This window comes from Mercenaria mercenaria, chromosome 14, assembly GCF_021730395.1.
Source record: "Mercenaria mercenaria strain notata chromosome 14, MADL_Memer_1, whole genome shotgun sequence".
NCBI lineage: Eukaryota > Metazoa > Mollusca > Bivalvia > Venerida > Veneridae > Mercenaria > Mercenaria mercenaria.
The window spans coordinates 52,993,706-53,065,794 of record NC_069374.1 but is presented as its reverse complement, the minus strand read 5'-3'; the positions used below and the strand labels follow the sequence as shown (position 1 = coordinate 53,065,794).

General features: G+C 34.4%; 2 protein-coding genes across 2 annotated transcripts; one reads left to right on the top strand and one right to left on the bottom strand.

Annotated features, from left to right (window-relative positions):
* The first annotated feature begins 19,911 nt into the window (after positions 1-19,911).
* On the top strand, positions 19,912-22,742 carry LOC128548501 (uncharacterized). Its single transcript, XM_053523512.1, has 3 exons — positions 19,912-20,348; positions 20,573-20,644; positions 21,592-22,742. Exons 1-3 carry the CDS (start codon positions 19,956-19,958, stop codon positions 21,991-21,993), a joined length of 867 nt encoding a protein of 288 aa, XP_053379487.1. The 5' UTR covers positions 19,912-19,955; the 3' UTR covers positions 21,994-22,742.
* A 4,746-nt stretch (positions 22,743-27,488) lies between these two features.
* On the bottom strand, positions 27,489-69,365 carry LOC128548187 (uncharacterized). Its single transcript, XM_053522628.1, has 6 exons — positions 69,326-69,365; positions 53,494-53,665; positions 50,821-50,955; positions 45,733-46,954; positions 45,370-45,471; positions 27,489-27,526 (listed from the first exon to the last, which is right to left on the bottom strand). The coding sequence occupies exons 3-6, from the start codon at positions 50,953-50,955 to the stop codon at positions 27,489-27,491; spliced, it is 1,497 nt and encodes a 498-aa protein (XP_053378603.1). The 5' UTR covers positions 53,494-53,665; positions 69,326-69,365.
* Positions 69,366-72,089: the final 2,724 nt, after the last annotated feature.

Below are 72,089 nucleotides of genomic sequence, written 5' to 3'. Positions count from 1 at the left end.
GTCAAATACTACGAGTAGATTTTAATATTTAAAAGAACCGTAGTTTGTCCGTTGCAGGATTACTGAAGGTGTAATTTTTAATCTTAATATTCTAGTTTTAGAATATAAGAGATCAGTGGGTCCTTCTATGATTTAAAGCAGAATAGATTGATTTTGATTTAATTGTTATTTTTGGAGCTGTTATAATGTTCAATTGCCTTTGCTGGAGTTAGGCCAAATTTCATACCAGGGCAGAGCCCAAAAAGGTCTAAACCCTAAGTATCTGCCTGTGTTTGAAATACATAACTTTGAGCTATTTAAACATGTTCAAAGTTTGCAATTTATTTTAAAACATCGTGCTTCTAAATGTAAATATAGACCAGATAATCCACACTAGCGGAAACCTTTTAAAACTAGATACTGGACATGTTTCTACACGACAGAACGGGAGATGTAACTAGGCACGTTTTTTTTTAATGTTTAGCCTAATAGTATAGTAACTAAAACGCACGGGTGAATTGGTAGTAAAATGAAATAAATTGAAATTATTTCGTCCGTTGTCCATTATGTGACTTACATATTCATGTGTCATTATTCTCCTTATATCTGAGAATTTTAAAGTGACAACTTTCAAAAATTGGCAGACTGATAAAATCACTGACATCTAAGAACTTGCGAAGCCTATGAGTGTTTGAGCCAAAATTTTGTTCGTATCGGAGGAAGATATCAAGGTCTTCAGAAGGTCGATGATTTCATTCAGTCACCAGCTCATTTACGTACGGGTGATTTAAATCTCCAGCCACCAAATTAGCTTGAAATATTTACAATATGGCACGCAATGTGTCGTTACGACTTTAGACACAAAGATATGATAAAACGCCAAATTACATTCAGTATGTATAAAAGGTTACGTTAAGCCCTCTACAGACGGTAGTTTTTGTTGTACAACACCAATTAAATTCAAGATGTACAGCCAAATATTACCGTGTGTATGAAGCTATTCCTTGATTTCGTAAATCTTAAGTCTTGACTTACAGATTAGGACATGTTCTATTTCGTAAGTTTTGCCTTACGTACCACCCACGTTGACAAGCAACAAATTGGTAAATAATTAGTTGATAAGAGGCAAGTGAATGAAATTCCAGAAACAATTGCTCAAAAAATAAACACAAATCTGAATATAAAATGGCTTCTAACGCATAATGGAAAAAGGATGACACTGAAAAGGTAAATGATTTGAGCCGCGCCATGAGAAAACCAACATAGTGCGTTTCCGACCAGCATCCGCGCAGTCTGGTCCATGCTGTTCGCTAATGGTTTCTCTAATTGCAATAGACTTTGAAAGCAAACATCATTGATCCTGACCAGATTGCGCGGATGCATAGGCTGTTCTGCATCCATGCTGGTCGCAAAGCCACTATGTTGGTTTTCTCATGGCGTGGCTCATTTGTGTTATGCGGAATCAAATTCATGGGACATAAAAAGGTGAATATTATTTTTTATAATTAATAGTTACATTCTTTTCAGTACCTGATGCACTATATTTACTAGGTAAATCTCTGTGATTTATATGGGAATGGAATACTGTCTGTATGTGAAAAATGTACAATTTCAAAATTGTACATCTTTGAGATAATTAGTGTTGTACAACAAAAACCTACCGTCTGTAGAGGGCTTTAGAAAATAGATAATGGATTTAAGAAACTTTGGCTCATCTTCATTATACTTACTGGTAACTATTATGGCAGAAACATCATTCTCCGAAATTTCGCTATAATGAGGCACAATATTAAGCAAATCGTTCTTCTGAACACTTTTTAAGATTTTTAACAAACTTAGTATGTTGTGTCCCTGCCCTGACTTACCCAGGCTTGTCTAAGTGTGTCCACTCCACTGAAGACAAGGTCTTAAGATGTACTAAACACAACCGATGAAACAGCTACTTGTGAAATACCACGTGATGTTGTTTTAAAAATTACGTGCGCTAGGGTTTTAATGTCCTGCTTTGTGTCCCTTTTGTTATCAATACATATCTATAAAGTCTCCTGGTTCGTTTTCACTGTTTTAAATTGTTTTCACTTTAACTATAAGTCACCGCCTCGGAAGCCCAGTGGTAGAGCGCTCACTTAAAATACAGGAGGTCGTAGGTTTTCGCTTGGCGCTCAGCATTAAGAGAATAGTGCTAGGACTGGTTCTATGTTTAAAAAAAATCTTTTCTGGTGTGCAAATATTTGATTTGAAGAACTATTACCTTGATTTCGTGAACAACTAAGCTATATTCTCTTGGAGAAAAGAAATATTTACGGTGTCTTTTTCTTTTTCTAATAACTCTGTACCAACCTATGATTATTTTTTACAATACAGATTTCAAATTGAACTGCTACATAAAAAAATCTTTTTATATACGCTTTACAAATATTTAACACAGCTGTTTACATCAAGTATTTTAATGCTTATATTTACTTTGTAAATGAAGATCCCCGATATTGAAAGATTAGGTTTAACTTTGCCTGTAAAATATAGGATATATTCATATCGACTTTGGGATTGCTGATTTACCTTGAACGACAATATCAGATTTCTTAGTAGACGATCTATTTTGTGACACACATGTCAAACAAACTATCTCCATATATGGTAATCAAACTAACTGCTGTTCAACGTGTATTTTAGACCTTGACATTTAATAGGGGAGTTTGTAGTTCTGGTTTCGGGAAAGTTTGCAACGTTTGCAGTTATTTTAGTCTTTATGAATTATGTACTTTTAACTTATCCACAGTTTGTACCACAGTCGAATTATAAATGCATAGCGATATATTTATTCTAAAACACATTATTTACGTTATCATGTATAGAAATGAAAAACGCGTGTGCATTGTTTAAACAGATGTTTCAAAATTGCAAATCTATCGCTGTTTTAAGGTATACTATTTGTTACCTATTACTAAGGTTCATGAATTGGCTTTCATAAGGGAAATTCCTTATAATTCAATATAAGAATGAAAACACTAGTAGTGAGTTACGACATACTGACACCGAACGTCCATAGAATCTCCATCCAATATATTAACAACAACATTTAAAGTTAAGGCTGATTACAGGGGTGATTTTTTTATTAAATAAGTAACAACCAGGACATTGTAAAATGTCATACAGTGTTGTTGTTTTTTTTTTCATAAGAACGATAGATCTTACTTTATAATTCCATAGTTTCTTCACTGTTTATGTTTCAGTTGCTACATGTTTGTTTTCACATTTTTCTTAATTTCCTCCATTATTTTGGCTTAAGAAATGCTGTTACTAGTTATATCAAAAAAATAAAAATACCATTAGAAAAAAAACAAACAACTTTTAAATCCAAATATTAATTGTTATATGCATCCCATTCTTTTAAAGACAGATATAAATAAATTTTTATATAAAACTCTTACCAAAAATGAAGATATACCAACAAGTCAAACTAAATGGGACTGCTTAAGTGAAAATAAATTGGAACCTAATGTATAGTTATGTTTTAAGTGTACACCAGATACATACATACAGTGGTTACAAACGAGAATAATACATAGAATTTTAGCAACAAACTCCCTACTGTTTAAAATGAAAATTAAGAATAATAATTTGTGCACTTTTTGTCAGAGCCAGGAGGAAACTTTGATCCATCTCTTTTGGGAATATTCAAAGGTTAAGCCAGTCATACAATATATAATAAATGAACTTGAACATTTTGACCCAAATTGTGAAATAAATAAGTTGACTGTTTTGTTGGGATCTGGGAGAAAACACTTCATGTTAGATATTCTTTTTTAGAAACAAAAAAGTATATATACTTATGTAAACGGAACCAGGTTATGCCTAGCATTGTTGGTTTAAGAAATAGCCTTAAGTTTTCATGGGAGATATATCAAGCTTCAAATATGACTGATTCAGAATTTGACAGATGGGCAATTGTAAGACACTTTTTATGTTAACTACATTTGAATGGTAATTTTGAAACTAAATAGTACTGAACATTGTACTATGGATATATAAACCAATAAATTAAATAGTTATCAAAAAAATATCAACCTTTTACAGTAATGTTAAAATCTGTTGCATTTTCTATTGTTTGCACTGTATACAATATTTGTATTTTTGTTGCAATTTATTTTGTCTCTTTTCTCGTTTGCTCTCTTCTGCACCATAAAAAAGTGGGTATTGAATCTGTATAGTTAATATATGTTATATTGAATGATGAGTACATGTAGTTCCTTGTTAAAATGTTAGTGTAGTCATTGAAAAGCCATAGAGCTTGTCTGTAATTATTTTTATGTCTTATGAAATAAAAACAAATAAAATAACAACATTTAGAAGAGCGCGCCTGTCAAAATTGATATGTTTGATTTTTTGCTTCTATATCACTAATGGAGTAATTAGGGATTAAGCTTCAAATATTAAATCTGTAAGTATATCCACAAAACAACAATGTCGTGAAGTAGTTCCATTTGTATAATTTAAACAAAATTGAAAGTAAAACTGTAATTTTTAATTGTTTTCGATTTTTTTTCTACGGTACTATTTTCTTTAAATGAGAGAGACATTTTACTCAAGGGCCTTTGTATTTTCATGAAATCATTACGCCATGAAGTATATTTGAATAGAATACGAACACTGATAGTTAACATACGTGATTTAACAAATCAGTGTAAACATGACTCATGCTTAATGAATGTTTGCAAATATCATATATATATTTGTATTCATGTGTAAATGAATAACACATATTCAGTTTATATCATTTAAGCACTTGTGTTCCAATTAAATATTCTCCTATAAACTGTGTTAACATGAGGAAGATTTTAAGATTCTTGGAATACGATAATACATAAAAAATCAACAATAAAATGGGACTTTTGGAACTGTAAGTCGCACAATGAATGGAAAAAAGAAGAATTGCTCAGGTAATGTTTCGTTGCACATATATCAGTCTTTTGTAAACATGTCTTATGTGCTTATCATGCTGTGAAGGACCTCCAATTGTAAAAATGATTACAAAGGTGAAAGAGCAGTCTTACATGTTTAATGATTTAACAACATATCAGCCGCGCCATGAGAAAACATACATAGTGCATTTGCGACCAGCATGGTTCTAGACCAGTCTGCACATTTGCGAAGTCATCTGGTCAGGATCCATGCTGTTCGCTTACGGTTTCTCTAATTGCAATTTGAAAGCAAACAGTTTAGATCCTTTCCAGCGTGCGCGGATGTCTATGTCGTTTGTCTCATGGCTCGACTCATATGTATAAACTTTTCACAAACGTTCGAAATATAAAAATGACGCTGGTCACTTATGTCATGAAACCCGTCACATAGGTGACAACATTTTTAATTTAATTTTTATTTATTTATTTATGATTTTTTTTTGTGGGTGGGGGGGGGGGGGGGGGGGGGGGGGGGGCACAAATTTAGAAAAAAAATATTCCTACAACCCACTTTGAAATTTGATGATACAAACTAATGGGCGAAAACTTGCTTCGAGCACGTCTGTGCCACTGGGGTGAATAGAAAATAAGAAGGAATGTGAAACGCAGCGTAATAAGGTGGTAGCTAACGCAATGCTGAATAAGAACCCTTTACGGCAACATCGGCAACCATTTGCGTATTGGCATGCATTTGCAAGGGGAAAGTATATTTTGAAGAAGTTGAAGAAGTTCAGTTTTGTTTGTTTTATTTCTTTGTATGGTTTGGTTATACGCCATCTTAACCTTGTTCCAGTTATATCTGTTATCAAATCGTCACGGAGAACATACAGCCCGTCCGGGTATCGAAAAGCTCTTCCCTATTAAGCTAAGCAGGTGATATTTCACTTTTGTGAAAATATAAAAAGATGTAAACAAGAGGGTCATGATGACCCTGGATCGCTCACCTGAGTAATATGAGCTACATGTTTCAAATGTCAAACTGATGATAAAATATTAAGTCAGTAGGTCACATTCATGGTCAATGAAATTCAGTTTTACGATTTGTGTGCAAAACTGTGTATGTCATCAAGATTTCAAGGCTGTATCTAAAATGAAAGTAGGTCAAGGTCACAGTCAAGTGATATTATATTACTTGGGGTCATCAGGTAATTATAATTAAACAGTCTTGAAAATAGGATCGGATGATTTTTTAAAGTATTTTTCCTATATAACTCACATAATAAATTAGAGACCCCAGGGCGGGGCCTCTTTAAATCCCAAGGACATAATACGAACAATTTTGGTAGAGGACTACTAGACAATGCATCATACCAAATATCAAAAGCCTAGGTCGTATGGTTTCAGGCAAGAAGATTTTTAAAGGTTTTTACTATATAAGTCCACATAAAATTTTGGACCCCCAGGGCAGGGCCTCTTTTCACCAAAGGGGTACAGTTTGAACAATTTTGGTTGAGGACCATAAGACAATGCTACAAACCAAATATCAAAGGTCTAAATGTTATGGTTTCAGACACGAAGATTTTTAAACTTTTTTTCATATATAAGTCTATGTAAAATTTGGGACCCCCGGGGCGGGGCCATATTTGACCCTAGGAGAATAATTTGAACAATTTTGGTAGAAGACCACTAGATGATGCTACATACCAAATATCAAAGCCCTAGGCCATGTGGTTTTGTACAAGAAGATTTTCCCTATATAAGTCTATATAAACCATGTGATCCCGGGGCGGGGCCATATTTGACCCTAGGGGGATAATTTGAACAATCTTGGTAGAGGACCACTAGATGATACTACATATCAAATATTAAAGCCCTAGGCCATGTGGTTTTGTACAAGACGATTTTCAAAGTTTTCCCTATATACTTTTGAAGTCTATATAAACCATGTGACCCCCGGGGCGGGGCAATATTTGACTCTAGGGAGATAATTTGAACAATTTTGATAGAGGACCACTAGATGATGCTACACACCAGATATCAAAGCCCTCGGCCCTGTGGTTTTAAAGTTTTTCCTTTCGGTTGCCATGGCAAGCAGAGTTCTGCATGAAATTCAGTTCTTTGAACAGTTTTGAAAGGGGGCACCCAAGGATCATTCCTGTGAAGTTTTGTGTAATTCTACCCAGTGTTTTTTTGAGAAGTTGTTGACGCACGACTGACGACGCACGACGGACGACGGACATCAAGCGGTCACAATAGCTCACCTTGTCACTTCGTATATTAATGTCGTTATATTCACCCAGGGTAGTGGTTTACTGGATGTTGCGTAATTATTTCTTGTTATTTCATAGCTTAAGTCTGTACAGTTTAGAATTGTAGACGACGCCTTTTATTAGCTCACCTGAGCACAAAGTGCTCAGAGTGAGCTATTGTGATCGCTCATTGTCCGGCGTCCGTCTGTCCGTCCGGCGCCCGTCCGTCCGTCCGGCGTCCGTCCACACTTTCCTTTAAACAACATCTCCTCCTAATCCATCAGGCCAATTTCAATGAAACTTCACAGAGATGTTCCATGGATGGTCCTCTTTAAAATTTGTTCAAAGAATTAAATTCCATGCCCAACTCTGATTGCCATGGCAACCGAAAGGAAAAACTTTAAAAATCTTCTTCTCAAAAACCAGAAGCTCTAAAGCTTAGACATTTGGTGTGAAGCATTGCCTAGTGGATCTCTTAAGAGTTTGTTCAAATCATGACCCCGGGGTCAAAATTGACCCCGCCCCAAGGGTCACTTGATTTTACATAGGAAAATCTTAAAAAATCTTCTTCTCAAAAACCAGAAGCCCTAGAGCTTAGATATTTGACATGTAGCATTGCCTAGTGAACCTCTACTAAAGTTGTTCAAATCATGACCCCGAGGTCAAAATTGACCCCGCCCCAGGGATCACTAGATTTTGCATATATTTTTATAGGAAAATCTTCAATTTAAAAAAAAAAAAATCCGAAGTCCTAGAGCTTAGATATTTGACATGTAGCATTGCCTAGTAGATCTCTACAAAATTTGTTCAAATCATGACCGCCAGAGTCAAATTGATCCCACCCCAGGGGTCACTAGATTTTGCAAAGGAAAATTTTCAAAAAAATTCTAAAAATAAACCAGAAGGCATAGAGCTTAGATATTTGACATGTAGCATTGCCTAGTGGACCTCTACAAAGTTTGATCAAATCATGACCTCAGGATTAAATTGACCCCACCCCATGGGGTTACTTGTTTGTACATAGAAAAATCTTCAAAAAATTTCTAAAAATAAACCAGAAGGCCTAGAGCTTAGATATTTGACATGTTGCATTGCCTAGTAGACCTCTACAAAATTTGTTCAAATTATGACCCCAGGGTCAAATTGACCCCGCCCATGGGGTTACTTGATTGTACATAGGAAAATTTTCAAAAATTTTCTGAAAATAAACCAGAAATCCTAGAGCATAGATATTTGATGTGTCGCATTGCCTAGTGGATCTCTACAAAATTTGTTGAAATCATGACCCCCGGGGTCAAATTGACCCCGCCCCATGGGTTCACTTGATTTTACATAGGAAAATCTTCAAAAAATTTCTTAAAATAAACCAGAAGGCATAGAGCCTAGATATTTCACTTGTAGCATTGCCTAGTGGACCTCTACAAAATTTGTTCCAACATTAACACTGGGGTCAACTTGAACCCGCCCATCGGGTTACTTGATTGTACATATAAAAATTTTCAAAAATGTTCTAAAAATAAACCAGAAGGCCTAGAGCTTAGATATTTGACATGTAGCATTGCCTAGTAGACCTTTACAAAATTTGTTCAAATCATGACCACCAGGGTCAAATTGACTCAGCCCCAGTGGTTACTTGATTGTGCATAGGCAAAACTTCAAACATTTGCTAAAAAATAAACCAGAAGGCCTAGATCTTAGATATTTGATATGTAACATTGCCTAGTAGACTTCTTAAAACTTTGTTGAAGTCATGACCCCTGGGGTAAAATTGGCCCCGCCCCAGGGGTTACTTGATTGTACATCGGAAAATCTTCCAAAAAAATTCTAAAAATCATCAGTTTGACATTTGAAACATGTAGCTCATATTTCTCAGGTGAGCGATCCAGGGTCATCATGACCCTCTTGTTATTCTTTTGTTGCAAGCCGTCTGTTTAAATTTTATATGTTGCTTTTGCTATCGTGGTGACACAACCATTATGCATTAAAGGAATATCACTATGGAAGTGACCTACTTTCTCCCCCGAAATTGAAAGCCCTGACTGAGTAACTGTATTTTCCCAAATTAATCTGCTTATCCTTTCTTGTTATTTTTATCGGGAAGGTCTAATCGTGTAAGTTGTTCTAAGTGAAATTTTTTTAGGTATAAAAAGCAAAGTATAATAAATATTTCACAACGTAGAGGAACAGAATATGGCGTATGCTTACTAGTTACACAAAGTACTGTACATCTTGCTACACCAATACCTAAGTCTTGGCCTCCTACCGGTATTTTTGCGAGTTACTACTGCGCAACCTCTAAATGAATCGAAGTACTGAGATGACTGCTGGGGGCAGTTCTTTGCAGTTTCAAGACTTGATGTAACCCATTTTTGTCAGGGAAGTACATACAGGCATTGTGTGTGGCAAGAAATAGAGTGGTCAAAACTTTTACAGTGAACAACAATAAACAGAAACTTGGTAAAGATAAAAATATTCTAGTCTTGTTTAATAGCCATTGTTCATCGACAAACAAAAACCTTTCATTGCCAGGTTTGATAAAATAAAAAAGATAATTTGTTTCTTTGTTTGTTTTGGGTTTAACACCGTTTTTCAACAGTATTTCAGTCATGTAACGGCGGGCAGTTAACCTAACCAGTGTTCCTGGATTCTGTACCAATACAAACCTGTTCTCATTCATTGTACTACTTAAACCGATTTGATTGTTGAATAAAAGCTTGCACTGCTAAAATTAGTTTACTATTTTCTTCTTTTCTTGTTCTTCTTTTCCAAAGAGATATATATTTGTGTTTTAAGGATGAAATTGTCTTGTTAATTGAAATAATCGAAGTCTTTCCTCAGATTTCTTTTACAAATAAAAAATAAAGCTCTGTATTTTTTTTCTCCGTTTCCGCATTCACAAAGGCGTCATTTCGTAAGTGGTTAATGTAAACATGGTGGTTAAGAATGCTACATTTCATTATTAATCGAACATGATAAACTGCATTTTCTCTTTGGTACAATGGGAGGCTTAAACAATTTTTTTCAATTTTGCTATAAATATGTTTAAGGAGGGTGATTCTCTAACTGAAGGTACTAATTCATTCCATAACTGATGATGGTATACAGATTTTGAGACTATTTCTGTACGGCGTGCTGAAGTCACAACGAAACTTATATGGCACTGTTTCGTTAACTTAATATGTGATACTTTAAGTAGACTAATAGTGTTATGAGATGTGACTGCATGTATATTTTATACAGCGCATGCTCTACAGGAAGCCGACAAAGCGAAAAATCTCGTCATTTTGCTTTGTCGTCTTGTCGCCTTGGACAAAGCGAAAAGGCAACGACAACCCGCCGAAAAGAAAAATCTAGCTTTTTCGCTTTGTCGCCTCCCTGTAGCACATGCGCACACCATTGTTATGAGATATATTTTATTTAGAGCATGCTCTACAGGAAGGCGATAAAACGAAAAGGCGAGACTTTTGGTATTGGCTGATTGTCGACTGTTTGCTTTGTCCCGAGCGACAAAGCGACAAGGCGAAACGATTAACGACGGCGCGTTAAAAATCTCGCTATTTCGCCTTTTCGCGTTGTCGTTTTTCGCTTATTGTGCTCTCAATCTCGCCTTTTCGCTCTGGCGCCCGCGACAAAACGAAAAGGTGACAACGCGCCAATACCAAAATCCTCGCGTTTTTGCTTTTTCGCGGGCGACAAAGCGAAAAGATTTAGTTGGCAGAAATCAGCCACCATAATAAGTGGATGGTCTGGCGTCTTTCGGCCGACAAAGCGACAAGGCGAAAAGATTAACGAGCTGCCGGCGGCGCGTTAAAAATCTCGCTGTTTCGCCTTTTCGCGCTGTCGTTTTTCGCTTATTGCGCTCTCAATATCGCCTTTTCGCTCTGGCGCCCGCGACAAAACGAAAAGGCGACAACGCACCAATACCAAAAACCTTGCGTTTTTGCTTTTTCGCGGGCGACAAAGCGAAAAGATGAAGTTGGCAGAAATCAGCCACCATAATAAGTGGATGGTCTGGCGTCTTTCGTCTGTTGGTCATCTTCCAGCGTCAACATGCTTATTAGAACATTTTCATGATTACATAAAAAACTACTATTTGATATGCGTGCTTATCTTTTTATTTTGTTCAAATAATTCAACCGGTCGCTAGAGCTTAAATGTGAAACCCTTTAATTGACAGTTTATGAACCATTTGATGGATATTCACCAACTTTGGCATAAAGCATCTTTTTTCGACCTTTTACAAGTCGTTTTAAACAGTTTGGTAACCTTTGTGGACCGCAAGAGCTTTAAAAGGAAGAAGAAATATTTAAAGAATTTCTTCTAGTCAAGCCCAGGATATACCGTCACAAAACTTGTAATGCAGCGTCCTTTAAAAACATATTTCACGTTTATATGTCGCACTTCCGCGTTGTGATTTTTACTAAACACTTTAAAGTCAATAAGCAACACTTTTTATTAATAGTTTCTAATATTTATTAAAGTCTTTTAGATTCTAAAGTCTTTCTCACTAGCTTATAAAATAAATATTTCTGAAATTTAGATCTAGAGCCAAAAATTAGTGTAAGAAAATATTTATCGAAAATGAGTTAGCCAGATGGTACCGAGGCCTAAACTGAATGTAAACTGAAGCTTGGGCGGCTTTGGCCCTTCTTTTCTATACTTTAGGTCATATGACAATCACATGTTTATCGCTTTCTGCAAAATACTTTGCAATGATTGGTCAAAGCTGTTTTTACTCTTGGCTGGCCTGACCTGGGCTGGTTTGGCCGGGACTCTCTGACCAAGTCACGTTTTCCTGACATATGGACAAATAATATAAAATTATTATTCGGACCCGTTACTAAATATAGTATACATAATGACGGTTTAATTGGTTTGACCTCTCATTAACTGAACATTAGAAAGCCTAGGATGGTCACTAACAATATGTCATTGTCATATGGCCATTCTTATATAAAACCTGACCGATTTAAAGTACGCATGTACCGATTAATTGAATATACAGGATGGGCCCATTGTATTACATATATATATATGAGTTTAAATAGGCCACCAGAGTTTAAAAGGGCAAATATGCCATGACCTTCTTGTAATAAACTCAACCACACGTGATTTGTAACATCCTTCCAAAATCATAATCAGATTAGCAACTAAATAGAGCGTCATCACACTTGGTATGAAGCATCCTCTAATAAAATCTTTCAAGGTTGTTTAAATTGTTTGACGATTCATTTTTATTGGCCATCGAGTTACAGACCTTCTTCCAATAAACCGTTGAACATATTTTTAACAAACGTGGTTTGTAGAATCTTATTTGAAAATATCTAAAGTATATCTTCTAATGAATCACTTGTTATATCTTAACCACTCTGGGCAAATAACATCATTTAACAACATCTTTAATGTGTGTTTAAATTGTTTGACCACCAGACCTTGAAACAAAAACCAAATATTTTATCAACTTCATCTAATGTACCCCTGGATATTCGTACGCTGTACATTGATAGAGGTCTCTCCTGTTTGTTCAAATGTTTCTGCTTTGAAAACTGTGTGGCGCAAGTTCGAGACAAGAAGGCATTTTTATATGAATAGATCTTCTCCGAACTTTGTCTGTAGCAGTGTGTATCATCCTACCATTGTTCTTTCTAATAGTTGCTTTTAGTGGCCACAAGATCTAAAAAAAAGAATACACATTATACTTATCTCAAATTTATACAATTTAATCTGCTTACTAAAATGTTGGTCTTTTCATTGACTTACAGTCTGATGTTTAGCTTAGCCCGATGGGCTTATGAAGTATTTTTTTTTTTATTAATTCCGGGAGTATACGCTTTTTTAGTTATGGGTCGTAACAAGTTTCTTTTTAAAGTAACTTGTGAATAGTTGTTTAAAAATTGTAAAAATATATCAATTGTTTGGCGATACATGTATTTAAATCGTATATCAGGCAAAATAAAAGTGTTTAAAGCTACATGTATGCAATATAATTTATAAAATGTATTCTGGATGTAGGGGAGTAATGCAAACAGACAGACACATTTCTCATATTTTGAACTCATTAAGTCGAGCTAAAATTGACAGTGGAAGGTAGATGTAAGACAAGAGGGCCAAGATGGCCCTAGGTCGCTCACCTGAGAAACACACCTTAACTATGTAAACATGTTTGACCTAGTTATTTCATGGACAAAAATATTCTGACCAATTATTATTAAAATTGGAGCAAAAATATTGAGTATGAATAAGTATTTTCTTTAATTTGACCTAGTGACCTAGTTTTTGACCCCAGATAACCCATATTCGAACTTGACATAGATTTTATCAAGGCTATTATTCCGGCCAAATTTCATGAAGATCAATTGAAGAATACAACCTCTATCGCATACACAAGGTTTTTCTTTGATTTGACCAAGTGACCTAGTTTTTGACCCCAGACTACCCATATTCTAACTTGACCTAGATTTCATCAAGGCAACTATTCTGACAAAATTTCATGAAGGTCAGTTGAAAAAATTTAGCCTCTATTGCATACACATGTTTTTTTCTTTGATTTGACCTAGTGTCCTACTTTTTGACCCAGATGATCCATATTCGAACTTCACCTAGATTTCATCAAAGCAATCATTCTGACCAAATTTCATGAAGATCAATTGAAAATTACAGCCTCATTGCATACAGAAGGGTTTTCTTTTATTTGACCTAGTGACCTACTTTTTATCCAACTTAATGTAGATTTTATCAGGGCAACCATTCTGACAAAATTTCATGAAGATCAATTGAAAAATACAGTCTCCATCGCATACACAATGTTTTTCTTTGATTTGCCCTAGTGACCTACTTTTTGTCCCTAGATGACCCATATTCAAATCTGACCTAGATCTCATCAAGGAAATTACTCTGACTTAATTTCAGAAAGATCAATTGGAAAATGTAGCTTCTATTGCATACACAATGTTTTTCTTTGATTTGACCTAGTGACCTAATTTTTGATCTCAGATAATCCATTTTCAACTTCAGCTTATATTTTATTAAGATTATCATTTTGACTCAATTTCAGAAAGGTCAATTGAAAAATACAGCCTCTATCGCATATACAAGCTTTTCCTTTGATTTGACCTAGTGACCTAGTTTTAGACCCCAGATAATCCATATTCAAAGCTGAATTAGATTTTATCAAGATAATTCTTCTGACCGAAATTCATGAAGATTAATTGAAAAATACAGCCTCTATCGCATACACAAGGTTTTTATTTGATTTGACGTATTGACCTAGTTTTTGACCCCAGATAACCCATTTTCAAAATCGGCCTAGATTTTATCAAGGTAATCAGTCTGACAAAATTTCATGAAGATCAGTTGAAAAATACAGCCTCTACCGCATACACAAGATAAATATTGACAGACGACAGACGACGGACAGACAGACGCCGGACATTGAGCGAAAACTCACTGAGCATCAGGTGAGCTAAAAAAAATCGAAGTTTAACGTAATTTCATACATGAATAAATTCAAACAAGATCTGCGCCATCGTTCCGCCCATCTTGTCCAAAAACGAAATGACAAGGTTGACAGATGGCAAATCAGTTTAGATGAAGTAGCAATGCATCATAACACGACCTAGATACTCAATTCTATAAATAAATACCCAACAAAACAAAGATAGGAATCATATTTTTGAAATATTTGTATGATAGAAATATCATCTGCATGTATTCACTGTGGTAAATGCAGTAAACTACCTCTTATTTGAAAAGCTTTTTCCATGTAACATGCGAGATTTTTACGACTTTGGCATCTTTTGAGTTTATAAGTTGTGCACATTTATACACACTAGGTCTTTTCCAAAATACACCTGGGATAAACTTTTTCTAAGATCATTATATGAAACACATTCAGTAACAAAGTGATATTCATCTTCCAAACAGTTACAGATTATACCTTTTCGTTCATTGACCGAAGTACTTTTTGGTTGGTTCCACCTACCAGTTTCAATGCAAAGTCTTTGCGAAGATAATCGAAGACGTGAAAAATTCATACGATGTTTGATACATTTAAGATATCTAGATGTGGTTGAAATTTAAACACAGCAATATTTCTGTAACGCAGAGCTAGCTCGTGAAGATTCATTTAAACGAGCTTGCCAATGTAAAATAAATTGATCGGTAATTTTCTGTTTTGTTAAATTCAAAAACATTTTTTTCATCGTCAATGGACTGAATAAACCATTTATCATGAAAGCCCAAAGATATCAATAAATCTCTTAAAAAAGAACGCCATTTTTTTCGTGTTTGGATACAAGATAATATCTTCAAACATCATGTTATATTCCTTCTTAATATATTTGTTTTCATGAACATGCAATCAATATCTTAAGCCAATACATTATTATGTTTAGAAATCTTATATTTTGTAATGGAAGTCTGCCTAATTCCCCATAAACAAAATCATTTTGTGTGCCATTCTTGACCCTTAACAATCTTTTATTGTAAGACAACTGTGTCGGAAGTTTTCCCATTATGAAAGCCCAATACTTCACTACCGTAATTACAAATGGGTAAAATAAGTTTGTCAAATAGGTCTAGTATATGTTTAACAGATATATGTGTAAACCTATATAAATATGTACAAAAACATTATCATCCGTGCTATTTAGATCTAAATCCAGCCTGAGCTTCAATGTAGACACTATAATCTTCCGCCCATGCACATAATCGATTGTTTAGGGTTCTTTTAAGAAGGTTCCCAGGAACACTCAAAGGGGTAATACCTCTAAAATTAATTACGTCATTCAAGCTACCTTTCTTGTGTAAAGGTACAATAAAACCTTCTGACCAAATTTTAGGAATTATAACTTTTGTTAAATAGAGTAAGAATACATCTAACTACAACGTCTTTTCCATATTTGAACAATTCATTTATATACATATCAGGTCCTTCGCTTTTATCATTATTAATTTGCTTCATGGATTTATTTATTTCTTCCTCGCTAAATGGCAAACACTGCGGAAAATGGTTCCGTATACGGGAGTGTACGCAGTCCGTATACTCCTAATATACGGGTGTATACGGAAACATTTTTCCCGTACATGGAACATTCCATATACGGGAATCCCGTGTTCTCTAATTGAACATTCATGTTTTTCTCACACGGATCCGTTCATTCATACTTAGCATAAATACATTTCAACAGTTTATGTCAGTATTCAAAGTTAGGAATTGTCAAGGTTCAAAAGTATGTTTAAGGCGTAGGTTTTGATCATACTTTCAGGAAAGATACCTTTTATATGATATTCGTATATTAGACATATACGGGACCGTATACTCCCGTATATGCACATATTGTTCGCAGTGAAATTCAGTCCTTCAAACATTATATTAAATTTATCTCTCTCATATCTATCTATAAAATGCAATATATCTTCCTCTAAAATAACTTTCAAAACTATCCATAGGAATACTAGTTTCTTTAACACCGGCCGACTGTTTCAATAATTTCCAATATAATTTTGCCTTTATGTGTTAAGCTCTTAACAATTTGCCGGTTTCATGTGTATAACAATTGAGCCTAGCTTCTCGTAAACATGTTTTATAGTTTGAGCGTGCACTTACCATATGAGCCTTACTTTTATCACTTTTGTCATTTCTAACAATGTTCAAAGCATGATGAAAAAAATCCCTTTTTCTTCTCATGCCTGTTAGTACCATTTACAGCTCAAGTTTTAGCAGTCATATTCACAGAATCCTGTATATTTTATTTTTACGTTTGAATTCATCGGATCATCTTATCAAATATAACAGACAATTCATTAACACAGTTATCAATATCTATGTCACTAACAGCATTACTAACATTTGTATTAAATATCTCTAACTTTTCAAGAGTACCTTATGAATGTAGTTTATCTATAAAAATTCTTGCATAATCGGCGTTCCATACATATCTAGAAGAAACTGTATCACATACATCATTACCATCGTTGCATTTGCTCATATGAGAGACATTAAAAGTCATCGTAAAATCATCAATGCAATGATCAGAAAAGATTATTTGGATCTAAAACATTGAAATACTCAATATGTTGAAAGAAGTTTTGCGTACAAATAACATAATCAACAAGGCTTGAACTATTACTACCGAAAAATGTCTACCTATTCCAAAGTCGATGCTTTTGCGACCGTTGATAATGCCCATAGAAGACTGTTTACATAAGCCTAATGAAAGTCTACCGTTATTATTTAATCGACCTGCATTTTCTTAATAACGGCGCATAGGTATATCAATACAATAGTCTTCAGGTAAAACATCTGGGTTATTATACTATCATCAACAACAAAGTCAGGACAATCTGAAGTATGTGCATTCATGTGCAATAGAAAACTGAGGCCATAATCGTATTTAAAATTTAACTCAGCAAAATATTTCTGATAATCTATCAAAGGTATGAGAATCTATAAAAAGCTTGCCGAGTAATGTTATCAGGAATAACGTAACACAGGCAGATATATAAGTCATTTTTCAAACCAAGCTTTTCGACGTTAATTTTGATACATATAATTTTATCTTGACTAAACCAGTCGAACTTAATATTATCCACAAAATTATTGCCAATATACAAAGTAACACCACTGGACGACCTTCTAAATATTTTATATTCAGACCTGTTAAAAAAAATGCCTCAAAATTATTAACACGCACATCTGAATAATCATTTGGTCAAGTTTCTGTTAAAAGTAAAATGTCATATTCATTAAAGGCAAAGAAAAATCTCCTGTATAAATGGCACCCCACCCCCTTAAATGCCAGACATCTTAATCCCCAATAAACAGGATCATGTCTGGTCCAGTCTGATAAGGGTCCATAAAACTCCTGTAGACTTGACATATAGTCCATATCAGAGGATCATAAATTGTAATGTAAAGGTAATTTGTTATTTCCAGTGTTTTGCCTATTATTGAGTGAAATGCAGGTTTTTTCAGAATATACACACAATTATTTCTGTTGATAATATACTACCTGTAATTGCTCAGTCATGTTGAGTAACGTCCTAACCAATTATAACTTTTACATCTAGGCATTATTATTCCCATCCTTTGGAAAACTCTCAGCTTTATTTAATAAAAAATAAAACAATTATTTAATACTCAATGAAAGAAACGAAAAGTATTTCTTATTCCATTATTATGAACTTTATATCTTAGCAATAGAATAAAACCAAAAAAAATGAATATTGCTAGATTTCATTCGAAATTAAAGAAGCGTTCAGTTGTGTTTTTAATGAATAATAAAAAGAAATATGGACATATAATCCAGCAATAAACAGATATCATTGTTCAAATGCACATTATTTATTTGACATGAATTATTCATTATATGGCTGAATGCATTTTCTTTTATTATTTTTTTTCATAAAAAAAAAATCAGAGAATAATGATAAATAATTGTAATAAAACTTTATTGAAAATTAAAAATACTGTTGAATCTTATCACTTTAAGTGTTTAGCACTGATTTAATCAGGGTTTCTAAACTGGATATAAAGGTGAGAACTTATTTGCTATAAAGGTGAAAAATAACAGATGCATTTTTTATATATGTACTGCACAGTAGCTATACAGTAGCTTATTATGACAAACAGAAGCAAGTCTATCAATGGTCCGGTCTCGTATATTGGCCCTTACCGCCAATAGGCAAACTATAGTCCAGATACTTTGCATACCAGAATCAGTGTCTTTAAAATAGAGATTAATTCAGGAGATACAATGTATCAGTTTATTTGAATGCTTTGTCACTAGACCCTGAATGTTCAGCAAAGCGCAACTGACTTTGACTTTATAAAACAAATAAAAAGGGGCATAAATCTTTCAAAATCCAAATCATAACTATGAGGATTGTCTCTCCTGGTGCAGACTGTGATAGATAATAACTATATAATTGTAAGTTCTAAGTCAATAGTTATGATAGTAACAGAGATATTTATCAAAATCTTTAGCCAACGGCAGCGCCAACAAGTATGCCAACACTGGTGAGTGCAATAGCTCTACATTTTCTTCGAAGAGTCGAGTAAAAACTATGTGCAAAAACCAAGAATCGGGCATTAACGTGGGCCTTTCACTGGCCTAAAAACAACCATAAAACGATTCAGTTATCTAAAATCTGATAGGCCCACTAATGTGTATCTGGTAAAAACGGTTTAAATCTCAAGCATTATAATAGATCAGATCTGTTGTAAACTGATTAATACCAGCCTCTCGTTAAAACATACTTTTACAACATTTAATCTTGTAAGATTGCAACAAACATGGTTTAAAAAATTAATTGCATTACTAATGTAGCTCAACTATAAAAGAGGTATATACATATCACATTATAGACATATTACAGTTAAAATTAACTAGCATGAACCACAAAGCATCAAATTAAGATTTAGTGAATAATTGTACTGTGCACGATAAGAAAACTAATATCTGTAATAATTGTAAACTAAACATGTAGTTGCAAAAGCAAATTTTACACAAAGATAATACAATAGGTCTTATATTCATATCATTTTGAAATATATACTTTTTCTAAACTAAAATATCCTTGGTTTGGCAAAGGGAATAAGAAAAGAAAATTTTAAAGAGTCTTTTAATCTATTATTGAACAAATATTAATTAAAATGATCAGATGTAAGGTTTCGAACATATCCGTTCTTATTAAATTTATCTTCTAGTGTATAAAAATGAAGTAATTGATGAGTCACTTGCAAATATTACAAAAAAAGCAAATTTTATTTACAGATATGTGGAATTGATATTGCTTCATCTAATATGAAATAGGTGGAGGGAAAATGGCAACTGCAAACACTCAAAATCGAGTTTACCTTTTCCGTCTACAAGTGCTTATAATAGATGGAGGACTTCTAGTATTACGCAATATACTAGACCAGAAGCTCAACGTTCAGAACATCTCTTTGAGCACATGTCTGAGTCAAGAAAAGACGACAATTACAGACCTGAAAAGAAAAAATGTAATAACTCAAGTCCAATTTGATCAACTGTATCCGCCGCCAGGAGGAAAACTTCCATCCACAGTAGACTTTGACATTACGCTTATAATATGCCTTCTTAGGAATCTCAAATGTTGTGGTTTCAATCCAAAATTCAAGTGGAATGTTATTCCGAATGCATCAGACGTATCAGTGGAGGCTGATACCTACAGACTCAAATTGTACAGGAATGAGGTGATTACTACATTCAGCTCGTAATTATCAGCCAAAAAAAATTAAGATTTACATTACATTATTTATATTAACAACACTTTGTAAAGCCATCCAAAGGGCGCTGCGGAAAATTTTAAGTTTTTCAAATAAACATTTCGTAGCACTTCCTTAAAAATCAGTATGTTTCTTTCAACACCGAGTAAATGACTCTAATAATTTCTTTCTACGTTACCTTTTATTTTCAGATCAGTCATATCTCGACGACAACAGGAATAAAATTGACAGATTTCCGTTTTAAGTGGACCGAGATAGAACAGGTGATAAAATAAGCTTCAATATATTACATCTAAATATAGTAATATCGCCCAGATTCTCACTGACAGCTATATATCGATGTTTAAGGGGTTATATCCCTTGCAAGTATGCTCAGCAGCAAAAAAGAAAGAAAGAAAAAACTATTTGGTATTATTTGAAATAGTTGTATCTGCTGAACAAGATATGGTATAAAAGATGAAAATAGATGATATGTATGAATCCACTACAGTCATGTTTTGAGTGCGACATGAGAATTCTTACAAAGTAATAACTGGATTTCTGTTGAAGTATGTATCATTGAAAACTATAAAATAAAATAAAATGTCATGTAAATATATTTCCTTTCAAACGAAACCAAAATCATATGTAGTTACCAGGCATCAATATTTGATATATTCACATAACACTATTTGTGGATCGGATCGGGAACCAGACCTAGTCAGACAGGGTTTGCAATGCTTTGTTCCACATAATCTTCTTATAGATTGTTCAGTCTTCAACTGCCGTTTAAGGTCATACGAATTTTTCGAGTACATGGACTTAGAGTTATTGTAACGTCTGGTCCTTGGGATCACAAAGTCATTCTTTATGTATTACCGAAACCCACGTAAGCCGTTGCTAGCAGGCATGAGTGGTTATTTAACTCTTATAAACAGACTCAATAAACCGAGTGTGAAATTCTTTCTCTTTGCTGCAATTTATCCTTCCAATATTTCTTAGGTATTATTAAGTGTTTCATTTGAAAAAGTTATTAACAAATAGATAAGATATCATCTTTTCAAAGTAAATGAACACTCCGGCTTAAAATTTTAAAGCGAGTAAGCCGTAACTGAAAATCCCGTGCCCTGATTGTCTAATGATCGTCTATTTGTTTAGTCAAGAAACTGCTCACGTTTTGAAATAGTCAGTAGAAAATAAAAGAATATTATATTCCATTTTTTACTCGCAGATTCTTTTGAGGCTTAACAATTCGGTGATAAATCCGGTTCCAAACTTACAGCAGACAATTGATGATATTAAACAAAGTCCACTAGATCCAGAAGCAGAGGAAAGGATACAAAAAGAAGTGGATGAGTGGAGAAAACTTGAAAAGGGTGTAGAGGTCGATTTAATACAAGTGAAAGTAGATGCTCAAGCCATAAAGGAGGATGTGAAGCAACAACACACTAGTATGCAGAAGATAGAGAAGCGCACGTCAGAACATGCAGAACTTATAAGGGGTACACAAAACAAGATAGCTAAACTTGAAAAACAAATAACCAAGAACAAGGAATCAACACAAAAACAGAAAGGTAAGACCAGCCATTCACTTACATATAGTACAACCTCTCCAAAGCGGCCCTCTCTTTAGCAAAAAAAACCCCTCTTATAACAACATCATCGAAATTTCTCTATGTTGAAATATACTATCCAGAACAACAACCTCTGCATTACAGCCAATATTTGTATCTCCCATAGAGTGTTGACCTATAGAGGTTGCACTTAATAGAGTCTATTAGAATAAAGTATACCTGCTTGTTCAAATGAGATTGTGGAAATTTGGCTACTGAAACGCCCTATAAATTGTAAAGCATTACTAAAGTAACAGTTACTGTAGTAATCCTACTATGGTTGTAAATTTCTTGTTTCTGAAATTCTTGCATATATACTGAACAACAAAAGAAACTATCCAGAATTATAACTAGGGTATTTTAATAAAAACCTTAAATTTTTAAATTTGACTTGTTTTCTTCATACCACATTACACTTGAAGAACTTCACGTGTTAAATTTTTAAAAAAAATCAACCGTGACGTCAGTACAGTCAGTTTGCACAAAATTCTGGCTATATCTTCTGCACGACAGTTGCATTGTAACATCCCAATTGCGCGCTCGCGCTGAATTGATTCAGTCGTGCCATGCAACTAACAATTTTTTATATTTTATGCTGTTTTTCGAGTGAGTCAATCATCAATGTTTCCAATGAAAAGAAAAGTCCACAAAGTATATCGTTAATTACGAGCGCACATGAATTGCGTACAAAACGGCTATTGTGTGACCACTGACTGTATGATTAATTGATTTTTAATTTACTACGCGAAGTTCTTCACGTGTAATTGGTACGAAGAAAACAAGTCAAATTCATAAATTTCAGGGGGTGGGGGGGGGGGGGGGGGGTTCATTACAAAAACCCCAAGTTATAGGTCTTGGTTTTCTTTCTTTCTTTTTTTTTCTTTTCTTTTTTTTTTTTTGCTATTCAGTACAGAGTAATGAAAATATTGGTGTACCTATAATTAGTTTTCCATCGTACCTTGGTGGCCACTCTTGACGGACGAGACTCTCTTTAGTTAATGTATATTACAATAGCACGTGCACATAAAGCATATCTGAGAAAATGTGTAATTAGGTTTTGCCGGTCTTATTACAGAATAAAAGTTCAATACACAAGAATCAGCAGCAAGTGTTCAATACTTCAGTATCATTTCAAAAATTGTAATCCTTGCTGTCATGTCGTGCCTACTCAGGATACTACTATCAACATAGCTATAATACACCGTGTTCATTTAGTAACAGTACTTCAGTATATTTCCGTGCACATTTAATACTTAACAATGTTTACGTTTTCTTGTCTCAGCAATATCAGTAAAAGAACTGAGAAATTCACTGCTGGGAATACATGTATCTTCTATAACTGTAGTTTGTAATTAATTGCCTACCTGGTGCGTATACATATTTAAACACTTACTTGGTTATTTAATGCTTATGTTGTACAGATCGTAACATAAGTAATGTTGTTTTGTTCTGAATAATCTTTAAGTACACCATACAATGTGAAAAGAATATAAGTTACAAAATAGATTCCTAAATGGTAAAACTTTGTTTGCATATCGTAATAATTGCTGACTCATAATTTACAGTGATTCTGACGAAAAATTCGATTTTTGACTTCGAACAGATTCATGAGATAACATGCTCACGTGCATGTATGTTTTGAAATAAGCTAAACGTCTAAATTTGGTATGGTGGCATATTTCTTTCGAAACTAGATATGATTCTTGTTGATAGTTATCTAAAAAGCGAATAGTAGAGAATATCTTGATTGTTCAAAAACTGCTTACACAAACCATTTCGTGTTTGCCATTTAATTGTACTAAAACTTTAATTTGGCCTATCCTTTTAATGTTTGGAAAAAAAAGTAACATAGCTGGTGGCAGTTCTTGGTGCAATTGTTCCTGTTATGATACTTATCTTAACAGAAATAAACTCGCAAAAATTAACCATATAATTGTCTCAAAATTTATTAAGCTTACGTGATTCAATATTTTAACTTACGTTCTGAATATTCCACTATAAGTTTTGACTGAAGCTACTGTATTTTTGAAACAACATGTGAAAGGTGTCCAAGTTGACCTTCAGCTAGCAGCATTTAACCATATGTATTTTATGTATGATTTATCGCCGTGTGTAGTCTTGACTATAATAATTAAATGGGATGTTCTTTGGTGCATTGGACTATTTTCTTTTGGAAACAGACATTTGTATTTGGTTTGCAAATCCGGAACTTCCGCAAACTTAAGTACCTTTTGGTTTTGACTTTTCCGTTATGTATTTATATCTATCAATAGTTCGGATTCCTTAAAGACACATTTGGGTATTTCAAATTACACACAAAAATGTCAAAGTTGGTCCTTGCTAAATTTTATGTCATTGAGTATTTTCCTCACATTACAGGTGTGAGTGAAGCTTCTCATAGATCATATAAATCTTTGGACTGTCAGAAATAAAGTAAAGTAAATTGGGTTCTTTGTTGTTGTTTGTTCTTTATGTATTGTTATAGGAATTAAGAATGCAGGGTGTCCTGCAAGATGACAGAAAGAAGCATAAGCTATAGCAACATAAAATAAGATTAAAGCAAATACAAGCAAATTCAAACAGTTAAATAGCACAAAAAACTAGCTACATGTGGAAAATCTAATTATCTTAAATCATTTTCCTACAAAAATAATTGACAGACTAAAAAAGAAAACAGGTGAAAAATAATCATTTATGAAATTTAACCAAACAAGTCATTAAACAAACTTCGCGAAAGAATATTGTTAAACAATCATCCCTGACTCCAAGTATATCACATGATGACGGTTCAACCATTTGATCCTAATGGCTACGACTGAAAATTCAAATGATTGCCATAATCTTCAGGCAAATTGTCAAAACCTTTGAGAACATAAGGAAAATATTTTATGTATATTATATACTTTGCAGTATTCATTAAAATTCTCTAACTGTACTCAAAATACCGTCAACTGATTTCGTTGTTTACATTTTCAGCAGAAGTTCTCATAACGCAAGAAAAATGAAGTAATTTTAGTACTACTGCATTATATCTTAGATTTTGATCGTTTAACAAGCAAAAACTATATTTAACTTCTGAGATAAATACTTTGTACAACAAAGTTAAAATAGTAAAAATTATAACTGGTGGTAGTGTGTACTGTACCGATAAGTGAAAGTAACACTGTGTTGGAGTTTGGTCAGGGGACAGGCCAATAGACAACGTGGAATTTACCTAAGCTTGTATGAGAAGCGAAAAAAGACCTTTGTAGTTTGAAAACCAACATTTTCTTCATATGAAGAAAAATTGTCAAATGATATGTTTTTTGTTTCTTTTATAAGTTACCGCCAAAAGCATGATTATGTGAGATTTAGTGTCATAAACAAAATAATAAAACTACAGGAAGTCTCCTAAATACATTCAATTTTCAAAGTTTGTTTGGATTTGTTCATTTTAACTTAGAATTTAAAAAGGAAGGAATTACAGAAGATCCTAAGCATATTACATTAAAATTAAATTACAGCTAAATTAAATGTTCGGTCAGCAGCTAATATCCGTGTTTACGCAATTGTATTGTATGGAGAAACATTTGACATAAATACTATTGGAAATGAACTTGTTATTGTGTAAATAAAATATATATAAAATATATAGTGGCATCAAACTATATTGTATATAATGTAAATTTAACAGATGGACAGAAAAAAAAATTGGCAAGAGCTTGCAATAACAAAATTCCATATACTTTTAGATTAAAATATGAACAATTGCGTGGAAACTTTCCTTTATTTTTAACAAAAACACATATTAATCAAATTGAAAAGTCTATTAGGAATAAGAAGGGATTAGAAATTACAATTTCAAAAGAAAAACAGATGTCCAGTCAAGGTCAAAATTGAGGATTCTTGTGAGCTTTGGCTGGTCTGTTAGGCCGAACAGTACTTTCGATAGCTGCAAATATAGCTCCAAAAATATTAGGACCGTTCGGCGTTGGTGCTTTGTACGGTCTTTCCAGTACTAGTGTTAGAAAAATACTTGGAAATGGTATGATTTTGGTAGCTTATGATAAAAGAAATATGATATCACCATATCTTACACCTAATCAAAGAAAACAATTAAGGGGAACTGGTGTAATTAAATTAACACAAAAACAAAAACAAGACGGTGGGTTTTTATGTATGCTGGCTGCTAGTCTCGGAATACCTTTGATTACATCCTTTTTTTAAGTGGTAAGGGTGTTGCAAGCAACTGACAAGGCCAGGGTATACAGATTGATTATCAACGGATACCTTACAGACGAATTCCTATTGTAAAACAAACCTATTTCTAACTTTGAAATTGAACAATGGGTAAACAATTAAAAATTAAAAGCTTTAGGGGCGTGTTTAGTAGCAATAATTTACCAAAAATATCAATAAAAAGCAAGTGTAGAATTATAAATTTGGATGACTCTGTAGGACCTGGAACACATTGGGTATGTTATGTAAATGAAATATATTTTGACCCATTCGGTTTACCACCGCCAAAAGAAGTAAGCAAATATATACCTGGAGTAAAGTATAGCAGCATACAATATCAAGACAAAAAAGTGTATTGTGTGGTTATTATTGTTTATTATTCATAAAAATGTTACAAGATGGTATAAACATTTATGATTTATTGTATAAAATACTAAAAGTTAACAATCAAAGAGCAAATGAGCAAATATTTTTTCCTATTTCACATCTCAATACAACAAGTAATTTAAAAATAAGCGTTTACATTGTAAACGTTACTATAAATAAACGTGAACATTGTACACGAAATTTAAAATCTAAAAATAAGCGTTTATACTGTAAACGTTACTATAAATAAACGTGAACATTGTACACGAAAGTGACGTGTTTAAAACATTTAAATCTAAAAATAAGCGTTTACACTGTAAACGTTACTAAAAATAAACGTGAACATTGTACACGGAAGTGATGTAATACATAGAAATTCCACTAAATTAAATGCTAAAAGTAAACGTGAACATTGTACACGGAAGTGACGTACTTAAAACAGATTCCAATTCAGTTCTATACATATTTCCTCAATCAGTTTTCTTTTTAGATTAAAGCTCCAGTATTTATACTACATTTTAGTAAATTTTGATGTTTTTCAATTAAATCATAAACTAGAACAAGGTGTCAACAATATGAATCTGTGTAAGGTATACATTTGTCATGAAGATAAAGTCCTATAGCACAATCCTTTGGGCAAGTTAATTTTAATGTTTTAATTATAAATCCAATGTTATATATACAAACACTATATGTCGTTTGTTCCTGCATATTTGTTGGTCTACATATTGAATACTTTTGGCACATTTCTCCTCGTTTAAAGTATCTACACTGAAATTTTATATAACTTCTCCTAGTTGGAATGGTTTTGTAATTTCTTCTTTTAATTTTTTTTCGCCAAATCACTTCTTGTATGTCGCTTAGTGCGAGGTTAAATTGTATCCGCTACTTTGGAGTAATATTTTGTATTACAAAAAGGCAGTCAAATTTATTAAATCTCCCAAAAGTTCTGTTGCTGTAATGTTGTCCCTGAAATAAAAACAATTTAAAAAATCACATCAGCACAAGCAGGTAAAAAGTAAAATTTATCTGTAAAAACACAAAATAATATTTTTGAAGTTAGTGAAAAGAACGAAAAATAAAACTTTTTAGTCGTTTAAATTCTCCTTCTTTCCGTTCTGTCGTTGTATGTATAAGTTAGCAGTATAAAGTTATTTACTTCTATGTGGCTTTTATACTAAATAGCCGCCGGTTTCTTTTTGCCACACCGGTATTTGGCAAATTCAGCCCATATTTATACGCGCTTTACAAAAATGAAAATTGCCTTAAATTGTTACATTAACCCGCCTATTTTAAAATTAGTATGTTTTGATATGATATCATTACTAGTTTTTTGTAAATCAGTACGAGAAAATTACATTTGCCATGGAAAAAGTGGTTTTGCCATGGCAAAATAATTTTGCCATGGCAAGAAAATTCGTGATTTTGCCATGGCAATTATTTTTCATTTTTCTTAAAAAGTTATTTTAACTATTTCCAAACGAATGTATTGGTAGAAATATGTTGTTTCGTATCGATAACTCAGTTTTTTTTATTTTGCCATGGCAAAAACTGGCCATGGCAACTTTGCCATGGCAAGATTCTGCCATGGCAAGTTTCTGCCATGGCAAGATTCTGCCATGGCAACTTTGCCATGGCAAGATTTTACCATGGTGAGTTTGCCATGGCAAGATTTTGCCATGGCAATTTATTTATTTTTTCAAATAAATTAAAGGATGTTTGATAATTTTAGTGATTATGAAATACAATACTGGCAGGAAAAGACAAGATTTTAGATTTCTTGTGTTGGCACATTTAAATCAGCAAGAACAGAATCTTGCTACATAGATTGTTTCACCATTACTGGGATAAATGCTGGTCGATTTTCAGCGGCAAGAAGGAGTTTTTTACATCCTTGTTTTAATGAATGAAAATGTATGAAATATATTTCTAATATTACATATCGGTCATCGTGTGCCATATATTTTTTCTATTTAGAAAAATACAAATATTACTTAAATTACAGAACATATCTATTCATTAAATAAGTAAGTTTCTTTCGTTTATGAAATACGATATTAGTTATCATCATAGTATCTTGATCTTTGATGTTATATATGACTCGAGAAATAATCTAAGCCGCGCAAAAATAGAAAAAAAAATATCCGAACAAAACTGTTTAGCGCTTTAAAGTTTTTTATATACTTGATCTGTATTGAGGTACTTAAGCATTCAAGACATCATACAGCGATTTTAATGACGAATAGACAAAATGTGTATCAGATTTTCCCTTGCGCATAGGTTTGTGCAATATATGCTATGTTACAAAAATAAGCATTTTGCAAAACCCGTAGAAAGTCACACACTAGCGGAACCGGTTATAGGTTCGATGCCCGGTCGCGTCATACCAAAGACGTAAAAATGGTGTTAGAAGCTTTTTTACTTTTTGTATATTCTGGTAGAGAATTATTTAAGGAATAAAAAGACCAATTACATAGAGTTAAGGGGTCTCTGTGGCCGAGTGGTTAAGGTCGCTGACTTCAAATCCCTTGCCCCTCATCGATGTGGGTTCGAGACATACTCGGGGCGTCGAATTCTTCATGTGAGGAAGCCATCCAGCTGGCTTACGGAAGGTCGGTGGTTCTACCCAGGTGCCCGCTCGTGATGAAATAATGCACGGAGGGGCACCTGGGGTCTTCCTCCACCATCAAAAGCTGAAAGTCGCCATATGACCTATAATTGTGTCGGTGCGACGTTAAAGGCCTAGATTTTGGCAGTGGGCCAAGGGATTTTTGTCTTCACCAGCACAGTTGGGGGCTAATGACCATCGCAGTATGGCTCCAATAAACAAGGGTCATTGTTTATTGGAGAGTCAGTCTACCTTACAAGTGTATCTATTAGTGGGAAGGGGAAACGATGTAATTTATTTTAAATTGATGAATAGTTGATAACTTTTAAAGTTAATACTTTTTTTTTGGCATTTCTATGTAAAGAAAAATATTTTTGATCAAACACAATAATAAAATAATCATAAACTTATTTTCACAATAATGAGATCATGAGAAACTTCCATAAAGAAACATCCAAGTTTTTATTTTTTCAAATTCTGTCTGGAGAATTGTGATATTTCTAAAAAAAAAAGTGACTTTCACTCATTTAAAGCTTTTTTGTCTAAATTTAAAACAGAATGCGAATTTCAAAGTTACAAAGAAAAAAGTCCCTTTTGGCAACATACTGAAAAAAAAATTGAGTATAGATGGAACACAATAATTTTATATTCAAATAATGTTGATTACCTGAATACATGAAAATCAATTTCCAAATCGAAAAATATTGTTTGTCAGCACAAAGAACTCAGGAAGTTTTCGCTATACTTGTTTTATCATCATTTTTATTTTCAATATTATTACTGTATCTTTTGTCATTCTATATGTAATATAATAATAATAATATACTAATGATAATATAATAATAATAATAATGATGATAATAATAATAATAATAATTATGATTATTTCTATTATTATTATTATTATCATTATTATAACATTAAAGTTATAGTTATTATCATCTACATAATATCAAAATAATAATTATTATTATTATCATTCCACATTTAATGAAGAAAAATTAATTTCTTTCAACTCCACTGCACACATCTTCATGGTCTAGTTGGGGTCCCTGCTGTGCTAATTGCCCGCTAATCAGTTGCTATTAGATAATCGCTGATAAGCAGCAGATAAGATGGGAGTTGTATATTGGATTTGGGAGGGGGGGGGGGACACTTATATAGTAGTGAATCTAGGCCTTTAAACCCAACAAAAACAAAAACAAAAATACTAGCAACAAATGTTCTAGTGTTATTAATCAGTTAGGTTGATGTAAAATACGTTATATTTGTTTACACGTTGCTTCACAACAATGTTTGTTGAAATGCCAGCTAGTAAAGAAATGTAAATAGTTTATTGTAAAACCAATATTGATCAGTAAACAGTAACGTTTTACCACTCTATGGATACAGGTAAACATTATTAAATTATTAACGACTGAAGTCAATATTGACTTAAAACTGGAGGCTAAAACTATTTTGTAAATTGTTTTTCAGTCCGGACGTAAAGCTCTCGTTAGAAAACCTGCGGTTTTTTTTAACTTTGTGTGAGCTGCCAGCTCCCAGGGACTCACGTCCATCAAAACCAGAGGTTTTTACAGTAGTTTGTCACAACCTGTGTTTTTTTTTAATTGGTCAAACGGAAGGTTTTCACAGTACCAAGGGCACTGGGTCAGCATTGGTCAGTTTGGATCAAGGGTTAGGGTTAAAATGAGGTCAAACTGTTTTGGCACCAACATAGTACTCACTACTTATACATATACATTATCATGATACATTCTGAAAATAATAATATACTTAGCAACATGAAATGGTCGTAAATGATTAACATATTCAATCAATAATAAAGAATTCAATTTGGAGTGATTTTTTTTCTCAAACGCTTTAACAAATATTTGGGAAGTCTGTATAATAGTTCAATGTTACAAGATGACAGTAATTCTATGAATTTAACCATATTTGGCCTAGTTCTATATCTTTGAGGTATGAACAGAGTTCTCATGTCATATATACACCGGACATTCTAACGTAAAATGATACTCATCTTCTATTGTTCGCAAATGACACAGTGCACATAATCGCTCATGCCTCCGTGCCTACCACACTCTATTTCCAGACAATGTGATGACAGCCTTAGCTTAGTGATAACATGTCTATATTTGAGATTTTCCATAAGCATGATGATACAACTGACGTGTCATGTCCAGATTCTGACATTTTTTCAAGCTAAACAAAACATTTAATATGTCTCCGAATCTCTATTTGTAGTCATAACATGGTAACGTATTTATTCAAACAATAATGATAATTTAGAAAGGTATGGAAATTATTAAAAAAAACATGAACAATGAAATATAGCTAACACTATAAAAATACTTCAATATAAGTATTTAAATGTTGTTTTAGGTTGAAAAAAATGGACACATGCTGTAATTTTTAATGTTTCAAGTGCCGGTAACGTATCTGTTGTCTATTTTTGCATAAAAATTAACTTAGCTTCAATTAATCCAAGTGCATGGTCCTTTGTGGTATGCCAATAAATGTGGAGGTGCAATATTATAAATAATATAATTTAATTAAACCGACAAGTCATCAGCAAGGTTTTGCTATTTTACATCACACCATGCATGGTGATCACATCAGCGAAGAAAATGATGAAAATTTCACTTTAATATCTACTATTCATGACTTCTCCTTTAAACCATTTGTTGTTGAAGATTTGCGGCATTTAATTGTTTCTTTTTATAATGGGACGGTCAATGTATTTGACCCTCAAATGTGCCATCTTTGATGAAAATTTAGAAATTAGACTTGGTTTATTTTTTTATTTGTATATAAATGATAATACATGACGCAAAGAATGGTTTTGTACATTTCAGTTACAGCCCCTTATATGGCCTTGCTTCTGATTCGAAGATATAACTTGTATCAGAAATTTACCTACTGTTACGGTTTTATTTCTAGACAAAGATATAAAAGAATATCTTTCCGTATCCTGCAGTAAAATAGAGAAAAGTGGAAACTTCACAAAACACATCACTAAATATGGAATAGGTAAGTTACAATGAATAATAGATACGTTGGCAATAGACGAAATGACGTCGGCACAGTTCTTAAATGTAACTGCAAATTATGTTAAGCAAGTTTGAATATTGACATATTAAAATAACATATCATTATTGGGTAAATGCAATATTTATTTTCATGCCCAACCCCAAAATGGTGAGCATATTAAAATCGTACTGTCCGCCCATCCGAGTTCTTGTTCGGTTGTAACTCTGCTATCCTCTTAGGATTTTTTAAATAATTTGACATCAGTGTTAAACATAATGAGACAACATGCAATGCACAAGTACCAGACCCTCAAGACCACACATAGAGGTCAAAGGTTAACATGGTTTGTTTCGTGTCCGGTGCATAACTCTGCAATTATTGAAGGGCTATAGAAATAACATGGCAAAAATGTTTACCATAATGAGACGATGTGTCATGCGCAACACCTAGACCCTTAGCTCAAAGGTTTTTCAGGTCAAGGTCACAAAATGATTCATACATTAACTATTCTGGCTTATTTTTCGCAGACAACTGTAGCATTCTTTGGGGAGCATTTGGCCCTAAAATTGACAGCCCTTGTTTGATTATAGCATAAGAAGATGTAGAAAAAAATGTACTTACAATGTTATACAAATTCATTTCAGTTTAATCTGACAGTGTTTAGTAAAATAATCATAAAAATTGATTTCAAAAGAACACACAGCATCCCTCTCCTACTTTGATAGAACAATAATCACACAACTTTATTAAGGCATGTGAAAAAGTCAACCAAAGGATCGTTAAAGCATCTATCTATATAGCGTATATGTTGTGAAAAGACAAACATAAATCTGATGATCCATTTTTATTGTTACATTTATAAAACAAATACATTTAGCGATGTAGAAAACGTGTGAATGTTAAATGTATGTAAATCTTTCTAATAACTTGTAATGGTAACTGATACTCGGTTGGAAAGTGTAGTAAGTATCTATTTTGATTTAGAATATTATTCATATAATTTCGCCTATGAGACAATATCGTTGCTTTTGCAATTGAATGGTAACAAGAAATATCTTTAAAAAAGATGGACTACGTGATGTAACTGAAGCACAAGTTATATATGGGCAGAAACCTGTACTTTAAATCTTTTGGCAATGTTGAAAGGGGCCTCTGTGAAGTTTTGTATAAATGAGGACAGTAGTTCTGAAGAAGACTGTGTTTAGAAATTGTGGAGGGACACACAACGGACACCAAACAATCACAAAAGCTCACTTTGAGCCTTTGGTGCTTAAAAGATGGTAACAGTAAGCAAACAATATTGAAATACGTTCTATACTTTATTTCTGGAATTGTTGGAAGCAACATGAACCCTTACCCTACTTCAGCTTATTATCAAATTTGTCTATCATTCAGAATATGTACAGTACTGTTTTCACCGGAAAAAATAATTTAAAATTTAGAGTCTAAAATTTATCGGACATGTTGTTGCAGGTTAGTAATGATTTGCACTGGTTAGAAATTGTTGCTGTAATGCAGGGTAAGAGTTAATGACTGTATAAAACAAATAACCTTTTTGTAAAAACAAAACTTAAGGAAAGAAAACTTAACAAAACAGAAATATGTCCGGATGAGCAGATGAATATATGGTTACGCACACCTGTTCAAGTGGTACGCATACAACCCGATGGTGCTGTACTTATAGAGGTTATAGATGACGAACGCATTGTCATTTCACTCAGTGTCACACATGACTCAGAGTGAAGCATTTTCAGCCTTTCCTCCAATCATCACCACTCATACAAAATCTCTCATTATGGTTGAAAATACCGAGAATACCTTACCAAGCAATCCGATTGGTACATTATTCAGGCGGCATAAGGTCATACGAGGTCATAAAATCGTGCTTAATACGGCACGCCGAAAAATATTGATTATTGCATGGTGAAATATATCAACTTATTGATTTTAAAACATAATAAGCATATCAGCTTATGTATGTGGTTCTCTGGCTTCCCCTAAGTAACTTATAATCTGTCTGATTTTCAAGGGACAAAACTTTAACAGTCAGATTTTATTCAAGAGCCTTTTTATCCAGATAGAATTCTTTCCACTTCATTTTTGAAACTAATATGTATGAAAATTAAGTTTATTATTTATACATAAGGGTAAAGTGTTGTTATTTCAACACAAGTGTATGCATCTGAGTGGCATACAAGGCAAAATCGTCCATATGAAGATCATTGTGTAATTTGCTCAGATGTGTCAAACATATATTTTAATCTGATTTTTTCGATTGTACGATTGTTAGACACATATGAATGGCTCAACATACTGTTAAAATTTCATTAGCAAATACACACGTCGGATTTTCACAAATTTGCATGTTTAGTGGAGAATCAATTATTATGTACAGAATGGCGGGTGCAAGTTGTCCTTTTTAGAAAATGCTGTTAATCAAACTACGTCGTATGTTGGTAAATAACAAAATCAAAGTACTGACAGTACAATACTGATGGAAGGTGATTTATGAAAAGAATCCGTTCCAAAAATGGCACAAGCGCTTTGATAATTAGAAAATCAACTATATTTAGAATTTGATTCGGCTAGCCATATCGTCAATATGATAATACATTTTGGTGATATACAGTTATTCAAACCCTCTGTAAAGTAAAAAGATGTAAACTTAAGGCATGCAGCCGATAGTTATTCATTAGTTAATAAGGGACTATTGTTTTTTACTGGGCATAAGAACTTGTAAGTTTATGATAAAGTTCACGGCTGCTTCAAATGTGGAGTTAGATTAGGCCAAATGTTTCGGTCTGTAACGATGATGACTTTAGAAGTGGTAAATTATTCCGCATTGGACTATATTGTACAGTGGGTAATTATGAAATAGTTGCGAGACAGTCCATTCCTGATTAAATTCTGCACAGTTACATAGAGAATGTGATTGTGATAAATCACCTTCCAAAATGCATTTTACATCATTGTGTTTATTGTATGACTACTACAGAGGAACGAAGTAACCGTGCAAGCAAAAATACATGCAGATAATGTCTTTAACTTTATTCTGCTGGTTATTATCACATGTAACAAGGCCAAACTCCAAAACAGAAATTTTGTATTAATAATTTTACGTAAAATTGTTTATTTAGAACTATAATGTTCCCAGGTCAGTTATAAAAACTGTTTTCACTATTGTGTGTTCTTATCAAATACTGTCACTAATGTTATGTCTAATGTCTTAAAATACACTTTATGAAATGTATCAATGTTTTAATGATGTATACATGGATGTGTATAACAAATGATTTAAACAATATTTCTGAGTAACTAACACATGAAAAGAATGATGGTAATTAGATGAGTTCTTAGTTATTTTATGTCAATTTGGTAACTAAAATAATCACGTGTAAAAATAATCATCATGTACCCGTAATACATATTTAGTGGTGTGTAACCTTCCAGCTAATAATCAAACTCTTAAATGTATGTTTTATGACTAGTATTTAGAAATATTCTAAGCATACAACCTCGGCATATTTCAGTTTAATTTGTAAATGCACTGTAGTAACTGTTGTTTGTGGCTGTGACATAAAGTAAACATATCTATTTAAAGTACATGTTGAGTTTCGTGACCTCGCAGGTTGGTGGATACCACTTCAAATTTACCATATCTGTATCCTCCTACCAGCAGTGGGCAGCATTATTGATGTTAAATATTTATATGATTTTTTTTTCTTTCAATTAAAAGATTTTATAGGGTGAAAAATCGAAAAAAGAGGATTAAATTGCAGATATTACACACTTTTAATAATATTTTTAAATAAAGGTGACCCTTTACCTTGAAATTGACCTTGTCCTTGAATATATTTGATATGTATGGATATGATTGTTAAGTGATGTTGGATATAGGCCTACACGGATTTAAAACAAACTGGTTTACAATATTTAGACAAATAAATAACCAGATACAATACGTATATATTTGACTGCTTTCCTCATATTTTGGCGGCCATCTTGGACGCCATCTTGAATTTCTGGATTATTCGACCATTTTGATTGAAATGAAATTTTGTTTCGTATTCTGCAGACCCTGACAAACATTTTGGTGTATAAAAGTTACTGTTTACAGACAAAGACCAGTTGACCCCCAAAATAAGTATGATATGCTGGTTGATTTCCTACACTACTAGTAATATTATATTCAAATAATGGTGATTGCATGATTAATAGAAAATCATTTTTCCATTCTTTTTGTTAGTATTCTATATAAGTCTAGAAAGGATTAGCTTCATCAGTATGAACTTTTTCATAATACAATGTAATTATGATATCGGAAATGTTCACAGAGTATGTATACAAAAAATGAAAACGCGAAGACTGTGACAATTATTCTATCAACGCTGTATATTTATTAATAGAATATAAACACACCTATCAAACTCTACGCAAAAGTACTGCATTATTTCAAGCTGAGGATAGTTATACAATTCAACCGTCGAAACCTCGTTTCAACGGGTCAGGGTTGGGGATTTACGTAAGAATTGTCTAACTAGGGCTCATCCATGCTTGTCCAAGCTGAACGCGTTCATTTTCTTGATTACTGATACGATTTGATTTTTTCAACACGTACAGTAAAATCAGTTCAGATAGGCATGCGACCTCGCCTAAATTATATATATGACTGAGTCTGCGACAGCATTAATAAATTCCGGTGGTCTTATTTACGGATAAAAGCCTGACTTTTTCCTCTGTTAAGGGAGGTAAATCCTCAGACGTTAAAGGAAAGTAGATTCATAAGGTAAAAAGAGTTGTCCACCTTATCACGTTAATTTGATTAAACACGGAGAATACTGTACAACAAAATATTCAAAATAAATCGTACAACAAAATATTCGAAATAAATCGTGTTAGGAGTTAATGCAGTTATCTCTGGATAGCCAACCGTTTAGAAGTTTTTTTTTCTTTTAAATTACAATCAGTTGAACCTTTCGCACGAAAAGACTGATGATTAAAAAGTAACTTTCTGTATTTTTTGCTCCAACCTTTCGTTGGAGAATGAGTTTTGGATTTTTTTTCTTTTATAAACTCAAAATAAACACTGCAAATGTGTATTGCTATTCTGGCATAAAATGGATATATATACATCGGATGTACATAACTGCGATGTCAACAGCGGTCGCGAATACTACTGTCGGACAACGAAACCATGGATCACGAGAAATACTACCGTCGGACAACGAAACCATGGATCACGAAAAATACTACTGTCGGACAACGAAACTATGGATCACGAAAAATACTACTGTCGGACAACGAAACCATGGGTCACGAAAAATACTACTGTCGGACAACGAAACTATGGATCACGAGTTCGTCTGAAAACTTATAACACTGGGATAAGTCCAGCTTACTCCTAACACACCAAAGAACCAAGGCAGCTTCTGGAATCGGAGACTCTTCTGTATCTTGCACTATCGTCCCGCTAAATTACTACTAGATTTAGGAGGATGATGTATATAGATAAGTCTTGACGACATCACAATTAGCCTTGTACAGTACGTGTACATATATAATTATGTAAATAATATTATGCCACGCTAATTTATCTGAAATTTGAAAAACAATAGTCTTTCTGTTTGCCTACTGCGCACTTGTTTTCTGACGTCGTTTATATAGAGTATACTTTGAAATATTATTCTTACACATTAATTATCTCATATAAGCACTAGATAAGTGGCTCAGCTGAGGCACCATACTTCAAAGTGAACTCAGTTTATTCGCCACTATGTTCAAAATGCATGTGGTTCTCTTGATAGTGTAAGCCTTTAATTTCACATGGTTAATTAAAGTGTAAACAAGTAGTTGAAATTAATTCGTTTTATTTCTCAAGAATTGATCGGACATCTTTTGATAATGGGATAATTATGGAACATAAACAAATATAGACCTCAAGTCATACAGGACGTAAAACTGAAATAAGTAAGCATATCTCCTTTTTCAGTAATTTCGGTCAGGTGAACTTTGTTTACAAAGATAAATGTGTTTTTAACATATTGAAATGCGTTGTTCGGTTGAATAGTTCCCGGAATAGTTCTAAAATGGTTTATTTTGGGAATTTGAGTTCTATTTATGTAATATATTTAGAGATTTTGTAAATGATTGAAGTTGAATTTTGTTTTTGAAACAGTATCGATCTTTCATTAATAGTTTGCCAATTTTAAGTGAAAAAAACTTACCTGTCTAAGAAATGTGTATAAAGTGAAAATCTATGTTTACCAGTTTACACATTGCGTTTATTCTTTAAATGCAAAGAATAGGTAATAGATGAAGAAAATCGACCAGTGCTACTAAATGGATATCCCATGAAATGAATAAGGTGAAATATGTAAAGAAATATGAGGTTAAAAAATAAAATCATATCTTTAATTCTCTAAAATAAAAATGGAGGCGAAATATTTTAGAACAATTGTGCACGTGTTTTGCGCATTAGGATGTTTAACGACATTTTCTTGAAAAGGTAACATTCGTATTCATTATTTTGGTATTTCTTTGATTTGAAAATACAGATTGAGTTGCCTACGATACCAAAATCCTGCAACGAAAATGTTCATTCATTTTCTTTCAATGCGCCGTGGAGAGCGGGTTCAGCGAAGCTTTCATATTCGCAAATTTTCCTGCTTCTGTTATTTATTTTTGTGTCCTTGCTCTTCCGAAACTGTTTCGAGGATTCTAATTTTTCACATGAATTTCTAATTTCAATTTGCGGAGTATCCTTAAGTTTCGATATAAAGTTGGTAAAACAGATTAATTCAGGAATTGCCTAAATCATCCACCTGCAAAATAGTAGTATAGTATTACACCAGTATCATCATAATGATTTTCACGAAGTTCATGTGGGAGGAAACAGTAGGTCACTAGGTTGTGGCGGGTCTTTAACCACCACAGATACTTGCTCAAACGTACATTTAATTGAATAAATTTGTTCCAGCATGATGCACTTGTTTGTTCTACTGCATATTCGATATTAAAGGGCTAGGCATTTTAACATTGTAAAATTCCTATGAAGAAATGAGATCGTCGAAGCAACACGAGGAACGCGCAAGGATCAGGAGGTAATCAATAACATAGAAATATTTTTCTAAGTAAAGTATTAATGACACAAAAAGCGTGTCTTAAATATATAACTTCTCACTGTCTGATCTTCCACAATTAGAAAATAAAACAGACGTGTAATTCAATTTACACAGCATCATAAATTTCATAGCATTCTATTTAATTTGTAAACATGCGCCATTGTCATTGAAAGATCGGGACTTTTTTTAAAATATGTTTTATTTTTTTCCGTTTTCTGATACTCTGACCTTTACACAACCTAACTGTATTCGAAGAAATAACGAGGAATTTATGCAATATAGCATTTTGGTGTATAAATTTTGGCACTATCTTTTCCAGCCTAACACCATAAAGACCCAACTTACTTGCCCTCGAAATAGCGGCCTCAGTGGCCGAGTGGTTAAGGTCGCTGACTTCAAATCAATTGCCCTATATCTATGCGGGTTCGAGCCTCACTTGTGGCGTTGAATTCTTCATGTGAGTTTGGTAGTTCTACAAGGTGCCCGCTTTTGATGAAAGGACGCACAGAGGGGCACCTGGGGTCTTCCTCCACCATCAAAGCTGGAAAGTCGTCATCTGACTTTTAATTGTGTCGGTGCGACGTTAAACCCAACAAAATAAATAAAATAAATGTCCTCGAAATAAGTATAAAAAGTAGAACATTTGCTTTCTAGCCCTTAATCAAATCAAATGAAAATCCTCAACATAAATTTAACAAATTTCCGGGTTGATATAGGCCCTATGTTCGAAACCCGGCTTGTGCCGGACGTTCCTAGAAATAATTAGGAATAAGACTCGTGAATGAAACAAAAGCTGCCACAAGAGACAGCGCGCTCGACTATTCCGACGCAGGTTAATAAAATAGTGTACATCTGAGGAAGCTTGAGCTATCACTAGATTGTTAGGTTCGTGTAAAGTGTTTGAAACTGCCACTCGAGTGAATTCTTATTTTACATTTGTACGCCTCGTAGACCTTAGTTTTTTTTTTTTTTTTTTTTTTTTTTTTTTTTTTTTTTTTTTTGATTTCCTCTTTATTTTCTGTTTAAATCTGGCCGGAGTGAAGGAAAACGTTAATTTTATATGGCAAAATATAAAAATCATTTTCCTGATTTTTTGTGTAATTATGTTTCAGAAATTACAGACTGCTCCAGAATGCAGTTTAAAAATTCGGGACAGGAGACTTTGAACCTTGAACTTTGACCAGCTACGCCCCACATTTCATATCAAAACTCCGTTAAAAGAAAGTCATCGAAAATGTGAACAAGAAAACAAATAACAAATACTTGGACTTTCGGTCCAAATCCTCAACTATAAGACAGTAACCAGTGTTTGTAATAAAAATGCAAAAAAGAGAATGAATTACATATATGAGTTATGTATACTATACGTTTGAATTTTCATTTCGCAACTTCCGGTCCATTTTCCGGATAAAAAGATATTAAATGACAGTATATTTGCAAACTTGATCCGGAGACTGTTAAATATGTAACAGAACTATTCTGAAAGTAAAACATTTTTACTAATATATTTCACGTTTTTAAAAACGACTCAAAATGTATATGTACGGTGAAAATATTTTGTAGAATAGCTAATTTGTATTTACAATTTATTCAATAAATGTTATTTATGTAATAGCATCAAAGATCAGTGGCTTCTGCATGAACTTATAATTGTGAAGAATGTTAAGCTGAATTTCACGATATTTATACAAGAAAACATTAAATAATGAAAAATGGAATTATATTGAACTTCTCGATTTCACAACTTACGACTTCCCAGTTTAAAAAAAAATCTGTAAAATGTTAAATTGTGCAAGCAGTAAGAAATAATAAACTTGATGATTTCATACTTCACCACATCACAGTTTCTAAAACTTCATGAAACCTGAAATCATGAAATATGAAATATTCTACTATAACTTGTATGGTGGCATATTTCTGCCACGAGATAGCTAGGTAGGTATAAAGATAATTTTGTAGACTTTCCAGGAAATATTCTCATTGTTCTAATATTGTAAATTATCGCAATAATATTTCCAGGAAACCTTCGACTATTGAGATAAATCATATCAGAACATTTCGTTTTATGAAGATAATTTTTGAAGTATCAAGAAAGCTACCTAGCTAGCTCGTGGCGGAAATATGCCACCATAGACAAGCAATGCTTCAATTATGTTGTCGCCGAGTAACGTACATTAATTTACGGAATAGGCCTAGAGACAAGGAAATATCCTCTGAGAGCCAAACGTGTGAGACAGAATCGTGCATATGGTTTTGCAGGCAGAAATACGATATTTTAGAAGTATTAAAACGTTCTTTTAACCTCGTAATCATGTCTTGGAAAACGTTAGGAAGTCGTTAACTTTTTATCCCACGAAGTCGGAGGGATATAGTTTTGGGGTTGTCCGTCCGTCCGTCCGTCCGCAGCCATATCTAGGAAACGGTTGGGAATATTTTTATAAAACTTCATATACATGTTCATCACAATGAGTTTATGCGGTCCGTCAAGTTTCAGTCAGATTTCCCCAGTAACACCAGAGTTATGGCCCTTAGAAGTTTCTAGTGTTAACTATATATGGTACTATAAATATGGCAATATCTGCATCGTAATTTTTGATATATTTGACCTAGAACTATGAAACTTAAATAGAATTTAGATCACTATATCGTGGTTGTGCACACACGATTTCGTTCAGATTTCTTTTGTAACTTCAGAGTTATTGCCCTTTAATTGTATAAAAATCCACATATTTGTACATAACAAACTTACCATTTGGTAGAATTTCATTAAATTTCTTTCATTTTGTTCCATTAACATCTATATAAACATGTGAAGTTGTGCACCCACACCTGGTCACCCCCTTACCTTGGTAACTCCCTCCACCCCCCTCCCCACCCCAACCCCCAACCCCCAAAAAATCATTTCTTATTTTAGATTTTTTTTCAAACAAACTTCACACATGTCCACCACTATAAGGTTATGGGGCCCGTCAAGTTTCAGTCAGATTGCCCAAGTAACACCAGAGTTATGGCCCTTAGAAGTTTCTAGTGTTAACTATATATGGTACTATAAATATGGCAATTTCTGCATCATAACTTTTGATATAATTGACCTTGAACTATGAAATTTAAACAGAATTTAGATCACCATAATATGGTTGTGCACACACAATTTCGTTCAGATTTCTTTTGTAACTTCAGTTATTGCCATCTAATTGTATAAAAATCCACATATTTGTATTATGTTTTATTTGACCTGGTGGGGCGGAGTTAATCTCTGATATATGCAAAGTATGGTAATCTCAAAAAACGAGCAAAATAGGTAGAGCAATATAACTGTTTCATTCCGTAATCTTCGGTAACCAACGACTAAAATTCAACGTTACATTGGTTACATGTACTACATACCCTGCACAAAAATGTAGTGGACCGTCGCGCAACCACGCCCCGCCAGGTCAAATAAAATGCACTATACATAACAAACTTACCATTAGGTAAAGTTTCATTAAATTTCTTTCATTCTTCTCCATGAACATTTATTATAAAAATGTGAAATTGTGCACCCACACCTGGTCACCCCCTTGCCTTGGTCACAACCCCTCCCTCACCGCCCCCTCCTCCCCCCCAAAAAATATTTAAAAAAATTCATTCCTTATTTTAGATTTTTTCAAACCTTCCATGACTATTTATCAACATGCAAGTTGTACCATTCCCCGGCCTGGCTCCTCCACCCAGTCATACCCACCACCGATCATGCATCCCCTGTCCATCCCCCCACCCCCCCCCCCTTCACCGATTTAAAAAAAAGTATTATTCTTAATTTTCCATCAATATTTATAATCAACATGTGAATTTTTGTTTCCTCGCCTGTTCACACACCCCGTCCCCCTAAGAACATGAAGAAATATAAACATATATTTATATATACATATATATGTATTTCCATTCCTTTCATCTTTCTTTTTTAAATGTTCAAACCTTCAAAATGTTAAGTTGTGACTGCACAAACCTTGCCCTTAGCCATGTTCAAGATATCTTACTTGATTGTGTTCTCTTAAGGACATTCTGTTCTTTTAAGTTCAAATGTACATGTGAAACAGCAACACTTGGTGCCATACCACTCTCAAAGACAATATTTCGTTCCAGTTAAACTTCAAGCTCACATTTCAATTATAAGTACCGCACAGTATTTTTAGCAACATGTAAATAAATAATCAGTACTTTGCAATCTCTTTTAAAACAAAATATATTGAAAGTATGATCAATAGCTGGTTTGATGGCGCAGTAGGTTGAGTGGATAGACATGTGATCATTTTGTAGTGTTAGTTTTGATGGTTCGAACCTTGCACCCATCATTTTTTTTATTTTGCATTTAGTTGATATACTTTGTGTAAATTTGCTTTTCTCTGGTTTCTAATTTATTTTCGAAAGCCTAAAAAACATTAGATTATATTAAAGATGAAGCTTATTTAAACACGATTACGTGTTATCAGTGACATATATAAATTAGTGCACAAGTTAGTACTAGACTAACAAACTAGTGATGTTTTCTTTGAATCGTATTAAAAAAACATGAAAAATAAATACATTTTTCAAAATACTTTATACGGGTCCGAAAATCGAACTCCCGACGAAAAAAAATAAGACAGATACCATTACCGCTCGACCAACGAGGATTTACTGTTTGCAGCCTAAACGTTGTGTATCGACTTAAATTTATGCTATTGTTTTGTTTGTTTACATTTCAAGGCGCCTTATTACTGTGCGATACCTATAGCTGCATTTAATTTTAATAGCTAAGCTTATTACAGTAAGCATATTCCATTCAAAATAAATTCTTTAGTCAGGATCAATATTTATTATGTACTCTTTAATTAAACATTTGTTTTCTGTTAAATTGATTTTGACTAATGAAATTATTTGCTTCTTAGTAACATCCTTAACTTTTTGCCGGATATATTTTTTTGTCATTCCTCACCACAAACCCTTTCGGCGGGGGATACCAATTCATCGAATTTGCTTGTTCTCCTTGTTTCTATTTATACCGCTTCAATAAATTTTGACATCTGACAAGCGACACTATTTATAAACCTGCTGTTTCTTTCATTTAACGCTGGTTATGAATTAATTTAGTCAACAGAACATTGTAAATAAAATGATTTACTCAAACAATTAAATTACGGATTAAAGGTATGTAGGTTTTACGGAAAAACGACACGGTAATTTTTCTGTAAAAGAAAGTTGTTTGATTCTTCGCATTGTGTAAATATTGCATATGCAGGCGTTGGGACTAAGTGTCGGCTGCTAAATAGAAAAAAAAATATATTTTTTTATCGGTTCTTCTTTTCCAATCTACTTTTGTTGTTTCGAATACCATTCAGGTTGACAATTTTACTTGAATCTAATATTACGATAAACAAATGAACATGGATCTACGCGTAATAGTTTTTAGGACATGAATCGCACCGTATTTACAGCAGTAGCAATGGTAGGAACATGCATTGTCAGTGGCAGTATAGTTAGCAATGGCAACAATGCATTGTCAGTGGCAGCAGTAGTCCAAATAATTAGACGTGAAAAAGTTGTCATTTGAAGTTCAACAGTCAATATTCTGACATTTTACATTTTTATTATCAAAGCTTTTTTCGACATAACATAGAAAGTAAAAAATGTAAAATATCAATTAAAATGAACTTATAAAGTGATATGAGTTATGTCAGGTCTTATATTTAGGACTATGGAAGCAGTGGTAGTATGACATGCATAGTCAGTGGCAGTATAGTTAGCAATGGCAGCAGTGAAGTTGAAATGCATTACGTGGCAGTTTTTTGAAAAGCATGGTTTCCAGTGTTTCATCAGTAACGGCGGGCAGTTAACCTAATCAGTGTTCCTGGATTCTGTACCAGTACAAACCTGTTCTCCGCAAGTAACTGCCAACTTCCCCACATGAATCAGAGGTGGAGGACTAATGATTTCAGACACAATGTCGTTTATCAAATAGTCACGGAGAACATGCGGCCCGCCCGAGAATCAAACTCGCGATTTTGCGATCCGTAGACCAACGCTCTAACCTACTGAGCTAAGCGGGCTGGCTAGAAAATGAACTAGAACTGGTTTGAAAAATTTACCTCCAGTTTCGACTTCTTCACTTAATGGTCGTTTTTGCATTGTATCTGGAAAATAAAGGATTTTTTTTCTTCAAAGTGCATGTTTTTTAGTACTGCCATAATATCTAGTAATTTCACTGCTTTAGAGTACTCCTATTTATTTGAATTATAACTATCACTTAAATGAACAGTATTTGTGCATATACACAAAAGTAGTGCATTATCTTGAACATGTATGTGATATGGAAAAATAAACTTATCAAAAAAAATAATTTTCACTATTTACAAAAATGGTACTGCAAGTCCTAATCATAAATCTGTACATACCAACACTATCATTTCTCATTAGCCTTGGTGATCTGCTATCGTCTCCCCTGAATGATTCTTCACTGCGGAGGTCTGGATGGTGAGAAACTGGCAGCATTGTAACATGACGAGGAAACGAGATCATGCTGCGATGTTGACTACCATCACTGCTATTATTTACTTCAATATACCTGTCCATCTCCATAACATTACGAGCATCAGAAAATCTGGATGGACTGGAACGGATTTCACTGACTTGTGGTGCTGAAACTTTATGACGCATACTTTCATCATATCCTTCATAGCATGACCCGATTTTCTCATTAAACAGCTTTTCGTTTTGCTTACTAGAACTATAAATATTTTCTATTTCTAATTCTCTTTCCTTAATTGTGCCTATACCATACCCTTTCTTAGCACTTATAAAGTCGCTTTCTTGTAATACTGGTGAATAAGTTTGATCCCTCGTATGAAAGGCAAATGATTTTTGAGGACTGGGTCCGAATGAAGAATTCATGGAAGACACATTAATCTCTTTATGTGGAGAATAACCGAACACAGGTGGTGGTTGAGCAAATGCATTCTGGGAAAAATCTTTGGAAGACGCACATTTTGGAAGTATTTTACTTCCCGAATCTCTTACTAACAATGGATCATTATTGTTTTGCATGTGATAATCGTTCATAATTTGTGAAATAGAAGCAACAGGCAAGCCCATGTTGAACAGCTGTTTTTCTTTTTCCATTTTGTTTATGCACCGGTCATTTAAAACAGTGTATACAGCATTTGGATTTCTTAACGAATTTTGATAGAAAAATCTGGCTTCATGTTCAGAACTGTTTGGCAAGTTCGGGGAAGACAGGGAATGATGTAAATCTCTTGGTTCAATACTCCGCCTATACATCTGACTCTGAAACTCTTCTCGGATAGCAATGTTTGGTACATGGCTCGGACTTGCGACCGAACGATCACCGTCCCTATACTCTACACCCTCTGCTACATGCACACATGTCTGTCCCCCAGCCTGAGATGAAGTATCGCCTATACTCTCTGCGGACTCCTGTACAGTCTTGTTTTCATCTGACTCTTTCTTGTTTTCAGGCTTGAGGTAAGACTTAACAACATTGCTTTGAGAGTCTGCTATCAAGGCCTCGCAGAAAAGGTCAAAAGTCTTTGCTCCTTGATCAGATTTTGGCAAATAATCTAACAATTCTTCGGCCTGTTCATCTTCTGTATTACCATTCTAAAATTTAAACAAGCAGGCTGACATTGACTGTTTGACCTTTAAAATACGTCATGTCAACAAGTAAAATAGAGACTACTACTGCGTTAAGTATAAACTTTTTAAAGTTTGAAATAACGGTTTTTAGTAATGTTTTCCTGTTATCTGACCTACATGTAGTGACACAGATTTTTTATGCCAAGCTGACTCAGTTAAGCAATTTCCATTGATTTCATTTATAAGACTAATATTCTGGAAATACTTTATGACAGGGAATAAGTAAATCAGCTGGAAAATATGGTAACAAGTGTGGTAAGTTCTGTCTATAAGATAAATGTACCACCCATTTCATGAACTCAAATACCGAGTTTCAAACTTGACCCAGATATTGTAAAGACTGATCTTTTGACCAAGTTTCATCCAAAACAAGTAAAATACTGCCACTGATTATTACATATGTAACAAATATTTTCTGTTCTTGGAACCAGCCACCTAGTTTTTAATCTCAGATTATCCAGTTTCCAATTTGACCTAGATTCCAAAAGACAAGTTTTCAATCAATGACAGCCCTATTTTACAAGAAACACATGAAAAGTGTCTTGTATATATGTCACAAAAAGACAAAAAGTAATATTAAAATCCTGTATGGATGTTGACCAATACATGAATAAAAACCATCCAAAACAGGAGAAAATGAACGTGACCAGGTCATTTTTTTATCAAGCAGAAAAGTTTCTTGATGATCAACGCATTTTCCCCCTTCCTTAGCATGGACCTTTTCCAAGGGTTTTTTACTCAAAAACAATCTTTCAAACTGTGCAGTTTTCCCATTTTAAAAGTGATATTACCTGTATATTGAGACTTTATTTTCCCTTTGCCCAAATTCCAAACTTATTTCTTCCCCAAAACTACAGAGCTCTGCTTTTGAGAAAAGTGCATGTCTCCCACAACTGCCTAATCATCTGTACAGTAGTATACAGGGCTGGGACAATTTAAAAATTTTGAAACCGGTTATTCATTTGTTTGAAATCGAATCAAACCAGTTAATCGGCCTCATATTGACAAGAGCTGTCTGTAAGACAGCGCGCTCGACTTTTCTCAGTGCTAACTCTGAATTAGAGCTTTGCCAGTAAAAAAAAATCCAAGTTAAAAAGGGACATTACTCTGTCAAAATTCGAATCAGAGTAATGGGGATTGTTTCTCCTGGTGTAGACTTTGATAGTAAATAACTGTTTTAAGTTTCAAGTCAAAAACTTTAAAAGTAACAGAGATATTGGACTATCAAAAATTTTAACAAAAAATTCTAAGTTAAAAAGGGGCATAATTCTGTCAAAATTCAAATCAGAGTTATGGGGATTGTTTCTCCTGGTGTAGACTTTGATGGTAAATTAGTATTCTTTAGTTTCAAGTCAATAGCTCTGATAGTAACAGAGATATTTGACTTTATCAAAAATTTTAACCAAAAAAAATCTAAGTTAAAAAGGGGGATACTTCTGTCAAAATTCAAATCAGAGTAATGGGGATTGTTTCTCCTGGTGTAGACTTTGATAGTAAATAACTGTTTTAAGTTTCAAGTCAAAAACTTTAATAGCAACAGAGATATTGGACTATCAAAAATTTTCAAAAGGGGCATAATTCTGTCAAAATTCAAACCAGAGTTATGGGGATTGTTTCTCCTGGTGTAGACTTTGATGGTAAATTAGTATTCTTTAGTTTCAAGTCAATAGCTCTGATAGTAACAGAGATATTCGACTTTATTAAAAATTTTAACCAAAAAATCTAAGTTAAAAAGGGGCATAATTCTTAAAAAATTTAAATCAGTGTTATGTGGATTGTTTCTCCTGGTGTAGACTTTGATAGTAAATAACTATTTTAAGTTTCAAGTCAATAGCTCTGATAGTAACAGAGATATTTGACTTTACCAAAAAATTTAACAAAAAATTCTAAACAAGAGCGCCGCCAAGCGGGGCAATATACGCCCGAAGGCTTACATCATAGGATGGGAGCAAAATTTTAAGAACTTGACTGTTGTAGCCCAAAGGACTGGAACAACAAAAGGAAAACTTCAAAAAACAAATCCACAAAAAAATATTCAAGGCCTACAAAAAAATCCTTATCAGGTACAGGTATGTAAAAATAGACCTAAAAATTGGAAGTACCATCCATGTTGTACCACAGAAAAGTGGTCTCGGTTTTTCCCTACGGTCAATAATAAAAAAGTTTCAAAATAAGCTATTTATAGTAACATAAAAGGGAAGTAATTAAAAAAAAAAATATTGTAAGTACAAAAAAGAGATCTGCCAAATAAAAACAAGAGCACTGCAATGCAGAGCAATATACACAAAGCAAAGTCATATATGACCTTTGACCCTTAAGTGTGACCTTGACCTTGAAGTGAGTCATCCGGAACATGCGCTCTGCACATCGTCTCAGTGTGGTGAACATTTCTGCCAGGTTTCTTTGAAATCCTTCCAGCAGTTCAAGAGTTACAGAGCGGACACAAAACAAACTGATATGACTTTTGACCCCTAAGTGTGACCTTGACCTTGAAGCGAGTCATCCGGAACATGCGCTCTGCAAGTCGTCTTGGTGTGGTGAACATTTGTGTCAAGTTTCTTTGAAATCCTTCAAGGGGATCAAGAGTTACAGAGCAGACACGAAACAAACTGATATGACCTTTGACTCCTAAGTGTGACCTTGACCTTGAAGCGAGTCATCCGGAACATGCGCTCTGCACGTCGTCTTGGTGTGGTGAACATTTGTGTCAAGTTTCTTTGAAATCCTTCAAGGGGTTCAAGAGTTACAGAGCGGACACGAAATTGCTAACGGACAGACGGACAGACGGACACCAGCGTCATAACATAATACGTCCCTTCGGGCGTATAATTAAAAAGGGGCATAATTCTGTCAAAATTCAAATCAGAGTTATGGGGATTCTTTCTCCTGGTGTAGACTTTGATAGTGAATAAGTATTTTAAGTTTCAAGTTAATAGCTTTGATAGTAACAGAGATATTTGACTTTATCAAAAACTTTAACCAACGGCGACGGCGATGCCGACACCGGGGCAACTGCAATAGCTGCTCCATTTTTTCTTCGAAAAGTCAAGCCAAAAATGATGTTTTCTTTCCTGACGACTGTATCAAGGTACTCCCAGCAGCTGAATTCATTAGAAACTTACCAACTTTATCGTTTGCAAGCAGTGTGACAATTAATAAGTCATATTTTGGTGTATTTTATTTTAAATATATCATGACATGCAAATCCGAGAATTATTGATAATGTTCAGTTGATGTGTTTTAGCGGAAATATACTGTGGATTTATGTGCTGGTCAAAGAAATGTAAAAAGATAAAGGATGACTCGTGACGTTTATTGTTTGAGAGCGATTAAAGGTTTTGTAAAATTGAAACCTGTCTCAACTAATAATAGAATCGGATCCGATAAACTGAGTAATCTTCCCAGTCCTAGTAGTATATGAGTCAACCATGCACCAAGACCTCAACTGCCTTATCAGACTTTCAGAGCTTGATTACCAAAAACAAGTTTCAAGGGCCATAATTCCGAAGTGCCTTGGCTGATTTGGCTAGTTATCAAACTTGGCCGAGGACTTACTGGCAAACAAATTTTGCTCAGGTTTGGTGAACATCGGATGAGAAATGTTTGAGTTAGAGTATGGACAAGAAATTTTGTGACAGACACACAGACAGACATACACAGACAGGAGTAAATCAATTTGTCTCCCCCACCCCTGTGCAGTTGGAGACATAAGAAAAGTAACAAACCCCTATCCATCTTCTTTAAAAACAAACAAACCTGATGGTGTCCTTTATTTCTTTGAGTACACAGAGCATATAAGGCTCTGACTTGTTCTAAATGCTGAACTTTACCTTGATCTTTCTGACCATCCTTTGATCTATTATTTTTCTGCACAGAAGCTGTGTGAAGAGCCCACTCCTCATATTCAGGTCCTCTACCAAGTTCGCACGCTGCAGTATCAACAATTCTTTATGCCTTTTCTCCATCTGAAACAGCAGAATCAATGTTTTTTACTGGTTTAAATTTTATCAATGGTTACATTTTGTATTACTGACAGTCATTTTGAGGGTCAAAATCATTTGCATAGGCGTAGCAAGAGCTCTAAAGCTTAAAAAATGATACCCATAACAAGGCACGAAGTGCCTAGTGGAGGAAGGGATTTTCCCCACCTGCTGGAGGGGGTCGGGGCCTCCTCCAGGAAATTCTGGAGACTTAGATCAAACAAGGAGCTGCATTCAATAAACGCTTGATGCCCCCGGTGGCATTCTTGTCGATACAAAGCAACCCAAGTCCAAAACGAGGTCAAGTTCAAGGTCAAGGTCAAACTGAGATCAGGTGATGTCTGAAGATGAGGAATGGTCACAGGTTACATCTGCATTAGTATCAAGTCATTCTAGTAAGGGGTATTGATGCTAGACGAAACTGTCCCATTTGGTTAACCAAGAGATGGCCCATACAAAGCAACCTAAGTCCAAAACGAGGTCAAGGTCAAACTGAGGTCAGGTGATGTTTGAAGATGAGGAATGGTCACAGGTTACATCTGCATTAGTATCAAGTCATTCTAATAAGGGGCACTGATGCTAGACGAAACGGTCCCATTTGGTTAACCTTGTACGGACGGACGAACAAATTGACGGACAGGACAATCACTATATGCCTCCCGCATCAGTAGATGCCGGGGGCATAAAAATGGTAAAATGGTGCATTTTGACACATTGTGTGCCATATAATTAAAGTGGAATTCCAACAATCAAAAGGTCAATACAGTCGAAACACGGTAGACTCCGGATGGGATTTTTAGTCCCGTCAGTAAAATTCAAGCGCATTGTAAACTCGGTTAAGTCGAAGTGAGAAAAATATGCGATAAAATTTCACACATGTCATTGTGAATGTGGTTGGTTTTTAACACATGTCTATGTTTGTTACCTAACCAGTACCCCGTGATGCAGACATATCAAAGGTGCAGTGATTATCAAAATAAGATGATGTCATACTAATGTTTGCACGTGCCATAATGGTAATTGTTTGCTGTAAACATTAGATTTCTTTACTCAGCGGTCATTTGTTTTTGAGATGTTCTGAAAATTGCTTTTGATTTAAAATAATGAATTTATCAGTTTGAACAGTTGGGACCTTCGAAAAACTTAAAACTTTGATAAACACAAACTGTTTGGAATCGTGTATGCGTTAAGTGCCAACAGCACGGAGTATACAACAATCAAGGAAGAAGTTTTTTATTTTTTATTAAATCTTTTCGTATTGTGTCGAAACCAGAGATTAATCTTGTTAGCTGTGGACAACTGTCCTGCGTATCCAAAGATAAATGGACTGAAATCAGTAAAGCTAGTGTTTCTTCCTCTGAATTCAACCAGCGTCACGCAACCTATGGATCAAGGTGTTATAAGGAACTTAAAAGATAATTACAGGAAACTAGTATTTCAAGAAAGATTCACGCTTTGGATAGTGGGACTGATATGTGTATCAATGTTGTATACGTCCCTCCTCATAACTCGAATTTCGGTTATCTCGAAATAAAAAGCATGGTCCCTTGAAATTCGCGATACCGAGTTTCGACTGTATTTCGAAAATGTTTTGACAACAAACATTCCTGGAATTTTTTACATTACGCACATGTGTACTATGTTTAATGGGCGCGCCACCCTTGATTTACATGTATCAAGACTGACTTGCTCTTTAATTATACTGTGAAACAATCTTAATTTAAAACTTTTTTTTCAAATTCCATGCCTAAAGTATGCCTAAATGCACCAAATGCATGGACCAATTACCATCCCCCCGGACCACCTTAGAAGTGCCCTTTTCAGTGCCAGTGCCCTTTTTGAATCCTAGCTGGAGCACTGCAAAGGTTATGCATTTATGGTTTCAGCCAAATCAGCTATTTCACAAGGACATGAATTAGTGGACTTGTTCTTTTACATGTGAAATGGAAGAACATTTTACTTATACATGACATTGTGCACTGGATTTACTTTCATGACTGGTACCAACAATATTAGGACTGGAACAATTTCAAAATTCTGAAAGCTGCTAATCATTTGTATAAAATCGAATCAAACCGGTTAATTGACCGCCATATTGAAAATGCTGTTTTCTATCTTGACGTCCATATTAAGGTACTTCCAGCAGCTGACTTCTATATAGGAACTTACGGGCTCGTTTGCATGCAGTGTGATAATTAATAGGTCATATTTTGGTGTATTTCATTTTGAATTTACATGTATCACAACAGGTAATGGGCTGGTCCAAGAAATGTATAAAGTACGATTTGTGATGTTAATTGTTTGAGAGCGATTAGTGGTTTTGCAAAATTGAAATCGATTTAAATCAGTAATCAAATTGGATCTGATTAACCGAGTAACCATCCCACTTCTAAATAGTATCAGCAACAATGTAGAACAGATTAAAATGCCCACAGAGGGAGGTTACTGCAAAAGCATTATGATTTTCATCGAAATGATATTGAAAACTTGCCTTTTGTTAACCTTTTCATACATTCAATTTACCTTGATTTTCAGTCTGAACCGTCTTGGTACTGCTTAGTAACAACTATCTGCTGAGGCCAATTCTGGGCTTATTCATATCAAAGAATGGCTTTTCATGACTTTATTTTGGAGAACATCTTGGTGACAAGCTGAGAATGGCCTGCTGTTATATGGAAAACTTCTACAGAAGAACCTGAAACAAAATAAGAATGATGTCAACACTTCATAGCACAATCCCCCTGTGTACTACCACTACAAAGATTGAAGACACCAAATCCTAGAAAAACTAGAGATACTTTTTAGAAAAGCCCATGTCACAAACAACTGCCTCATCATTTTTTATCAAGCAGAAAAGTTGTTTATAAACTTGTTTATAATAGTGAAAGAAAGTAGAAAGCGTGATGTTTCAGCAGGAAAAGCTAACATATGATACAAGAGGGCCATGATGACCCTGGATCGCTCACCTGAGTAATATGAGCTGCATGTCTCAAATGTCAAACTGATGATTTTTTAAAAAATTTTGGAAGATTTACCGATGTACAATCATGTAACCTCTGGGGCAGGGCCAATTTTACCCTGGGGGTCATGATTTGAACAAAGTTTGTAGAAGTCTACTAGGCAATGTTACATATCAAATACCTAAGATCTAGGCCTTTTGGTTTATTTTTAGCAAATTTATGAAGATTTCTCTATGTACAATCAAGTAACCCCTGGGGCTGGGTCAATTTGACCCGGGAGGTGGGGGGGACTTTTTGAAATCATCTCCCATCTTTAAGATATAATATAATTATCTTAAAGATGGGAGATGATTTCAAAAAGTTGTTTTCATATTTTTCTCGTTTTAAATATATGGTAAGTCACAGGAAACAGAAGTATTTATAATTGTTTAATCCATGGGAAAAAAACAATTGCAACTTTCACTAATAAATAACAGCAATTTTACGCCATAATCGGAAGCTTTTATTGTTTTTTTCTCAGGGTTGATGAATTAAAATAATAAACTTATTTTTTCTTTAGTATTTAACAAACAGCTTGTGCTCATGAATTGTTGACTTCGTTTTACTGTTTGAGAAAACTGATAACGGTTAAGACCTGAAGTCTAGCAATTTGCATGTACTAGCTACATGTATTATGAACTGTAATGCCAACTACAACTACATTTATAAGGTAATTGCTGGTAACAGTTATGATTAGTTGTTATAACTTATAAGGCTGCTTTTATTACTTTTAATTTCTGTAAATATTGTTTACAGCATATTATGCTTATGATAATTAGCTATCACTCTGGTTCGATGCATATTGAAAATGAAATTTTAACAGTAATTTCCAGTAACTTATTTATTCAAGCAGTAAAACAAATTCAACAAGTCATGAGCAAAACTCCATATCTGTGATACTAAGTTTATTATTTTAAATCATCAGTCCCAAGAAAAAACAAGAGGGCAAAGATGGCCCTAAGTCGCTCACCTGAGAAACACACCATAATACACCATAACACTGTAAACATGTTTGACCTACCGATTTCATGGAAAATATATTCTGACCAATTGTCATTAAAATTGGAGCAAAAGTCTTGAGTACAAATAAGTATTTTCTTTGATTTGACCTAGTGACCTAGTTTTTTATCCCAGATGACCCATATTCGAACTTGACCTAGATTTTATCAAGGCAACCATTCTAACAAAATTTCATGAAGATCAACTGAAAAATATAGCCTCTATCGCATACACAAGGTTTTTCTTTAGATTTGACCTAGTGACCTACTTTTTGACCCCAGATGACCCATTTTCAAACTCGGCCGAGATTTCATTAAGATTATCATTTTGACTTAATTTCAGGAAGATCAATTGAAAACTACAGCCTCTATCGCATACACAAGCTTTTCTTTTGATTTGACCTAGTGACCTACTTTTTGATCCCAGATGACCTATATTCCAACTTGACCTAGCTTTCATCAAGGCAATCATTCTGACCAAAATTCAAGAAGATTAATTGAAAAATACATGTACAGCCTCTATCGCATACACAAGGTTTTTCTTTGCTTTGACCTAGTGACAGGTCTGGTTTTTGACCTCAGATGACCCATTTTCGAACTCGGCCTAGATTTCATCAAGGTTATCATTGTGACCAGAATTCATGAAGATTTATGGAAAAATACAGCCTCTATCGCATACACAAGGTTTTTCTTTGATTTGACCTAGTGACCTAGTTTTTAACCGCAGATAACCCATATTCGAACTTGGCCTAGACTTCATCAAGATAATCATTCAGACAAAAATTCATGATGATCATTTGAAAAATACAGCCTCTATTGCATACACAAGAGTTTTCTTTGATTTGACCTAGTGACCTAGTTTTTGAACCCAGACGACCTGTTTTCGAACTCAGCCTAGATTTCATCAAGGTGATCATTCTGACAAAATTTCTTGAAGACCAGTTGAAAAATACAGCCTCTATCGCATACACAAGCTAAATGTTGACAAACAAATGACAGACAGACACCGGACATCGGGCTATCACAAAAACTCAACCTGAGTATTGCTCAGGTGAGCTGAGCTAAAAACAAGAAAAATAATAAAAGCGTACAAATTACTATTAATTATCTGTTGAATTTGTGGACGTATTTTTCCGGGGATTAAAGAAATAAAAATACTTCTGTTTCCTGTGACTAATCCATGTATTTAACACATAGAGAAAAATATGAAAACAAACTTTTGAAATAATCTCCCATTTTAAAGATAATTTAGTCTGCTCTTTGTAATACGATTCTCAGTATTCATATTGATTTCTGGACCTCTAGTCTGCCAAGTACAGGTTGTCTAGAGGTCTGGTAATTGACCTCTAGGAATACAGGCTGATTCAGACCATGGCTGATTTGGCCCAAATTTACTCAGCTCATTCGGCCCAAATAGTTCCTAACACTAATATAATGAGTGAAAATAACATTTATGAGCATTAAGTTTATTTTTTGATGAAAATAATTATCAAAATGCTTATTTATATGCAAAACTGATGCATTTTAGCTTGTCGAAACTTCTTACCTGCTTCTACGGTGTATGATTTATAACATAAATTTATCTCCTTACTTCAAGTTAAATCTCTATAAAGCATTGCCCACTTCATTCATTTTTAAGAGTATTGCCCAACCCGGGTTTTCCCCAGGTGGGTTACCCTGGATGGGTAGTTGCCAACCCTGAAGAATAGTGAAAAACCCGCAGGTGATTATTATTCTCGATTCCCGTTTTCTGGTATTAACCACCAATAAACACCCGTTCCCGGTTTTACGGTGAGGGGGATATCGGCCATTATGCTACATGGTGGTAGTGTTTTTTAGATTATCCTTTTTTCAAGTCTTAAACAAAGAAAATGAATAAAAAAAGTATTGCAGATTATCATTAAACATTGTTGTAATTAAGATGTAGCAAAAATATCATCAAAGTTTACTTTATTTTTGAAATTTAATCTTTTATTCTACATTGCCGCTTCCGTGGTGTGAAATTATTCGCATTTTTCAAGATAAACAGAATATTTTTGCAAAAACATTGTTGCTGAGGTCGTAGAATAGTATTTCCATTGTGAGAAAATAAGAACCTTTCTAAATCCTTATCTTCTGGCAAAAATAATCGCTAATATTGTACACGGTCTTTATATCGGTTAATCTCGCCAGCCCCCCTGACCCTATTTACGGAAATACTGGAAAACGGGATTTATCCTATAATGTCGATATGGTCAATGGCAGTTTTGTATTACAATTCATTGTACTGAAGTCATTCAACTGATATTTTTTCAACCGATTTTGGAAATGACATGAAATCGCATTTGGTCATTGTGTTACAAATAAATTGTCAGGTCTCATGTCAAGCTGATATGTGAAAAATATTAAATATAAAACTAAATTAAAGGGCAATAAACACGTTTAGAGTGGTAAGAGATTTGTATTAAAATTGTGTTTGTTTATGTAACAAATAGAACTAATAAAATATGGAATACTAGAGGAAATCACTTCCCTTTTTTGTCTTCTCTTGATTTCCTTACCGGAAAAGTAAAGAAGTTGGGTGAAATTATAAAAGTCAAATAAATTCAGCACGATGTGTAACACAAAACTGGAATAAGCAAAGAAGTAGAAAATACTTTATTTATACTTAATTTTCATAGCTCTTTGGAATAACCACCTGCGGGCTCTTCATAATTCATACGGGACAGCTGTATGAATAGACACCTGCGGGTTTTTCACTATTCCTACGGGAGAGCCATAAGAATAGCCTGCAAGGCTATTCCTAAGGGACCATAAGGATAGCCACTTCTTTTATTTTTTTTAAAATTGTTAAATAAATTCAATCTGAAAAGACACTTGTGTAATATTCTCTATAACTGTATCCATCCTAGAACTAGAACTGTGTAAAAGAACAGGAATATTGGATACATCTGCCTGACCTGTAAACAAAAATGAAGTGTCTGGGGGTATGGATCCGTACCTCTAGAATCTGATTCTAGAGGTACGGATCCATACCTCTAGACAAGCCTTTAAGGGGTTTTCTAGGGGTACAGACCTCCGATTTTCTAGAGATTAAGGGTCATTTACATAAATTTCAAATTTTGTTGAAAATGAAAAAACAAGTAAGACTTCATCAGAATTCACCTTAAACTTAAACCCAGAGCTCCAGATAAGCTTTTGGTGCAAATGGGTATTTACCCATCACTTTTCGTCTGAATTGGGTATTCGAAATTTGAATTGGGTAAAAATAATATGATCATTACCCAGCCTTTTCAGAAGTAACTGGGTATTTACTAAAACCAATTGGGTATTTTACCAATCTCGCACTAACAATTGAGCAGAGCTCCAGATAAGCTTTTGGTGCAAATGGGTATTTACCCATCACTTTTCGTCTGAATTGGGTATTCGAAATTTGAATTGGGTAAAAATAATATAATTACCCAGCCTTTTCAGAAGTAATTGGGTATTTGCTAAAACCAATTGGGTATTTTACCAATCTCGCACTAACAATTGAGTATTTTTTGCTTACAGTATACATGGTATATAATATATCATTGAACAGGATTGACTAAGTAGCTAAGTACTTTAATGGCGCCCTTCAATGTTTAATACAAAAATGTATTTAAAATTGTAATGAATGTTCCATACTGTTGTTTTCTTTTTCAGTTCATCCACAATATCCGAACGATGTGGTCACCACAATGTGCATTCTCCCAAAAGATATCATCCAGTATTGGTGACACTACATCGTCACAAACAGGTAACTGTCATTGTTGAACAGCAAAATATCCCACTAATTGGTTTGTGCTGCAACAATGTTTATTCTTCAACTCTTTTACATTTTATCGGCGTAAAATTGTTTGCAAAGTATCCAAAAAACACCGATCAGCCGACTGAATCAGTGCTTTTTTTCAGTTTTGGGGGAAGGGGGTTGGTGCCCTTTGGAGGGGGAAAAATTCGACGTAAAACTAAGAAAAGGGGAATTTTCATTTGTGTTGAAATAAACTATAGTTTCAAGTTTATTGATAAATTCAGGGCCCATAAGAGCATCTGACATGACATTTGACCTGTCACAATAAAAACAAACTGTAAACAAGAGGGCCATGATGGCCCTATATCGCTCACCTGTTATCATTGCACTTGAGGACAAGAAGGTCCTCAGAAAAAATATCTAAGTCCAAAGGACAGGAACAACAAAGTAAGAAATTTAACCAAACAGAAAAACAAAATTCTTACAAGGTACAGATATGTCAAAATACACCTAAAAATTACCATCCATGTTGTACCACAGAAAAGTGGTCTCGGGTTTTCCCTACGGCCAATAATAAAAAAGTTACTAAAAATAAGCTATTTATAGTAACGTAAAAGGGAAGTAATCAAAAAGAAAATTATTGTAAGTGAACAAAAGAAGGATCTGCCAAATAAATCTGTTGACATAAATGAAATTTCAGATCAGTATCTTCATTAGTTAGGGAAATATACCCATTTTAATTTGAAATAAAGGGAGGTAATTTGACATAAAATCAGTCCATAGTTATCTACCCTGATTGGCTCAGTCCAACTAATGACAATAATGAAATTTCAAATAAGTCCTATAAGTACTTACTGATATAAATCCATTTTGACTACAATCAGGGGAGGTAATCAGATATAAAATAACTCTGGAAACTACGACTGGATCTGATTTGTCATGGAATCCAGGACTTATTGTTGTTGAAGATATTTTGGAAGTCTGTATCAAATAAAACCATAAATGAAGTCTCTATATGGCTGCAAAAGCCAAAATAGCCAATTTTGGACCTTTAAGGGGCCATAACTCTGGAACCCATGAAGGAATCTGGCCAGTTCAAGAAAGGAACCAAGATCTTGTGGTGATACAAGTTGTGTGCAAGTTTGGTTAAAATCAAATCATAAATGAAGTTGCTATTGTGCAGACAAGGTCAAAATAGCTAATTTTGGTCCTTTCAGGGGCCATAACTCTGGAACCCAATTGGGGATCTGGCCGGTTCAACAAAGGAACTGAGATCTTATGGCAACACAAGTTTTGTGCAAGTTTGATTAAATTTAAATCATAAATGAAGCTGCTATTGTGCGGAAAAGGTCAAAATAGCTTATTCTGGCCCTTTCAGGGGCCATAATAGTCTGTGTTCAGACCTTATGTTTTGTTCACAGGAGATAACTCCTGAGGCAATACAAATTTTGTATCATTATGTCCCTTTTATTCTCAAAACATACGGTCTGTGCAAATCTGGTTTGAGCATCTCCTGAATTCTGGAGATCGACCTTTATCTAAGGTCAAGCTATTACAGCTGAAAATGATCATGTTACATGACCTGGTGGTTCTGGGATATTTATTGCCATTCACACATGTTTATAAACGACCCATTAACCTGTAGATTACAGGGAGCACTTTGGTAAAAATTATTGAACTAGAAAGAATACTTAATGAATAATTGATATTATATATAGTGGATTAATGCTGTTGTTTAACTTTTTATATATTATGTATTCTGTGTTTAAATCTGAATGATTTTTTTAAAAAAAGATGTTGCACAGATGAAAATGCTTCTATATAATAATTTATGTCTTAATTGCTAAAATAAGGAAATGCTGATTGTAATCTACAGTAGATAAGAATACCCGGCAATAGGAATTTTAAGAACAGAACTAACACCTTCCTACAAAACAGAAATCATGTATAATGTGGGAAGAAGTGAAACTGCTCCCAAGGGACAAAAAGAAACTGACAACAGTTGGCAACCAAAACAACGATTTAGGTGTTTTATGAAACAACTGAAAAATATATCTGCCTATCACTGATCTGTTTCAATTCATTATTCTATAATAAATTTCTTTATTTTGAAATAAATAAGCGTGATCTGTAAATAGTTTGCTATGAATTTCTCTTTCTTGGTTTTCATTGGCTTATTATATACTAATAATACTGTATTATGTTTTGGTAAACATCCCTTTTAACAGTTAATGGTACTGTTCTAATTGAAAGATGGACAAGTTCATTGTAGAAATTTAGCAGTGTAAGGGTTAAAAGATTTGCTTTGATAGATAATGTAAAAATGTCTTATTAGTGCTTCAAAACAGTTCTATTAGCCTGAACATGCTTGGCATCCGCGTAAAATATGATAGTATATACTGCTGTGTCAAAAGTGTAAATGCGTCACAAACCACACAGAACTTTGCAAATGCATCGCTTTAAGGCTGTGTTTGTGGTGCTGTGCTTCCAAGAAATCTACCCTTACCTATTATCTTTTATAATTCATTGCTAAAACGTATTATAATATAAATGAACATGGCGTATCTGTCGTGTTATAACCAACAAACAAAATATCCAAAAATACACAAATCTAACAGAACATAAAAAAAGAGAAATAACAGAAAAATCTGAAGTCTAACTGGATTTAGAACGCATATCACGTCAAACTATGTATTTCAAGCCGTTTCATTTCATTTCAAACCACAGTTTGTGGTTACCATATCTTGCCATCCAAATTAATTGCCTTATTTTTTTGGTTCACTTAGAAAGATACTCATCTTTAAGATATGTAAGTGCTTTTTTGCATTGTTTTAAAGGAAAGAAAGTAATATTCAAATCACTGAACTTAGCGCAAATATCGGTTAAAAACCAATAATTACCGGTATGTTGTTAGTACCAGGTAGATAAATGGATTATAGCGGTGGAAGAACAATTCATCAGATAATAGTTTGTACTGTTTTTCAAGGAATTTGTTTAATTTTTCAAAGTTTCTTTTTAAGAGTTTTACTTCAGTTTAGACCACAACTACTGTATGTGCTTGTGAACATGTAGAAAATATTACAAGTCTTCTAATAAAACAATGCATTGGATAAGGGGTTTCACATTCTGAGTACATTTTCATAATTATGTTTTTATTGAAAAGGGGAAAATCTGGGTGAATTTGCCAATTTCACAATAGATACACTACTTATTTGGCAGATGTGAAATAAGTACATGCACTTGTTAAAGGACGTGTCTTAAAGAAGCTGCATAAATTTTTTGGGTATTTGATCTTTTCAAGGAAAAATAAGTTTGCTAATACCACTTGCATTTGGTCTCCATTAAATGTTCATTAACATTAAGTCACTGTTAAATTTTGATTGGAAGGTAGGTGCATTTTCTTTCGGGTGGTGATCAAATATTCATGCATTAAGGCTTTCATTGCCGGACAGTTACATAGCAGGGATCACTTTTGGCAGACACTATTATGAGATTAATTCCCATTTGCCTTGAATCAATGAGATTTTTGACAAAATGAATGGGATTTTTTCTTTTTATAATGGGATTTTACATCGGCAGACAGTTTTTATTACACTGAAAAACAAACATCTGTTTATTTGTAAGAACAATTATCTTGTAGATAAACAAAACATATCCTTTCAGAGACACCTTTTATAACTATAAAATTCAGTGCCAGGAATTGCTGAATAGGTTGATGAAAGTTGTAACCAAGTCTTGGGTCCACATGCATTTTTCCCCTAATGATTTTACTTCAAAGCTAATTTTGTCAAAGTTAAAGTTCAGTTATGTTTTAATCTTTCTGGACTTGATACACTTCCATTAGGTCAAAACAATTTTAAAGTCAAACTTATTTATGACCATACCCTGAACCATTTCGTTTGGAAATTCGGGCGTTCATCGTTTTTTATGAAGGGACTTCACCGGAGGTTTCTCCTCCATCTTGTTATTCTCATTGATATTCATCTGCGCGAATGAAGGCAGAAAGTTTGTCCTTCCAAATGCTTAAATTCAGTTTCAATGGTATTTTGAAACATCGCGAAAACAGATTATTTTTGTCTGGTAGTCATAATCATCGGACGCTCTATGGAGATAAAAGCGAAATTCAAGCGCCTAAGTGAACGTCATACGAAAATTAATTAACGGCAAGACCGCATTTCAACGAAAAGTTGCAATTTCGGCAAAAGATCTACGACCACGCGGATGCGATTTTTAAGCGCATTTGAGCAAAATTTATGCGATTTTCGCCAAAATAATGCGAGAATATCGCGAAATCGCGGCCAAAAGTGATCCCTGCATAGTGTGTGTGTTTTTGTTTAACATAAAAATTGACAGGAAAATGTGTCATTTGATAATTTTCCAGCCTTTCTGGTACTAGAGGAAGAATCCAGGCGCCCGTCAGGCACGTAGGAAGCATTTTTAGAGTGGGGGCGGGAGGGCGGCACAGATTTTGAAAGTCAGCCGACCCATAACAAACCCAGTTCCATGAAATGTTTAACAACGTTTTTTAAAAAAATATTTTGGTTGTTAAAACATCAAAAACAATTACAAAACTGCAGGGCACGGCTAAAATCGACTCGTTGTCAAAAGATTGCTAAGAGAATTAACTTAATTGGTCAAATTATTGAGAGGGGTGCGTCCCCTTCACCCCCCCCCCCCCACTGTTCTTACGGCCATACCCCTCCATGCATGGTACAAGAGGTAAACATCAGGTGCCCCTCCATGCATGGTACTAGAGAAAGACCTCAGGTGCCCCTCCATGCATAACACCAGAGGAAGACCCCAGGTGCCCCTCCATGCATGGTACCAGAGGAAGACCCCAGGTGCCTCTCCAGGCATGGTATTAAAGGAAGCCCAGGTGCCCCTCCATGCATGGTACTAAAGGAAGACTCCAGGTGCCCCACCATGCATGGTAATAAAGGAAGACCACAGGTGACCCTCCATACATGGTTCTAAAGGAAGATCCCAGGTACCCCTCCATGCATTGTTTCAAGCACAACCATCCAACTAGATGGCTTCCTCACCCGAGAGTTCTGTACCACAAGCAAGGTTTTCAACCCACAGGGGTGAGTTTAAACTCGAAACTCACTTTTCTAACTCGAAACTCACTCAAAATTCACTTTTTTAACTCAAAACTCACTGCTCAAAAAACAAAGAAATCCTCAAATTTATTCGAGCTATAGGTAGTTCGAACCAACTGAATCTCAAATATAATTAGGTAAGCTTTCTAGAGAAACATGATGTACTACATATCTTACTTAGCAATTGACTAAAGAAAGTATGGAGATGCTATAAATTACAGTTTTATGCTTATTCAAAAAAAAAAATCACATTAATTGTATACCGTATGAAGATAGAGGTTTTAAAAGGACCATAGGTCAAGAGTATAGCAGGCTGGGTTTGTGCAAATGAATTTGAATGTACCATAAACCTTTATACCATGCACTCAACGCTTTTTATCCATAAAACCTTTTTATATATACTACAAGACGGATATAACAGTCAAAACATGTTTTTACTGTGGTTTTTTGCCCCTAAAATGTAACTAAATCTGGGAGGTTAAGACGGTTACTAACTAGAAAATTTTAATACAATATTCAAAAACACATCATAAAATGCATATATAGTAGATCTATATTGCACATACTTTTTCAACTTAAACAAGAGTGCCAGAATGTCACAATATACGCCCGTCACAGCAAATTTCTTTACACTAGCACCTGTATTTGCAAATGGAATTTTAATTTTCTAGTTGTTTACAATGTTTTTTCTTTAGAAATTATTGTAATTCTTTTATTTTACTAAGTCCACAAAAAAAATCCTTACCAGGTAGAGATACCTTAAAATACACCCAAAATTTGAAAGTAACATCAATGTTGTACCACAGAAAAGTGGTCTTGGTTTTTCAGTAGGGTCAATTATAAAAAAGTTACAATGTAAGTTATTTATAGACACAACTAAGGGAAGTTAATCTTTAAAAGAGAGAAAAAAAAAAAAAAAAAAAAAAAATTACAAGTCCATACAAAAATCCTTACCAGGTAGAGATAGCTCAAAATACACCTCAGAATTGGATGTGACATGCATGTTGTACTACAGAAAAGTGGTCTCGATTTTTCCCTACGACTTGTAATGAAAAAGTTACAATATAAGCTATTTATAGTAACAGCAAAAGGAAGTAATTCAAAAGAAGGGACCAGTGCATGACACACCGTCTCATGATGGTGTACAATTGTGCCAAGTAACATCAAAATCCCTCCATGCATGAAGAAGAAATGCTCCGGACAAAGTTTTCATTCTTGTATCCTTGACCTCTAAGTGTGACCTTGACCTTACCCCTAGGGACCTGGTTCTTGCGCATGACACTCCGTCTCATGATGGTGAACAATTTTGCCAAGCTACATCAAAGTCCTTTCATGCATGAAGAAGATATGCTCCGGACAAAGTTTTCATTCTTGTATCCTTTGACCTCTAAGTGTGACATTGACCTTAGACCTAGGGACCTGGTTCTTGCGCATGACACTCCCTCTCATTATGGTGAACAACTGTGCCAAGCTACATCAAAATCATTCCATGCATGAAGAAGATATGCTCCGGACAAAGTCATTCTTGAATTTTTCATTCTTGTATCCTTTGACCTCTAAGTGTGACCTTGACCTTAGACCTAGGGACCTGGTTTTTGCGCATGACACTCCGTCTCATGATGATGAACAATTGTGCCAACTTTCATCAAAATCCCTCCATGCATGAAGAAGATATGCTCCGGACAAAGTCATTCTTGAATTTGACCTTTGACCTCTAAGTGTGACCTTGACCTTAGACCTAGGGACCTGGTTCTTGCGCATGACACTCCGTCTCATGATGGTGAACAACTGTGCCAAGTTTCATCAAAATCCCTCCATGCATGTAGAAGATATGCTCCGGACAAGGTCTGTGGACGCCGCCCGCCCATCCGCCCGCCAGGGGCGTTCCCATAATACGTCCCGTTTTTCAAACGGGCGTATAAAAATAAAGGAAAACGAACATCATTAATTACGTTGTAAAACTTCTAATCCCTTCTCTATAGCTGAATCCATTGTTAAAATATTCATTCTGCCTATGACTTCTTTTCTTATTATGCACTGTGCTATTAGATAAGACTTACTGGTATCAAAAGTATAAATAGCATATACATATTTATTTAATCTAACCAATAAGAAGACTATTATAATAATTAATATGATTTCATTTAGGAATTATTGTTTTTATGATTGAAGACAAAGGGCAATTCTGACCTTTTTAATTTTTTGGTGTATAATCAAAAGCAGCCTGATTAAAATGAAAGACAAAATTTAACCTCAGCTCATGTGCTCACCACCTGTTAACTAAATGCTGATTAAGATCTCTATCCATAGGAGAAATTTATTGCAGTGTGCCATACTGTGTGATCAGTCAGCTAACGGTTTATCATGAGATATCGGTCAAAAGCTCTGACCAGAGTTTACCAGACTAGATAATCAGAGCCAAGACTGATGAAGTCAAAATATATAAAAGAATTATTTTTTTCTAAAAAAAAAAGATTATCTAGTCGGTAGCCAGACTAGGGCCATAACTCTGGAACCCATAACGGAATCTAGCCAGTTCAAGAAAGAAACCAAGATCTTACAGCGATACAAGTTGTGTGCAAGTTTGATTAAATTTAAATCATAAATGAAGCTGCTATTGTGCAGACAAGGTCAAAATAGCTAATTCTGGCCCTTTCAGGGGCCATAACTCTGGAACCCATAATGGAATCTGGCCAGTTCAAGAAAGGAACCAAGATCTTATGGTGATACAAATTGTGTGCCAGTTTGGTAAAAATCAAATCATAAATAAAGCTGCTATTGTGCAGACAAGGTCAAAATAGCTGATTTTGGCCCTTTCAGGGGCCATAACTCTGGAACCTATAATGGGATCTGGCCAGTTTAAGAAAGGAACCGAGATCTTATGGTGATACAAGTTGTGTGCAGGTTTGGTATAAATAAAATCATAAATGAAACCACTATCGTGCAGACAAGAAATTGTTGACGGACGGACGCACGGACGAAGGGTGATCACAAAAGCTCACCTTGTCACTATGTGACAGGTGAGCTAAAAACAATGTATGCGTTGGACTAGTCCCTTCCCAAAGCATAAAATCAAACCCTGACTGACTAGAAGATGGAAAACTCAACACTACCCGGCCAAACAAATAGAATGCAAATCATTTACAGACTAACATTCAACAGCGCTGTTGTGCAGAATAATAAAGCGCTTCGATGATTCTGATTTATCAAGGGAAGTTACGCCAACCGGTGTCGATGTAAACAAAACGCTAGATACCGCGGTGAACTGTTTTCTATATGAAAATAAATAAAATAAACTAGTGAATTATGATTTAATTGATTGGATTTTTTTTTTATTTTCGGAGGGGAATTTTAGGCATCGGAAAGGGGAAAAAATATATACTATTTTGAAGGGGGGAATGGGGCCGAATTTCGCCGAATATTTTGGTGAAAAAAATGTTGTGAATGGTCCTGTGATTTTTCCGATAAACTGCAACCTGTTCTGCGGTAACGTGTAACCAGTCAGTCAAATCTAGCGTTAAAGTCTCGTACCCGATCTAGTAATAAGGAAAATGCGATACGCAAGCTATTTTTTATGAATTGGGTATTAGGAATTTAACTTGCGTTTCATTACGCACACTGTATGAATTCAATTGGGTTTTCTGTAATTTTAATTGCGTAAATACGCAAATATGCAGCTTATCTGGAGCTCTGCTTAAACCTAAATGGTTTACAGAAAACACCGTTCACCCGATTTGTTAAATTTTCTTTCGAAACGTAAATAACCGAGGAACACAATCATGAGGATTCGAACTGGCAGAAAAAATATAAAGATTAAACAAAATAATGTTAATGTTAAATATGTTGGGGGAAAAAACTATTTTTAATGATAATTAACCCTTAGGGTATTTATGTTTTCCACACATTTGGTAGCCGTAACGATATACAAGGGACGTTTTCACAAACAGTTTTCTTTACTTAATGTCGGTTAACTGATTATTAAAAAATCAGTTCCGTGCCGATTATCATTATATCTTGTTAAATAACAAAATAAATAGGTGCATATTATTATGCTTAATTTATTTTTTTCTGCTGAATTTCAAACAGAATTCATTTAAGGGTTACATGTAGTCCTGGCTTCAAAAACTCTAAATGCCGCTTTTTTATATTTGTTTTTTTCATAGTTGCGGCTTTAGAGATTTGGACCAGGCCTACTATGAAACCATACCAAAATAAAAAGTTGTCCAATTTTTTGTCGCAAACGTAGTCAACTGAAATTTTGAACGAAGACGTATGGGTATCTTGATAAAGTAATCACTTTTACATCAGTTAACACCATTTATCAAATTCTGCAAGCAAATCTTACAATAAAATCGCCGATGTTTACAAGTCACTGTTAGATCAGCATCATTTCGGTAGCCATTGTTGAATAGCTACAATGAGATTCTCGCATGACATAACCGCGTGAGCCGCTAAAAATATACATGTAGAGCACCTTGTAAACAAAAGAAATGATTTATACATACAAGTTTTCTTAAGGATTTATCTATGAAAGTAATAATTCAAATCAATTTCGATAAAAAGTAACCATTTTCCCAAGTTTTTTTGCCACCGGGATACTGATGCAACTTCAAACGCGAAGCGGCACATATAAGCGCTTCTTAGCGGTTCGCGCGGGTGAAAGGTCAGTCTCGTATTTCAAAGGAGCAAGATGGCGACGTAGAGTAAACGTTTCAGACCAGTTCGAAATTGTCAGGTAGTTTTGCCATCAATTATGGGTTTTAATGCGTAAAATTTGGCACAATGGTAGATTTTGACTATATATTAACTGATCACAAAGTGCTGCTGCCGATTTCTTTTAAAATCTACAAACGCGAGCGTGTCAGATTTCTGGCACGACTATTGGTATCATTTCCCTAGGGAGTACACTTCAGCGCTCCCGTCCAAATCCAGTATATAAACCGAGAGCGCTGAAGATCTTAAGCTAGGTTACATGCACTCATTTATATGTTCGTTATCAACAGTTTATTTTACAACAAACTAATCGGCACGGAACAGTGTATTCATTTGGAGTTCCTCGGTTATTTTGGTTTTGAAAGAGAAGGTAAACAATCGGGTGAACGCTGGTATCTGTAAACCATTTAGATCCAAGTTTTAAGTGAACACTGGTTAAGTCTTTTTATTTCATTTTCAACAAATTTTAAGATGTATATAACCCTTAGAAAAAGGAGGTCCGTACTCCTAGAAAACCCCTCAAAGGATTGTCTAGAGGTAGGGATCCGTACCTCTAGAATCAGATTCTAGAGGTACGGATCCGTACCCCTAGACACTTCAAAAAACAAAAAATATCCATAAAAGAAACAACCACAAAATGAGATTATGACAACAAACAGTTGAACATGTAAAGAAAAAATGTCTTTTTTAAGAATAGCTTCACTTTATGTAAATACCAGTTTCGTTAGGATCGAACATTATTACAGAACATTATAAACCTGTAAAAGACAAAAAATTGGACAAGTTTGAACTTACTTTCGGTTGTGACCTTTCGCCGGAAGTTGGATATCGCTTTTCCCCATGCCGTACGGTCCGGATTTTGTACAGAACTGCGACCCCATTTTGTCAAAAACATGATTTTTACTTTATTTTAAACTTTTATGATAACAGTTACTAGCTAGTTCATTTATTTAATTATTAAATCATTCATTTAATAACTGACAGTCCAATGATGAGTTCCAGGTGTTACCACGATGTTCTAATCTTAGTCACATTCTGCATTTCATGAAGTACATCTACGGGGATACTCCCAACAATCAATTTCTGATCATAACTGGGAGGTCGGGGCAGTTGTTAAAAACATGTTGCTATGTTACATGATACATGATATACATGTGTTAAGAGAGTAAGAGCAGTAATATGTACAGCTTAATTAATCGCAACCTGTGAGAAAATTTATTACAATGGCACTGTTGCTATATTTCTAAAGTCAAACTATGATATTAAGACATATCACACGTTGAAAATTCAAAATAATGTCTAAAAATTAGCGTGAAATGTCCGGTTTACTTTAATCATAGTCAAATATCTTATTAGTAAAAATAAGCACACGGACATCAATTTGTTACCTTGTTACCTTCATCTGTTACGGAGCGCTATTTTCATAATGACACTGATAAGTTCTAAGAAAACCCTCAGAGTTAGAGTCAGAGATAATAGATGTTTCTTTCTTTTTTTCAGAAAGTGCAATTTGGGTGGATTTAATGGCAGAGGTATCTATTTCAAGGCAGTGGCTACGATTACGGTAACGTAATCCTAGCCTCCTATTCTACGATAACGTAAGTTCTGTATTCCTAGACAACCCTATGGTGATAGGCTTTATAAGATTACTGAAGTATTTATGAAAGGCATCAATTTCAAATATATTTTAGGACATGCATGAATGATGTTGTAAACTTACTAATTTCACTTAAAATAGCGATTTTTCATGCCTGCCGTATCATTTCTTGTTATCGATCCAGTAAAGGACACTATCGACTGATGCCTGTGAAAACTTTATTAACGATTATGAAAATGCACTATGAAAGGCCTACATGGATCCGGCTACTTGTATATTTCGAAATATGCGTAGAATGAGTAAATATATTCAAGAGTTTTTTCTCGTGTACTAAAATGTTAATGTATTTATGTTTTTCAAAGTTAAAAAATGGCTACCCCAGTATATCAGATGCTCTATTCAGAAATAATATTTCAGATAATCTGTGGAATTATAGGCCAGTAACCTAATACGAATATATATAGCCGGTCCATACATTTGCAAATATTTTAGTCTGAACATATACACAGGTCAAACAGGTAAACTCTTAGTTATCCTCACCCCCTTGTTACAAACACGTCATTCACCTGTCAGACCATGCTGCTGCTGCTGATAATGAGCACTGTCAATTTAAACCTAAAGTCGTATTATATATCAGTATATTACTAAAAATACATTCAATTTGTTTGACTATACAAATACCTGTAAAAGTAATGTATATTTGAGCCGTGTCATGGGAAAACCAACAGTGGCTTTGCGACCAGCATGAATCCAGACCAGCCTGCGCATCCGCGCAGTCTGGTCAGGATCCATGCTGTTCGCTTTCAAAGCCTATTACAATTAGAGAAACGGTTAGTGAACAGCATGGATCCTGACCAGACTGCGCAGATGCGCAGGCTGGTCTGGATCCATATGCTGGTCACAAAGCCACTATGTTGGTTTTCCCATGGCACGGCTCATTTTATACTTGTTTGCTTCTTGAAAATTGTTTTCTTATTTGTCGCTTTAATTTGAGGGAAGTTGTTTAACTGACATTAATCAAATCTCCCTGAATCTGCTATGTATTTACTAAAACCTTTGATCAGTTCGTCTCTCATCGCATCTGTTGTTTGATCAATTTCGCCAACCAGTGTAGCCAGGCAAATTGTGCTGCATTCGATGATATGTCTGAACACCAAGTTTTGTACTGTTCCCGCTAATGTCTCTCTCTGTTGACTGTCCTTCGGACAACTGAAGTTAAAACGGTTAACTGCTTCTGGCCCCTTCCCTCCCAACACCCCACCCCCGTTTTTGCTGTATTTTGCATGCAAATAAAAAGTATTTGCTTGTTTTTTGAAGCAATCCGTCAACAATATTTTCCGTTATATACAGTCTCTTTCATCGTGGGCCTACTTTGCTATGCATTGCTTTATAGCTGTGTTTGGGGAGCTCTGTGTTTCCGGGAAATCTACCCTTACCTTTTATCTTATATACAAACCGTATATGATGTCGCTCAAAGGATATTTGCATCAAATAGGGACAAGCTGACAACTGCAAAATTGAAATCGTCATTTTTTTGTTGTTGTTGTTTCTTAAGTCTAAAAATGAGGCTTCTAAAACTGCGGAAGTAGCCTTGTCAAGCTGTAACTCTATATAAATGTGTTTCACAGTGTTAAAGCAGTTTTGAATATTTTCATATTGTTTGAGATTTGGATTGTTATATAAAATCGATGTAAGTTTTATGAAGACTATCCGCGAAATTTGGCTGCATATGTGTCATCAGTGTGAAATACATGTAATAAGTTAATTCATAGTGTTATATGATTGTTGTTAAATGTTCGTTGATGTTATTTGAGCCGCACCATGAGAAAACCAACATAATGGCTTTGCGATCATCATGGATCAAGACCAGCCTGCGCATCCACGCAGGCTGGTCAGGATCCACGCTGTTTGCTTTTAAAGCCTACTGCAATTACAGAAACCGTAAGCAAACAGCATGGATCC

What these genes read in the sequence shown, in the direction of transcription:
- LOC128548501 (XM_053523512.1), top strand. Translation starts at nt 19,956, where the DNA reads ATGGCAACTGCAAACACTCAAAATCGAGTTTACCTTTTCCGTCTACAA. An exon ending in TCAAATTGTACAGGAATGAG is followed by an intron (nt 20,349 to 20,572) that starts GTGATTACTACA and finishes TTTTATTTTCAG; the next exon opens with ATCAGTCATATCTCGACGAC. An exon ending in AGTGGACCGAGATAGAACAG is followed by an intron (nt 20,645 to 21,591) that starts GTGATAAAATAA and finishes TTTTACTCGCAG; the next exon opens with ATTCTTTTGAGGCTTAACAA.
- LOC128548187 (XM_053522628.1), bottom strand. Translation starts at nt 50,955, where the DNA reads ATGGAGAAAAGGCATAAAGAATTGTTGATACTGCAGCGTGCGAACTTG. An exon ending in AATGAGAAATGATAGTGTTG is followed by an intron (nt 45,472 to 45,732) that starts GTATGTACAGAT and finishes TTTATTTTCCAG; the next exon opens with ATACAATGCAAAAACGACCA. An exon ending in CAGCCCGCTTAGCTCAGTAG is followed by an intron (nt 27,527 to 45,369) that starts GTTAGAGCGTTG and finishes TTTTTATTTCAG; the next exon opens with GGACAACATTACAGCAACAG.